The following is a 72089-nucleotide window of genomic DNA, read 5'->3' on the forward strand; positions in this document are numbered from 1 at the left end:
TCCTTCTAGAGTCTCCCAGGAAATATGGGAATCAAGATAGTGTTATTTACCCCCCTCTCTCTAACATGAATCTATGGGACCCTCTAAGAGCTTGCAAAGGGGGCAAACGTATAAAAATCTCTCTGAGCAGAAACAGAGACACACAGGTAGAGAACAAATGTATGGATACCAAGGGGGAAGTGGAGGGGGGGTGGGATGAACTGGGAGATTGGGATTGACACATATCCACTATTGGTACTATGTATAAAACAGACAACTAATGAGAACCTACTGTATAGCACAGGGAACTCTACTCAGTGCTCTGTGGTGACTTAAATAGGAAGGAAATCCAAAAAAGAGGGGATATACGTGTACGTATAGCTGATTCATTTTGCTGTCCAATAGAAACTAACACATTATAAAGCAACTATACTCCAATAAAAATTAACTTAAAAAATAAAATAAAACATATATTAATGAAAAAAAAATCTCTCAACCTCTCTCACGCTTGCAGTCAACCACGCATTTTCATTGTTGAGAAAACCCAAGTGTCATAAAAGCAATTTGGATAGAAAACAAATAAAACCCTGGTTTGGGAAGGAAAGCCAAAATTCCTCATTATCAACGACGCTGCCTCTGGATAAACATTTACCTAATCCAATTCTTCTTCCTTTCTCCCCTCTTCCTTTGACTTTCTCGGGAGCCGCACTGGCCCTGTTAGAACAGACGATGTTCAACGTTTCCATCACAAGGCATGTTTTTCTGGGGTTTATTACTCAGCTGTAGAAATGTGCTCTAGGCAAAAAGTTGGCATTAAGTCTCATCTCTGAGGTAATTGGTGGGGATTTTTTAAAACACCTTTTTTCTTTTTACAGACAATCTTGGAAAGGGTAACCAAAAACAAATCAAGAATTTACTGTTGGCAACTATGGGGTTTCACCCCCATGGGTTCTCCTCTTTAGTTTGGTTTGTTCTGTATTAATTTTGTTCTCCTCTGACCAGTTATTTGGAGGCAAAGTTATAGACGTTATATCCCCAGACGTTCATCATTCATCCATTCATTCATTCTTCCTTTTGCAAATCTTTACCGAGTGCCTACTACATGCCAGACACTGTTCTAGACTCTGAAGACACAAACATCCACGCGGTCTAAGCTCTTATGGGGCTGGCGTGCACACACACTCACGCACAAACCTCGCGTGTTTCTGGCCCCCAAAGAAATTCAATTTGCAGTAAGTGGTTGGCGTGGAGGGAGAACAGGAAAGGAGGTGCAGGCATGGGGGCTCTCACTTGAGAGAGGCTGGCCTGGGAAGGCCCTCCAAGGAGCTGACATTTCCTCTATAATAGTGGACACCTGTGTGGGCAGGGAGGCATGGGCAGATCAGGCAGAGGGATTTCAGCTTTTATCCAAGTGCAAGGGGAAGCCGTGGAAAGATGCTCAGTAGAGCATGAAATGGTTGAATTCTATTTCTGGAAGGTCTTCCTGGCCTCTGTGCAGGAGGCTGCTGCAGCTGCCGGGTTGTGGGCTGGTCCTAGAAAGCAGCGGGGGAGGGGAGAGTGTGGGACGGAGGGTGGTTGAAGGGAGACCTGGACACGCCCTGCTGGTGGCAAGGGGGAAGAGGGCTCGGGGATGACCCAAGGTGGTGGCGTCCAGCTGGAGCCAGGGATGAGCATGGTGCCATGACCCGAGGTAGGGTAGGAGCAGGAAAGGTGAAGGGAGGGAGAGGTGAAGAAGGACTCCCTGGCTTCTGGCGCAGCCCAGGGTCGTTCTGATATTGACGGGTCCTGAGACAGCGAGACTCATTCTGGAATCACTGCACATCACACATCCGTTTTGAGTGAGGATCCCCAAATGCCTTATAAGTAGTAATTAAAAGACATGGCATCCCAGATGGGCTGGTATAATTATTACCATTCAACTAAAGAGGAAAAGAATGTGTTGTTTGGCTTGGTAAGGAGAAGGCCTCGTCAGAGCTGTCCATGGGCCAGTGGAGAATAGTAACCCGCTCTGGGTCCAGGCTGGACAGGGGCTAAGCCTGTAAAATGCACTGTGAGGTGTGTGCAATGAACACCCGTATTTTACAGATGGCAAAAGCAAGATCCAGAGTTTCTTTCTGGGCTTTCTAGCCCAGGAGGGACTCAAACCCTCTGGGATTCCAAGCCAATAGTATTTTCACTACTCCTATATGCTGCCTCCAAATAATTGTTCGTTACATCTGCAAAGCATTTTATAGTTTACAATGCATTTAATGTTACAAAGCATTTAAACATGCATCACTGGGCTTCCCTGGTGGCGCAGTGGTTGAGAGTCCGCCTGCCGATGCAGGGGACGCGGGTTCGTGCCCCGGTCCGGGAAGATCCCACTTGCCGCGGAGCGGCTGGGCCCGTGAGCCATGGCCTCTGAGCCTGCGCGTCCGGAGCCTGTTGCTCCGCAACGGGAGAGGCCGCAGCAGTGAGAGGCCCGCGTACCGCAAAAAAACAAAAGAAAAAAAACATGCATCACTTTGTTCATTCCTTACAATAACTCAGCTAAGCAGGAGGTGCAGATGTGACTAACCCCATTTTATAGATGAGGAAATGGAGGCTGAGAAAGAAGGAAGTAATTGCCTATGTTCTTATAGCAGCAATAGTAACTCACGTCTGTATGATGATTTATAGCTTGCAGAATGCGTTCTGGTTTTGGACATCACAGTAGCTCCATGAGGTAAGTAGGCCTGGTGTTATTATTTTTACTATTATCATCCTCATTATTAATTATTAGTAGCAGTAGTAGTATTGCTAGTATTCCCCTATCACACATGAGTAAACTAAGATTCAGAGAAGGTAAGAAAGAAGATGAGAAATGAACATTTATATGTCAGACCCAGAGCTAGGTACCATGGCTATGTTATCTCACTAGTAGCCCTCAGGAAACTATTTGCAAAGGCCTTCCGTCATTCATTCGCCGATTTATTCGTTCATTTGATAAATGTTTACAGAGAGCCTGCTGTGGATCAGTTACTGTTCTAGGCACAGAGAATACAGTAGTGAACAAAAGAAAATCCTTGTCTTCACTGAGCACGTATTCTTTTGGGTGTGGGTGGAACAGACCATAAATAAACAGGTAACTATCTGCTATATGAGATGGCACTTCGTGGCAAAGAAGGAACATAAAGCAGGATAAAGGTAACAGAGAGGTGTGTGATGTCGGTTTGGTGAACGTGCTCAGGAACGACGGGGCGGTCTGATTTGGTGACAAGAGTAGAGATCTGAGTAAGGCCAGCAGAGAGGGCTTTCAGTGGGGTCTTGAAGGATGAGTAAGTACTGAAACGCTTTAGTGGGAAGCAGAGGAGAAACCCTAGTGTGATGGATCACGCTGGTGAGAGCAGCTTCTCTAACTCGAGGGTTTAAAATGTGCCCAGACTGTTAGTGTTGCTTCAGTCCTAACCCTTACAACAGTGGGATGTGGGTGTCGAGGGAAATTGAGGCTGAAAGGTGAACTTCACTGTCTCATAGCTAGTAAGTTGCAGATCCAAGGCTGGATCCTGCCCCTACCTGGCACCAAGCTGGCACTCCTGTCCATCCCACGTCCTCTGTGCGAAGGCCCAGGAGGAAGTGCAGGGAGTATGGGGGAGGGTGATGGGAGTGCAGCCGTGGGGAGGACCACACCCTTTCAGGACTTGAAGGTCAGGCTAAGAATTAGGCCTCCAACCCAAAGGTGGTGGGAAACCAGGGTGGGGGGATGTTAAATAAGGGCAAGACAGAAACAGGTTTATGTTTCGTTGAGAGCACTGTTTCTGGAGAGGGAAGGGGAGCATCTAGGGGCTCCTGGGGCAGCTGGAGGGATGAGGGTGTCATTTACTGAGATGGGGAGGTGAGGGAAGGTGGGGGGGCCTCCTCTCTGCCAGTCCTCCCGTTATCATGTCTAATGCCGAAGTTCTTAAACTGGAGCCCAGGACCAGTGTGGGGGTGAGGAGAGGAGAATACCTGTACAGCTGGATGGGAAAACATTACATCTTTATTTTGGTTGCCCTCTGAAATGCATCATTTCTTTTCATTATAAATGTAGGCAACAACCCAGAGCAGCAGTAACTGTGACTTTGTCACCTGTAGTGTTTTCAGACCACATTACAGTCGTTATAGGTATATTGAAACTTTGTTTCTACTATCGCTACTTCCAGCACCAGGTGGTGTTGACTGATACATTAACAAAGAAACACGGGTCATAGCACATTGCAACCTTTTGATAACTGTATTTAAATACAATTAAGTGGCTTTGTTATTTGATTTCATTCACTTCAAAACATTACTCTGAGAAGACATCCATAGGCTTCAGCTGCTGCCAGAAAGATCCACCACACACAAAAAGGTTTAGAACTGCAGAAAGGAATCCACCAGTTTCTTGTGCATCTTCTACCTTCAATTCTCTGCATTGGTTCCCTAAGAGACAGTAGTAGTGATTCTGGCCTGGAGGCTCCCGGAGGCCGAGATCTGGTCTTGTGCAACTCCTTAGGCTTGAGGTTCATGGCTAGAGCTCAGGCAATGTTATTTTAATTTGGAATTGATGTTAGCCAAGGGTTTTCCCTCACATCTGGATTTCTGGCTTCTCTTACAGAATCAGAAGGTCTGGCAACTCTGGGCCCCTCCACCTCCCATGGCACAACGACAGGGGTTCAGAAGCAGCCAGCCCTGTGGACGGAGTGCCCCTCCCCAGTTCGCCACAGCTCCCAGGCACCCAGGGGTACACTCCCCGATAAGCCCCAAGGCCTTTGAGGTTTTGGTCCCCAGGTTGCGGACAGGTGTGACTTGGGGATACCTCCAAGTCACACTCCAATTCCAAGGGGACACTTAAGGGCAAGTGGCAATTCACTCAACTGCTCCCAGCTGCCCCACTTTAGGAGAGAACAGCTGAGGGTTCTCCAGGCCCAGCTGGCAGGTCAGAATGCAGGCAAATCCTGACCCCAAGTGTTGCTTCTTGCTTCACCGAGCTCGCTCCCTGAAAACCTTCCCATTGCTTCTCATCACAAGGAGAATATCGTCCAGGCTCTGGAGAAGGTCCCGAGCACCTGGGCCCTCACTCCCCTGCCAGCTCCTCCAAGCCCGCTTCCTTCTTGGCTTTCAGGACAAGTATCATCTCCTGGGAGGGAGGGGTTCCCTGACCACTCTCCAAAATTGTGCTCCTGCCTCCTCCCCCGCAACACTCAAACACTTTCTTGCCATCTCGCTTTCTGTTCCTCAAAGGTCTTATAATCATCCACAAAGGACGTTGCTAACTTATTCCTTTACTCTCAGCCTCCTACTGGCATGCAGACTTCACGGAGGCTAAGGTCGGGCACGCTGCTCCATCACGAACTTTCAGTAAATACGGATGAATAAACAGACAGCAGATGGAGGCCTTATGCCATCCTGGTCCTGCACCTCGTCTCTCTCCTCCCTCCATCCCTCACCCAGGGGTCAGTCAGGCTCAGGCACTGGGTGGAGATGACCGTTTTTTAGATTTAAAAAAGCTGACTTTTAAACCTTGGTCAAGATACTCTTGCAGTAAAATGTTGTGCGTGCCGCTGCCTTCCTGGGGGTCACTGGGAAAATCATTGAACTTTTCTGCCCCTGGTTCCTCATGCATGTCCCAGGAATAAATAACACTTTCCTCCTGGGGCCATCTGCCTGTGACCATGAAAGGCCACAGGCCCGAGGAGTTCCCACCAGCACCTGAACACATAGTAGGTGCTTGACTAAATACCTTGACCCCTTCATTCCTCATTCCATCCCCCCCCCCCCCCGCCCCTTCGCCTTTTCATTTGGAGCTGGAAGAAAGCGCGTCAATCACAGGATAATTTATGCAGCATGATATGCCTTTATTATTCCACACTGAGTCGGGGCTTCTACTGTCCAATGAAGGTCAAAAGGAGGTATGGCTTTTATCTCTCCAGCAACTCTGGAAACACAGGGGGGAAGGGGCAAACTCCCAGAGGTTTCCTCTTGAAAACAAACAGATCCTCTCCCCTGCCCTGAATAGCTTTCCTCAATCAAAGCTGTAAGAGTCTGCAAGCAGCGGGACTTTGCCCTGAGCCTGGAGGGGGCTAATAAAGCATTGAATGGAGAGAGTGACCCCTAACTGGCAGAGGGGTCCCCGCTGGGCCCGGGCCCGCGCCTGCTGCCTCATGGAGAATCCAAAGGTCACGTGTCATTAGTCAGTGTCTTACAGCGACCCTTTCAAAATTATCGATAAAGGGGGAAGGCGACCCTTTCTGTTGAGAATCCCCCAAATGAGATTTTCTTCTCTCTTTTCTATCTTTTTTTTTTTTTTTTTTCAATGTTGGAATAGCTAGGCTGCGACATCTTTTTCTTGTTTGCTTTCAGAGGCAAAGAGAACCAGTTTGAAATCAGGAGTTTCATGCTTTGGGAAACATAAAAGTCAGGACCTGGTACTTTTCTTTTTGCTGCAGTTTTTCTGTGAAGGCTTGGGTCTGAGAAGCCACTCGATTTGGGTTCCCATGAAAATTTGTCTCGTTTTGTCCTTGTCCTCAAACTCTTCTCAACAGTTCTAAAAACTCCCAAGGTGTGTCTTTCCTCCTTCCTAACCTCAGTTTGGCCCAAGGCCTGGGACCTCTGTAAAGACATGAGGGGATGCACACGGTGCTCAAACAGCTGTTAACCTCTGGCCATCTCCTTCTCTTCCGTGACTCAGTTTCCTTGTTGGTACAGCGTCCCAGGCCCAGGGGCAAGTGACCTGGATGACCTCAGTAGGGTCTGAGGAGCACTTGAAAGAGGTAATCGGCCCTTCCTCCAATGGGAAGAATGACAGTGATCTTATTTCCTTTATTATTTACTTAGCCCCGGCAGGCAGTTTACACCTGAGGCCAACGTGGGGCTGTGGTGGCATTAATCTTTAATCCATTACCCTCGGATTGCTTCAGTGACATTCCTAGGTAGTCGTTATATTGCTTTTTATTTGTTGTACATTTTGTGAAGTAATTAAGGGCCACATCGTACCTCCTCTGCAATGCCTGCTGCAAAGGTAAATCTTGATGCATGCATGCGGGTGTGCGTGTACATGCGTGTGTGTGGGCAATACTGGCGTGTTGTATCCTGCACTCAGTAGAGAAGGTGGGAATCGCCCGGAGTCAAAAATCCTCTGGGGAATTGCTTAAATCATTCACGAAGCACTGTCTCTGTGGTTATGTGTGTAGAACACTGTAGAGGAATAAACATGTACACAACAGAAACAGAAGCAGCAGCATTGGAACAAATTCCTTTTGCTTTGGACATCAGATGAAACGCTTGGCTGGTATTTAGAGGACAGGTTATATGAATATTTTTTAAACGCTAGAATCTTGTTCCTCAGGGCAAGATGCTCAGAGGCACCCCACCCTATTTAAATCTCTCGTGTTAAAACCGAAGTTGAGTTAAGTTGAATGCCCTTGTCATGTGACCTTCACAGTAATATTTTTTTCCACTTGCCATCTGTGGGTATTGGGTTACTTTAACTCCCAATAAATTAGTATTCCCCCGTCTCATTTGTCTCGTTGGAGGGGAACAGTTCTTGTACAGGCCAGCGCAGGCCACAGGTAAGCCATGTGGTTTTATAAAAGCGATGACATTGAACCACAGCGGTACGTGTGACTGCGGGATGAGATTCCCCGCCCACCCCCCATGCCCCTAGCTGGCAGCTGCCTGGTGGAGAGCTCAAGGCAGGAGCTCTGGGGCTGTTGCCTCTCCCTCCAGCAGAAGAATTCCTGCAGAAGGAACAGGGGCTGCATCATCGTCCCGCCCCTGGCCGTTATTGGGCCAGGATGTAGCACAGAGCAGGCATCCACGAACATTCACAGAATGAGAGCATATGAAAAAGGAGCCTGGCCAGAGGCTGGGGGAGGGTGGGGGGAGGGGTGGGCAAGTGGGGAATGAGGTAATAGAGGTATGAGAAGGGGAAATGAGCAGGAAAAAAAAAATGGGGATGGGGCTGTGAAGGCACAGCTGTTATGCTGAAGAAACAGCTAACCAAACTGAGATCTTTTTTTTTTTTTTTTTTTTTGTGGTGCGCGGGCCTCTCACTGTTGTGGCCTCTCCCGTTGCGGAGCACAGGCTCCGGACGCGCAGGCCCAGCGACCATGGCTCACGGGCCCAGCCGCTCCGCGGCATGTGGGATCTTCCCGAACCGGGGCACGAACCCGTGTGCCCTGCATCGGCAGGCAGACTCTCAACCACTGCGCCACCAGGGAAGCCCCACTGAGATCATTTTTAAAATGAATGATTCAAGGTCAGAACCTGTGTGCTCCCAGGGTTCCCTGACTAGGATGCTGGATTCTGCTCCCTTTCCTGACCTACTGGGATCTCTCCACTTCTCTCTACCCCCGCCACTCGCTGCTTATAGTTCCAGCCTGGTCTACTGCGGGAGGCTGCAGGCCCCTCGGGGATGAAAAGGAAGATCCATTTGCCTTCAGTTCCTCTGGGCTGGACCAAGGCTTGGCCAGAGCAGTCACTCGGTGGCTTAGTGAGTGGTGGACAGCTTCTGAGTCCCACTGGACTCTCTGCTCACAAGCATTTAAGAGCCCACCAGAGGCTCTGGCTGGCTTGACATCAGGACCTCCTATGTTTTTCAGTTGTCCCCAGAGGACTTCCCAAACCAAGTGCCTAGCCAAGCTGCAGGAACTCAGCCTTGGTCCCTTCTTGAACATCTACCGGCCTGAGAAATGGGGCCCAATTGGGTTTGTCCTCCTGAGAAACAAGACCCTAGGGTTACTGGATGCCTCAGTTTCCCCACCTATAAAATGTGGCTTTGTAATATTTCCTACCTCATAGAGCCATTTTGATGATTAAATGAACAAATGAATGAAGAGAGCCTGGCACAGAATTAGCTGCTATTATTATTGCTATTGCTGATTTTTAGTTTGTTTTTTACTTATTTTATTTTCATCTTTACTGTTTACTATTTTATTTTATTTAATGATTACTGTTTGTTATTTCACTTCTTATAATGATTTATATATTTGTGATATTGATTTTGATTCTGTGTGTTCTTTTTATTTTTGATAATCAGCTGTTATGATGGTGATGCTCAATGATTACCTTTTTTTTTTTTGCGTGACGCGGGCCTCTCTCTGTTGTGGATCACAGGCTCTGGACGCGCAGGCTCAGCGGCCATGGCTCTGGCCATGGGCCCAGCCGCTCCGTGGCATATGGGATCCTCCCGGACCAGGGCACGAACCCGTGTCCCCTGCGTCGGCAGGCGGACTCTCAACCACTGCGCCACCAGGGAAGCCCTCAATGATTACATTTTTACCAGCCAGAATTTTTTCTACTGTCAGGCAGGAGTATGACATGTTCCTGCTGTCTCTATCAATGTATGCATCAATCTCAAATGGTCATGAGATGGTCACATACGATGCTTAAATATCGTTCCCTGCTCACCTGTGGTGGAGAATTTATACATTTATTTATTCCTTTATAATATTTTTAAAAATTATTTTTTAAATTGAAGTATATAGTTCATATACAATGTGTTAGTTTCAAGTGTACAGCAAAGTGATGCAGTTTTATATATATATATATATATATATATATACACACACACATATATATGTATATATACATACATGAGTATATCTATTCTTTTTCAGATTCTTTTCCATTATAGGTTATTACAAGATATTGAGTACGGTTCCCTGTGCTATACAGTAGGTCCTTGTTGTTTGCCTATTTTATATACAGTAGTGTGTGTGTATATGTTAATCCTAAACTCCTAATTTACCTCACCCTCCACCCCCACGTTCCCCTTTGGTAACCATAAGTGTGTTTTCTATGTCTGTGAGTCCGTTTCCATTTTGTAAATAACTCCATGATTTCTTTTATGTCACACAAGAGGCATCAAAATGTGACATGACTCATTTGGCTCTGTTCAGACATTTTAAGAGGGCACAGTTACCAAGAGTAGGGGGACAGCGTCACCTGTGCGCTGCACTTTGGCTTTTTCCCATGTGGAATGTGGACAATGACAGTATCTAATTCACGGGCCTGTTAGGAGACATAAATGGGACACTGTAAAGCTGTTAGCACAGAATGGTTCACAAATGTCAGCCATCGTGAGATAAGAGATGGTTCCTGGGACCTCAGTTTCTTCCCCTATAAGTGGATATGCTGCCTTACCGTGTCTTCATCCCCTGAGGATCTGGGCTACCCAGTAGTGGGGAAAGTGTCCAGTTTTTGGTAAGTGCTACGTCACTACCAATTCCCCCCTTCCTCTCACTTGCTCACCCTTGAATCCCCAAGAGCCCTTGTGAAAGAGAAAAGGAGAAAATACCCAGCATGGTCTTGCCCATTGCAGAGGCTCCTTCCCACAGGGAGCCCTGAAGTATTAGCCCAGCCAACAGAGCATTGAAGTGAGACAGTAAACGGTACCCATCACTTCAGGAGCGGAGGAGACAGCAGGATTTTTTTTCTTTTTTCCCTCTGGGGGATTGACACTTTATTAGCATAGAGATAAATAAGGCCAGATAAGAGTCTTCTGGTTTTACATCTGGGGCTGTAGGAACCTCGTCTGGGAGAGAAAAAAAACATGACGTTTCTTGCTGGGGCGAATCCCAGCTGGGAGGAGGGAGGCAGGGGCCCACCAGGATGTGCAGCCAGCAGCTTCTCAGCGCGGTGGGAAGCAAGTTTTGACAACAGCAATGCTAATTGATTAAATGTTCTCATCAGAGATTACAGTGTAGACAGTGATCATATTTTTATTTCTTTTGGGAGGGAGGGCTTTCCCTTCCTTTAATAATTCTATTTATCCCTGTATATTCCATCCCAAACTACAAGAGGCCCCGGTTAGGTTAGGTGAGTTATTCCTGGACCCTGAGGCTAAATCACTCTTCATCCTAAATAATGTTTACTACAAATGACCTTGTGCGATTGCCTTTGGTTTTCTGGGTTTGATTGGAATTTGAGCCTGTAGCTGGCTGGGACCCTGGACTTTGGGTCATAGGATGGAATCCTAGTTCTGCTTTATACTGGTGTGTGCATCAGGGAAGGGATTTGCACTCTCTGGGGGGGCTTGACTTTTCTTATCTGTAAAATGGGGATTTAATATATTCCTTTAAAAAGTTACTGTGCAGGAGCAGGTGGGGGGCAAAAAAAGCTTTCTTTAAAAAAACAAACAAATCAAAAAAACAAATAAAAACCTGTGGTGAAAGACACCGTTAATATAAAAAGGCAGCCAGAGACTGGGACAAGACATTCACAGCACATATATTTGACATAGGATGTGTAATCAGAATATATAAAGAATGATTTCAACTCAATAATAAGACAAATTAAAAAAATGAGCAAATGACTTGGACTCTTCACCAAAGAAGTTATGCAAATAGTCAGTAAGCCCATGAAAAGATACTCAGCACGATTAATCATCAGAGAATTGCAAATTAAAACCGCAGTGAAATACCACTACACACTCATTAGAATGGCTAAAGTTAGAAAGACTTACAATACTCCTGTTGGCCAGGGCATGAAGCAGCGGAAACTCACATACACTGCAACTGGAAATGTAGAATGGTAAGACCACTTAGATAAACCTTTTGGCAGTTTTTTAAAAATAAAATTAAACATATTCCTATTCCATGCCCTCACAATTCTACTCCTAAGTGTTTACCCAAGAAAAACTTGAAAACTTGTATAGCAGCTTTATTCATAATAGCCCCAAACTGGAAATAGTCCAGCTGTCCATGGGAAGGGAATGGAAAACTTGTGGTATACCATACAATGGAATAGTACTCAGCAACAAAAATGGATAAACCAGAGATACACGGAACAACATGGATGAATCTCAAAAACGTTATGCTGAGCAAAAGAAGCCACACGAAAAGGTATGTACTGCATGATTTCATTTCTATGAAGTTCTAGAACAGGCAAAATGAAGGTACAATGAAAGCAATAAGACCAGTAGTTATCACTTGGGGATGGTAGGAATAGTCTGGAAAGGAGCATAAAAGAACTCTCCGGGACAATGTTCTCTATGTCTGTTTGGGCAGTGGTCTCATGACTGTGTACAAATTAAATGAGACATCATTGAGCTGTACTCTTAAGATTTGTACACTTTATGTACATAAATTATACCTTAATACAGTCACGTTAAAAACATAATCAGACATATTATTCTCATTATTGTAAAGAGAAAAGCAGACCAGTAACAATTCAACTCAATCTGGCTGCCCGAGAAATTCTCTTTCCTAAACTGACCCATTGGCAAATTCAATTCTATTTTATTTTAAAAAATGCATATTTTCAACCAGAATGGCTACAATGAAAAAAAAAAAAGATAATAACAAATATAGGTGAGAATAAGGAGCAACTGGAATTCTTCATGCATTACTAGTGGGAGTGTAAATTAGTAAAACCACTCTGGAAAATTGTTTGACAATATCTGATCAGGCTAAACATTTGTATACCTTAAGACCCAGAAATTCCATCCTGAGTATATCACCATATAACTAAGTCCACATGTCCACCAAAAGACAGAGGCAAGGGCTTCCCTGGTGGCGCAGTGGTTGAGAGTCCGCCTGCCGATGCAGGGGATGCGGGTTCGTGGCCCGGTCCGGGAAGATCCCACGTGCCACGGAGCGGCTGGGCCCGTGAGCCATGGCCGCTGAGCCTGCGCGTCCGGAGCCTGTGCTCCGCAACGAGAGAGGCCACAGCAGTGAGAGGCCCGCGTACCGCAAAAAAAGAGAGACAGAGGCAAGAATATATACAGAAGCACTCTTTGTAATGGCTCTAAACTTGAAAGTATCCAAATGGAAGTTGCAGTGGAATGCCTAAATGGATTGTGGTACAGTCATACACTGGAATACTACACAGCAAGGAGAATGAACCAAATGCAGTTACACACAACACTGTCATATGGAGCAAAAGAAGCCAGACTCAGAAGAATACACACTGCAGAATCCCACTTACATAAAGTTCAAAAACAGGCAAAACGAACCTACAGCAGAAGACATCTGAATAGTGGTTGCTCTTGGCGTGGGAGGTGGCAGGAAGTGATTGGGAAGGGGGCACACAGAACCATTGTGGGATAAGGGAAATGTTCTATATCTTGATTGTGTTGATGGGTTCCACTGGTGTATACATTTGCCAAATTCATCAAACCATGCTTTTAAAATGGTTGCATTTTATTGTATGTAATTTGTAGTCTTCTAAAGCTGATTTTTAAAAGTACCCATTTCAGAGGTTGATTGGAAACTAACTAGCACATATAGCCTCTTAATAAATATTATTTCTGTCATCACTGAGAAGCACGTTGAGAGCACTGAAAGGGTGTTAGTTGATGAACTGATAAATATCCCTCTCCCCCAAATTAGAGACGTAGAGATGAATTTGATCCTGGGTCTGAGAACTTGGTAAAAGGAGTCAGCCTTGGAGGGCAGGGTGGGGAGAGGTTTTAGATAGGGCCACAGGAAGGGAATCAGTCAGCCCAGCCCCCAGATCAGATTTACCTTTCCTCCTGGGGACCCACAGCACTGCATTTTGAGATTGGGGTTCAAACAACCATCATTGCTGTCAAGTCTGATTTTGCCTTCCATCCTTTTAAAAGCACACTTAGTTGTATGTTTTCGTTGGTTTGATAGTTTTTTTGTTTTTGTTTTATAAAAATGGTATATACTCTTTCACAAGCAATTGTAAAACAGAAAGAAGAAAATAACCCCAATTCCCACTCTCTAAAAATAATCACAGTTAAAGTTAGGTGGATTTATTTCTAATCTTATCTGAGTGTAGATTCTTTCTTGCTATGGTTGGGATCATACTAACATGAGCAATTTCCACACCTTCATAAACTTTCTGCCAATGCCATTTTAAGGTACAGAGCATGTCCCGTGGTCTTATTAACTAACTCCTCCTTCCTGTTGTAAATTTTTCATTATTATAGCTAATTTTAAAGTGGTTATCATTATTCAGAAAGGTTTTTTTTCCCCTGCGATTAATTTTCTCAGAATAGAGTGTAAAAAGAGAATTATTGTGCTATAGGAATATTTTTTTTTGTTACGTTATACTGTATTTATTTTTTTTAATTTTTATTTTATTTTTACATCTTTATTGGAGTATAATTGCTTTAAAGTGTTCTGTTAGTTTCTGCTGTACAACAAAGTGAATCAGCTATACGTATACATATATCCCCATATTCCCTCCCTCTTGAGCCTCCCTCCCACCCTCCCTCTCCCACCCCTCTAGGTGAACACAGCCCGGAGCTGATCTCCCTGTGCTATGCAGCAGCTTCCCACTAGCCATCCGTTTTACATTTAATAGTGTATATATGTCAGTGCTACTCTCTCACATCATCCCAGCTTCCCCTTCCCACCCTGTGTCCTCAAGTCTGTTCTCAACGTCTGCATCTGTATCCCTGCCCTGCCACTAGGTTCATGAGTACTGTTTTTTTACATTCCATATATATGCATTATGCTATAGGAATATATATATATATATATATATATATATATATTTTTTTGTTTGTTTGTTTGTTTTGTTTTGTTTTGCGGTACGCGGGCCTCTCACTCTCGTGGCCTCTCCCGCTGCGGAGCACAGGCTCCGGACGCTCAGGCTCAGCGGCCATGGCTCACGGGCCCAGCTGCTCCGCGGCATGTGGGATCTTCCCATACCTGGGCACGAACCCGTGTCCCCTGCATCGGCAGGCGGACTCTCAACCACTGGGCCACCAGGGAAGCCCTATAGGAATATTTTTAAGGCCGTTGATAGATAATGATCTTCAAAAACTTGGCATCACTGTTGGTCACCAGCAGCAGCACATGAGCTCTAATTTCATCACACTGGCAGTACTCGGTTTTATTTTTTTTAAATCATTTGTATTTGGAGAGACAATTAATCCTTCCTTTCTAGTGATATTCTATGAATTCCTTAAGACATTGATTATTTTCCCATATATTAGTCAATCAACTGATTTTCTCCTTTTGGTAATCATCAATCATTGACCTTCTCCGCTAATCAGTTAGGATCTCAGATTCTCCTTTTGTAGGAAGATCACTGAGCCCAAAAGTGGGTAAATGACTAGACTGAATTCTTGACCTCTCTGTGCTTTCTAAGATGAATCAGGAGTTCTGCCCCAGCCCCCAAAGCACAGATTCTCAAACTTCATTGTGCACCAGATTCATTTGGGAGGGAGCTGATTTAACTGAAAGATGCCTGCACCCACCCGCTGAGATTCTGAGTTAGCAGGACTGTGGTGGGCTCTAGGAATCTGCATTTTTAATAAGTGTATCCCAAGATGATTCTGATGCTGGTGGTTGATAGAATGAGCAACAAAGTGAAAAACACTGCCCCAGAGGGCTGATGGTCATTCTCGTGACGGCCACATGGGCAAGGTGAGTTTGGGTGATGAGGAATGAAAGGACTCAGTGTCACTAGAGATCACCTAGTGTAGTGTAAGCACTCAATACAGGCTTATTTCATTGGTTGATGTGTCTTAAGTCCAGGCATCCAGTAGGTGCTCATTAACTATTATTTCTGCTTAGCGATTAGGGGCTAGGCATGCAACAGACAAGTAAAGACAAGTCACACCAGGTAAATTTAAGTGGTAGGCAGACAATAGGTGCTCAGTAAATGTGTATAAGAAGCAGCCCTGTGGCCAGTGGGTAGCAGCGACTGGTCTTAATGCAGCCCAAATATTATTTCAGGGAGAATGGTGTCGTTGGAAGGTTTCTTGGGTGCCTGGTCTGGGAAACTGAAGGAAGAGGTTAAAAGAACAACATACTTACATTCCAGGCTCAACCAGAAGAACTGGCAGATCCTGTGAGCCGAACTGTCTCCCCAGACCCTCAGGCTTGTGTCTCTCATTACGTGATTTGCCTTTTTCTGTGGTTTTGATGTTAAGACTTGAGCCTTTTCAGAAGCTCATTTGCCCATGGCAGCAGCCTTAGAAGGGTCCTTCCCCGGGCCAATCCTAGCCAAATGCCCATCCCTGGGTACCCCCTTTTCTTTCTTCTGGACTCCATCCTTCCATACTTCTGGAGATGAAGTCTTCCCTAAGACCCATGGGGAGAAACATAACTCTCTTCCCCAATGGAGCCGTCCAAAGACTTTTAGAAGGGTACAGAGGTGGGGGTCATTCTTTGAAAGATGGAACCCCTCTTCTGGGGTGCTGGCTTTTTTAAAATAAATTTACCATCTATACTATTTTTTTATTTTATTTATTTATTTATTTTGGCTGTGTTGGGTCTTTGTTTCTGTGCTTGGGCTTTCTCTAGTTGCTGCAAGTGGGGTCCACTCTTCATCGCGGTGCACGGGCCTCTCACTATCGCGGCCTCTCTTGCTGCGGAGCACAGGCTCCAGATGCACAGGCTCAGTAGTTGTGGCTCACGGGCCTAGTTGCTCCGTGGCATGTGGGATCTTCCCAAACCAGGGCTCGAACCCACGTCCCCTGCATCGGCAGGCAGACTCTCAACCACTGCGCCACCAGGAAAGCCCCTGGTTTTTTTTTTAATAGAAGAGCAGGAGTCACTCTCTGATTTCTTTGTGAATTGAATGCCATTTGGTGTTTTCAGGATACTCCTTGCGTTTGCCTGGTAAACAGTGTCCACAAGCCTTGTGGTCCAGCCAGTCTGCAAAATTCCATTGTCAGCCCTGTAGAACTCCTGAAACACAATACCTCATAAGCATTCACCACAGTGTTTCCTTATGAAATAAGGGAAATATTGTCTGTTCATGGAGGTGTTTGCACATAAGTTATACCCTTCTGACTAGAAATAGCATCCATGTGTGTCAGCCGGCTGTACCCCCTGCAGCTAAACTCAGAGATTGTCACAGATATTGGAAGGAATAAAGACTGGAAGCATGGGAGGGAGGGAAAGAAGCAGGGTAGAAAAAAACTATGAAATCCTTAGCAGCCAACAAAAGAGAGGCCAAGAATACACAGTGACATAAGATGTCCACAAGCCATCTGTAATTGAAAAATGTAAGCTTTATAGCAGTGCAAGTTCATTATCTCAGAATAATATGTAAACCCAGAAAAAAGTCCGGAAAGATATTTATCAAATTATTAACAATGGCAATCACTAATGCAATTCTAGGAGATTTTTACTATCTTTTTAAAAAATGTTTCCATGTGTTTTCAGAAGTTAATACAATAACTGTATTGTGCTTTTCCCATGTATTCAAAGTGTATACCCAAAGAGTGTTAAATGAAAAATAGTTTTCCTTTCTTCACAACAACCATTCCTATTTTTCAGAGCTAAATATGATCGACCGTTTTATTGTGTGTAATCTCAAAAAATTCAAAGCATAATAAAAATGTATACATTAGATGTGTGTGTGTTTTAACACAATAGTACCATCCTATATGCACTTATTGGGAAATTCCTGCTACCTTATTCTTTTACATAGCTAAATTTTATTCCATAGTATGGATATGTTACAATTTATCTATTTAGTCTCCTCTTAGTGATCATTTAGGCCATTGATTGTGGGGTTTTTTTTTACTCCTAAGTATTATATTGTAATTTTAAAAAGGAAGGAAAGTAGTAAAGCAGGAAAGTAGTCAGGGATTTGATCACCTGGGGGAAATATCGAGATACAGAGCAAAGGATTACAAAAGACACAAACAGCCAACTGAGTGAGTAAAATAAAACTCAACAAACCAAAAATTCTCTCGTAAACTTCTTCCTGGCCCTGTCTCCTATCCCTCTGAGCGCCCATCCTAAGAGAATGGGGGTGTTCTTAATAACCCACTGACACCACAAGTCCCCAGAAGGAACAGTTCAATGACATTTCAGCAATTTCTTCTTTGAATCCAGGACACACAATTCTTTACCTATTGGCATGCAGATACATACCACCCTCTGGTAGAAGTGTTGGATGTATGGGTTTTATCGTTCAGGAGGGAGATCAATGCTTTACTGAATATCAGATTACGCAAACCTAAAACTTAATGTAGAGTCATCTCTTGAACATGGAGTTACATACAGAGGGGAGTGTGCCTGACTTCGCCTGGAAGGCTCAGAGCAGTTTTCACAGAAGAGGGTGCAGTGGAGTTGGGTCTTGAAGGATGAAAAGGAGTTTTCTAGCTACGGACTAGAGGAAGGGCACATTAAGAAGATGAAATAGCCTGTGCAAAGACATAAACATTTTAAGTAAGGTTTGTCTGAATAATGGTGAGTCAACTGGTATGGCTGAAATACGGGGAAGTGGCTGGAATAGCCTAGAAAGACGAGTTAGGCCAGGTTGTGAAAGTCTTTGAATGCCAGGTTAAGATTTGATTTTTCAGTCTGAGGGCAGTGGGGAGCTATGGAAGGTTTCAAGCAAGGAAGTGACACAATAGAGATGATCACATTGGCAGGCAGAGTGGCTGGACTTGAAGAGAGTTCGGAAGCAGGATGATAGACTAAGGCAAGACAAAGAACACTGGGAGTTTTGTTTGTTCCTGGTGATCCAAGTCGTTATCAGGAGAGCTAGTAAGTATCCCACTAAGGATATTTCACTTTTAGGCATTTCTCTTGTAACCAAACTCCCATATAGGATAACGTACACGGGCATTTCTTGCAATATTACCTATATTAGATGGAACTACATAAAATTGTTATTTTTGTAGGTCCAAAAAGGGTCAGATATTGATAATTTCATATGGTTCAACTTAATAGCAGCAAAAGGTCAGGCAAGACCTCAATGCTGATCAACAGGAAACTGGTTACTTGTGGCATCTGTGTGGATAGAACAGCTTTATGTAAGTGTGTGTGTGCTCCAGAACTATCTTTAAGATCTATTAAGGACTTACTGTTTTTTTAAGATATGGTAATAATATTATGTGTATATTTCAAAAAGAATCATCTTTTAGCTATACAACCTGAAATATTTACAGTTAAAATAATACGATGTTTGATATTTACTTCAAAATAGTCTGGGGCAGGGTGGGGTGGGCGGGAGGTGGGTGGAGATAGAGGATAAATGAGATTGGCAGAGAATGGATGCTTGTTGAAGCTGACTGATGGGCACATGGGAATTCATATTACTCTTCTGTCTACTTTTATATAGGTCTGGAAGGTTTCCATAATAACACGTTTTTGAAAATGCACAAGGTAGAACAGTTTTTAAAGAAAGCTGCTAACTGTGTAAAAGGAGGGGATATATGTAAGTGTGCATACACACATACTATATGCTGGTATAGGCATAAAATATTTTTAGAAGGAAGGTCAGGAGAGGGAGCTGTACTCTTTTTTACTTAAAAAAAACCCCCAAAAAACCCTTATCCATATATTATTTTGACCCAGCAATCCCACTTCTAGGCATATATCCAGAGAAAACCATAATTAGAAAAGATACATGCACCCCAGTGTTCATTTGCAGCACTATTTACAATAGTCAAGACATGGAAGCAACCTAAGTGTCCACTGATAGAGGAATGGATAAAGAAGATGTGGTACATATATACAATGGAATATTACTCAGCCATAAAAAAGAATGAAATAATGCCATTTGCAGCAACATGGATGAGCCTAGAAATTATCATACTAAGTGAAGCAAGTCAGACAAAGATAAATATCATATGATATCACTCATATGTGGAATCTAATTTAAAAAATGATACAAGTGAACTTATTTGCAAAACAGAAACAGATGTACAGATATCGAAAATAAACTTATGGTTACCGAAGGGAAATGTGGGCAGGATAGATCAGGCGCTTGGGATTAACATACACACACCACTGTGTGTAAGACAGATAACCCACAGGGACCTACAGTATAGCACAGGGAACTCTATTCAGTATTCTGTAGTAACCTACATGAGAAAAGAATCTTAGAAAGAATGAATATATGTGCATGTATAACTGAATCACTTTGCTGTACACCTGAAACTAACACAGCATTGTAAATCAACTATACTCCAGTAAAATTTAAAAGTAAAAAATAAAAAGTAAAAGTGCGATGTAAAAACAAACCAAAACGTAGACCCGCGTTCTATTTGCAGCTCTGCACTAACTCCCAGTGGTATACTGCCCTCAGTTTGCTCATCCAGAGACTGTAAAGAGCAGTGCCTCCCTACCTGGTGTGGTTGGAATTGAATTAGAAGTAACGTGGGCAGATTGCACAGCCCAGGGCCTGGAATAGGGATGGTTCTCAGGAATAATGATAACAGTGGTGAAGGACACATCATGAAATTGTATACGGGAAAGAAAGTCCTACGGGGCCTTTGGAAGGACCATGCGATGAAGTGTCCAGGTGTGATGCCCGTTTCATACTTCCTGTGTCCTTGCTCCTCGTTAGGCAGGGAGGCCAGGTTTCTGCCCCCAGCTGTCTCCAATAATCAGATTCAGGAGACCGTGGCTCCACTGTACCCGTCACTTCCTACATGTGGACTCTACTCAAATCCCAGGCTCCCTCCTCCGAGGATGAACCCGAAAGCTGACTCAGCCATTTTTCCATGAGTTCATTTCTAGGGTGAGCTAGAGGCAGACCTTTGCAAGGGCCAGAGAGGACTTTGCTGGCTCACATTTCATCACACTCTTCCATGGTGACGCTGGGGACGAGCACAAACAGCCCATGCATGAATTCCAGTCCAGGGGAGGGTAGATTACCCCTCGGCAGACTGTTGAGGGTGGCTTGCGGGTTTCTGGGGTTGTTTGTCTAGCACCCGGACACATACGAGGCCTGAAACTTGGCCCCCTTTCTCGCCAATTACTCCATCCCCGCTAGGGTCCCCAACTTCTCACTCGCACCATGGGTCTCTCCAGGGCCCAGAAGGTCAAGGAGGATCAAACTAGCAGTGAGGCTCTGAATCCAACAAGTTGATGCCTCTGGAAACTAACGGTGAGGGTTAGATGCCTTAGGCAGCCTCTAGTGAGAGATTATTTCCTCCACTTTCTTTATTTTTTATTACAGAGGGGATTGTAAAAATTCTTTTCTTTCCCTCCATAACTAACCACATGGATTTGAAATGGGGGGCCCCTTGGTGAAAAGGGGAATCTGAAATGCGTGTCTGCAGAGAAGTATCGTTTGGAAAAGGAAAGTGATCTCTGGAGCAGAACTTTCAATGGCAGAAAAAGGCAACGGATACTTTACTCACTCACCAGTTGACTGTCACAATCAAAAGCTCGAGGGGGGAGGGAGCAATATCAATTGAATGAGCTGTTTGGCTTTGGGGACACAGATAAAGTAGGAGATGGGCTCGCTTCCCCCAGATTGGCCCAAGATGAGCCATTGTGACAGGTTCCAAGAAACCCAGGCTTTCAGGCGAAAGGGCTTGATTTCTCACTCCTGATAATTATATAAATAATATAATACATATTACGTATTATTATATATTATAAAGTGCCAACATATACTGAGTATTTACCTTGTGCAAGAAACTGTCTGTGATAAATGCATTTTACGTGTGTTTATGCATTTAATCCACACAACAACCTTTGAAGGGATGCTCTTTTATTCCCATTTTATTGATGAAGCAGTAGAGGTACCCAGAGATTAAGTTCCCCAAGGTTACATGGCTGATGGATAGCAGATCTGAAGCCAGATGGGCAGGCTGACTCACTAAACTGTGCTTAATCTGCAAAAGGGACAGAAAAGAAATGAACACTTTCCAAAGGAGTCTCAGGGCACTCTTAGGTGTCTTACCTGGCTAACAGCCTCTCCAGCACCTGTGAGCTACGTATGCTCACTCTTAGGTCTCCTGTCGTTACAACCACAGAAACCCAATTTAAACTGGCTTGGGGAAAATAAAGGGGAACTTATTGGAGCCCATTCCTAAAACTACAGGGCAAGTTCTGGCTTCAGGCATGGCCGTCCCCAGGATGTGGTTCCTTTCAGCTTCCTCAGGTCCGTTGCTGTACCCGCCTCCTGGACATGGGAAGGAGATTCTCTGATTCAATGGGCCTGTGTCACTATTGAAAGCCAAACCACGTGGACTGCAGCAGGTCAAGAAAGTGTCCAAAAGGAAAAACCAAGGTGCCATTACCAGAAGGGAGAACAAGCCTGGATGTGCCCAGGATGTCCATGATTGTATGTCCCTGAGGGAGGAGGTGGGGAGTCACAGACAGGAAGCGATGACCCCAGACTCTTTTGACTATACAAGTTGGTCTCTGGCAATAGTAATAGTAATAATAACGATGATGATGATAATCAATACCATCCTCAGGTTGTTATGAGGAATGTATCACAGTGCCTGGCACATAGTAGGTGCTCATTAAAAGTTGCTGCACTGAACTGAGTAACAATTCTCATGAATCAAAGGTGTCATGTGGCAATGCTACCAAATTCTGCTCTGGCAAATCTAACGTAATAGGATATTCTTTTCTCTTTTGGCATTAAAGCAGAAAACAAATCCGTTTCGTTCTTTCAAGATGCAGAATAACAGAGGAAGCAGAGGGGTGGGGTGGGAGGGGGAGGGAGGAAAATCTATCCTCACAAGTCCTTCCAGGTATTTTTACACCAAAAGTCACGCCTCCAGCAAAGACTCTCACAGGCTCCCTGTGGAAAGCTGCTCGTTCATTTCTGGGTGGTGACGGCAGCACACACAGATTTCTCAAAAATGATTTCTTTACTTGCTCCAAGCCAAGCTCAAACACTTGGCCCAGATGCAACTAATCTTTGATCCAGATTTAATGAAGGCACAGACATACGCCATTGGGATTTGAGACACACTCGGGGAAAAGTGTCGGCAGAGCAATTTGCTAAGACAAATGAATGGCTTTTGGCAAATGGGTTGTGAGCCAGGGTCAGAACGAGCTCTGAGAGAGGCAGGGGAGAGGCCTGGCTGTGAAGGATCGGAGTTTCTATGCCATAGTCAGATATCAGCCCTTCTCCATCAGCAGACCAGGGGTGTGGGTGATAAGGGCTGGACAGAAGCCTGGACAGGGTGCAGGCGCTGTGTGGACACACAGGAGGGGCCGAGAGTCAGCTGGGGAGTGAGGGAAACATCACAGGGGTCCAGATGAATGAGGAGGCTTGAAAGGAGGCTAAGGAGTCATGGCAAAGGAAAGTGCTGGATAGATAGATGGTCTCAGGAGAGTAGCCGCCGGTGGGTCGGGGGGCGGTGGGGTAGGGAGGAAGACTTCCTCACCTCCCTTTATACCCTTGTGTGTCTTAAATTTTAGATGCTATGAATGCATGTGACTTCATAAATGCGCGTTTCAAATACATAAAATACGCAATTTGTATATATATATGTATGTGATAATAGATTCTACTCATACACGCGTGTTTGTGAAAATTTAAGAAATGAAATGGAAGGCTGGATTTTGCTTCTGGGGAGGAAGGAAGAGATCGAAATGGGTGGTAGATGGTTAAGGGGAATTCAGTTTTATCTGTAATGATTTATTTTTTTTTTAAGAAAAAGACTAGAAGCAAACGCAAAAGCTTATGGGCAATGGGTTGCTTTCCTATTATTGTTGATGGTTTTACCATGTTTGTAAACATTTTCCAAAACAAAGCAAGACCTATCGGAGCACAGGCCTGGCACATCTGGGGAAGTGCAAGAGAGTATTAAGTGTGAAGTTCAGTTTCTGATGGCGGGAGAGGAGGGCTTGGAGAACCACGGGACCCAGGCCAGACACATGGCAGGGGTGTCTCGATGTGGCTTCAATGCCCAAGGACTCCCATCTCCCAGGCCTGATCCCTGGATCAGGATCCTTGAGTAGATAGATCCACTAGGAAGGAGACTGGCTTTTAGCAGGGGGAGGTGGTCCTTCTGGGCAGGAGAGGATCGGAAGGGGGAGAGATTGGAGGCTGAGAAGAGAAAAGGACGGCAATGGTTTGGGCCTGAGATGTGGGTCTAAGAACTGTAGCAGCTGCAGGAGCAGAAATGAGAGATCCCTTCTGAACTTTCCTAAGGCCTCCATGCACTCGGGGTGGCCCTGGAGGGAGGGAGGGAAGCAGGCAGATTAGATCTGAGAGTCAGTGGGAACGCAATCGCTGTCAGCAAAAAGCCCGACAATACCTCTTGAGTGGGGAGCACCAAACCTCGGAGGCAGCTTCGACAGACTCCGGGCCTCTGCACCCCAATCAGATCCAGAGCAGGTGAGAGGACAGTGTGGTGGCCAGACCCACTCTGGATTTTCCCTTGCAGTTCCTTCTCAGCAAGGAGTCTTTGTCTCCAGCCCTGGGATGGCATTCCAGGCTGGAGTAAATGGAACACTTCACACCCACTTGGCCAAGTCCATTTATTTTGATTATTCTCATACCCTTGTCAAAAGTGGTGCCAAGGTGTATAAACAGACCAATTTCTGGGATTGTTTCAATCTAATCACATTAAATTATTTGCTCTCTTGGCCTTGAGGGGGTTCCAAGGGAAAGCGATTGAAGTCGGGTCCAAAAATAGCTACCTTTGATTTCCAATCCTGGTGCTAATGTGGGTGAACTTAGAGCTTCTGGTGTTGACGTCAGCGATCCAGGGATGGTGTGAGTCAGGCACTGGGAGCCCAGGGGTGGGGGAGGGGCCGGGGGGGAGGTAGGCACCGCCTCTGCTGATTTTTCTCCTAAAGCCCCGTGACGAGAAGAGACATTTTAAGGAAGGCTTTTCGCAGTGATGGTTTCACGTGCCAGCTGCCCCCACAAAAAGAGCATAAATCTATGTCAGGACTACGCGTTGATTGGGAGGAAAGGGATTATGACCAAGTCTACTAGGGGAGAAAGAGGCCAGAGAGGAGAAAGAATGCCTAAAGTTTGACATGCTTTGACCACAGACCCCAAAGTCAAATAAACCTCAGTGAGAAGATGTGGTGAATGGGGAGAAACACATTATGGCAGAATGCCGGGACTTTGGGATAAAACAGATGTGGGTTTGAATCCTGGCAACTTCCTATCTGTGTGACCTTCGGTAAGTTTCCGAGTCTCCCCAAGGCTCAGTTTTCTTCCCTGGAAAACACAAATCACAGGAATCATGCAGGGTTGTCGTCTTTTAAGGATGTCTGCAGAGTGTCTAACTCTGGGTACAGCTTGCAGAAGGCAGGCCCTTTAAGTCAATGTGCTCCCTTCCGCTCCATTACAACACAGCTGCCTCGCACCACTTTGGGCCCTGGGGCCTTTCCGAGTGTTTTTGCACTTTGTAGGTGTTCATTAAACGTTTACAGTTTGATTAGAGGGCAATTCTCAATTCATCCTGCATTTATATAGTTCTGGTCTTTGGGGAATATCAATCAGGGCAAGACAGAGTCCCTCCAACACTGGTTCTAAGTAGGACATGTGAGAGCTGCATTACGTGCTTTGGAGAAGAGAGTGTGTTAGTCAGAGGCGTCTGACGGAGACGTAACTGCACTAGTGTGTTTAGCCTGAGAGCGCCATCCTGATGCTGTGGACAGGGCTTGGCCTGTGTTTTCACCAGCTCTGGGAGAAGAAAGAGGCACAGTCGTGACATTCCTGCCTGGTAACCCCCAAGTTCCAGGAAGATGATGTCACCCACAACCTTGGGATTCAAAGGCAAATGTCCAGTCAGATCTGATCTCTCTTCTGATTTCTCCAGCTGTCTCCTGGGCATCTCCAGCTTGTGAGCTCATCATCATCTCTCTCCAGTGTTCCCATCTTAATAATTGACACCACCATCCATCTGCCACCTGGAACAGAATCCTTCATGAAACTGACAAATGCTTACTGGAGGGCCCACTTCTAGGTACTCGGGAGTCAGCAAAGAACAAAGGCAGACCAAGAACTTATCCTCATGGGACTCATATTCTAGGAGTAGAAATAGGGCTTTTCTTATTTATTCTGCCTCCTAAATATGTTTCATACTAGCTCTCTTCTCTTCCTTTCTAATGCTGTTCTCAGAGTTCTGCTTTCATCTCGAGACTATTGTCAAACTTTCTCGCTGGTATATGAGCTCTTCTTCAACTCCCATTTCCAATCTATCCTCGGCACTGCTCTAAAATCATCTTTCTAATATTCAAATCTGATCATGTCACTACCCACTTTAAAGTGGTCAGTGGCTGCCTATTTACTGATGGAAGCAAGTCTAAACTATTAGCCCTTTACAGTGAATAGACAGGTTGCAAACAAGTGGCCTAAGGCCTGCATCTTCCAACAGAAAGAATTTGTTTGATGCTCACAATGTTGGCCTAGAAAGTATTTAAGATATGTTACCACTATTTACATATTGGGAGATATGACCCAAAAGTTCAAATTTCCAGCTTCTCTTGAAAAATTCTAATGTCTGGCAACACTGGGCCAGCATTCCTGCCTGGGAGCAACTCTCTGGAGCTGATCGGTCTCGTCCACGTGACACGGGATTGGATATAGATGTTATTTATCACCTGATGCCTGGTCGCCTCGATTCATTTATGCTGGATCCTTGTAGGTGTTGGAGTTTGTGACCCTAACCTAACTGAATTTCACTCCGAGATATATTCTCTAGATATATTCTCCAGTAGTGCAGTCCTGCTTACCTAGTTTGGATTTCTGGCCTCCAGAACTCTAAGATTAGTGTTGTTTGAAGCCACTAAGTTTGTGATAAGTTGTTCCAGCATTAGTTAAAAAAACAATCCAGATTTTAGTACCTGAAGTGGGGTGCTACTGTAACAAATACCTAAAGATATAGAAGTGGCTTTGGGATTGGGCGGTTGCAGAGGTTGGAAGAATTTTTAGAGTGTGATAGAGAAAGCTTAGATTGCCTTGAAGACACGGTGAGTAGAAATGTGGACATTAATAAGCACTCAGAGGGAAGTGAGGAACGTGGTAGAGAAAAACTGTCTTAGAGAATATTTAGACCACCACAAACAGACACTTGGTAGAAATGTGGATGTTGAAGGCACTCTGGTGAGAGCTCAGAAAGAAATGAGCCAATGTTATTGGAAACTTGGAGGAAAAGGGATCCTTGTCATAGAGTGGCAGAAAGCTCGGCTCAATTGCCTTCTGCATTCCTCTGGGAAGCAGAACTTGTAAGTGAAGAGCCTGGATACTTAGCTGAGGAGATTTTGTTGCAGAGTTGAAGGTGTGTCTTGGTTTCTTTTGCTGCTCATAGTAAAATATGGGGGGAAATAGTTACACTGAGGGAAGAACTCTTAAGTGCAAAAGGAATAAGGACTTGATGATTTGGGAATGACTCAGCTTACACAGATGCCAAAAGATGCTGCAAAAGATGCTAACATTAGATTTGCTCTCAGGAAAATGTGCTCTGAAGAGAAAGTGAAGGATGTGTCCAACCTTTTGCTAGTGCCTCAGAAGTATCAAAAAAAATCAGAGTCTACAGTCACGCAGAGAGGCCTTTGAAGAGATTTAAGTGTGTGACTCATGGAGCTTCTTAGCAATCACAGTAGAAGCTAGGAATAAAGATAGAATTATCTAAGAAGATTCTTTGGAGGCGTCTCTTTTCTGATGGTGTGAATCCTCGTGACATATACAGGAGACTCACACTGTTCTTGAGAATTTTATATCAGCAGAAACATTGCCTGCTTGCCCTGGCAGTCCTGAGATGATATTGAACGAGGCTGTCAGACTCCCAAAATTCTACAAGTAGGTAACAATCTAATAAAACTACTCAGTTGTAAATACCTGCCAGCCTTTAAGAAAAAAGGAAGAATAATTCTGAGAGAAGAGCTATACGTTCAGAGGGCAGAGCCGTGAACCACAGGGGATTATTCCCAGGTCTTGAAACCTAACGTATTCCTAGCTGGACTTCAGAATTCCTCGGGACCGGTAACTCCTTTTTTTTTTTTTTTCTCTCCTATTTTATCCCATTTTGAACAGGAATGTCTGTAACTGGTATACTATGCCTGTCCCACTATTGCATTTTGGGAGTAGATAACTTGTTTTCTAGTTTTACAGGACCAAAATGGAAAAGAATTTTGCCCCAAGATAGATCATACCCATGGTCTTACCCATACCTGATTTAGATGACGAAATTTGAGGCTTCTGAGTTGATAAGATTTAGATGAGATTTTTGAACTTTGAGTTGATTCTGTAATGGGTTGAGCCCTTTGAGGATGTTGGGATGGGCTGAATGAACGCACGTGGGATGGAGGTGAACCTATGGAGGCCAGAGGATGGACAATACGGTGACAAAGTTCCAGGTATTGCTAGTGCTACTGTAGACTGTTGCATGAGTTCACTGAAGAAAATACTAAATTTACATTAGAGGTTTGTGAAAATAATGATGTAATTCTTTTCTCCAATTAACTTCACGTTAAGAATCTCTGACTGGGAAGAGGTGATCCTTGGGAGACACTAGGTTCTTTATGCTACCCCATCCTTGGTAGGTGGAACATCATAATCTAATACATCAGCCTCCGAAGCTGGAAGAAAAGAAGAAGGAAGGGGGGAAACAGGATGTAAAAAACTTTTTCTGTGAGTTGCATTTACCTGTTGTCAGGGGTGAAATTTTTCCTGAAAGTACCCAGCAGACGTCTTCTTTTGTTTCGTTGGTCCCATGGTCACACTGCGAAGTGACTACTTGCAAAAAGGAATTAAGTTACCATGATTGGCTTAGACCAAGGGGTCCACAAACCTTTTTTCTTTAGAAAGGCCTTTAGGGCCAGATAGTGTTTTAGGCTTTGTGCGCCATATCGTCTAAGTTGCAACTATTCACTCTGCTGTAGTAGCAAGAAAGCAGCCATAGACAATACGTGTGGCTAAGGTGGTCAGAATTAGCAGACAAAAATACAAGCTGCTCAATAAAATTTATGCTCCATATCAACAGCAAATGATTTTTTAGTGTAAGTATGTCCCATGCAAGTTTGGGATATACTTATACTAAAAAAGTATTTATTTTTTATCTAAAATTCAAATTAAACTGAACATCCCGTATTTTCCCTGACAACCACAGGGGTGGCTATCACAGTGACCAGCTCATGTTGATTTGCTGGAAGCTTTCCTGTTTTCAGCACCAAATCCAGAGTTTAGGGAACCCATTCTCTGACCAACCACGACAGTTGGTCACTCTATCAATAGATCTTTGTGGACTTTGCAATTTGAATTTTTGTATAATTTTCACAATTCTTCTTCTTTTGATTTTTTTTCAACCATGTCAAAACATGAAAAACATTTTTAGTTCACAGGATGTACAAAAACAGGCAGTGGGTTGAATTTGCCCTGTGGTCAGTAGTTGGCTGACCCGGGGCTTAGATCATTCATGATTCATTCCCTGGGGATGGACATATCACTACTCCAATGAAATGAGGGTTCTGTTAACCGGGAATGGCTGTTAGAAAGTAACTAAGGCTGTCTGCCAAGTTTGGACATCTCCTTTTCTGAAGACCTGTGTATTAAATTCTCTGAGGCTGCCACAGGCAATGGATTACTTACCCTTCATCTCTGCTGTCTCCCAAGCTTGTGTGTTTCCCTGAGAGGCTTTTTAGACAAACTAATGGTGTTCTAGACTGGGAGAAAAAAAATCTGCCCCTTTTCCCCTTTCATTTAAACTCTGATCTGGAGTAAGTCTGGTCCTGTCTCTGAGCTGTAGCTCTCTGAGCTTCCATAGCTCAGCCTGACCAAGGCAGACAAGAAGATGTCTCTGATCTTTAAAGCTGTTGAGTGTTCATGACTCAAAGTGTATACATTTACGGAGATGATCTCATCGAATTTGCAGGAGAATCCACTAGCAGACTATCAGTCTCCATTTTTAGAGGAGGATATTGAAACTCAAGCATCCGCTTTATTCCCTGCATCCTATCGGCCCCACTTCATTTCTCATCTCCACTTTGGAGGACCAAGAAGGAAGAAAATCCCCTCTAAAATAGGGACAGTCAATCCTACTGTCCCTGCTCATAAACTCCAAAACGAACAGAACTCCAGATGGTGCCTGTTTATCTGTGGTTCTAACCCAATTAGGACAAATTATCATTTCTTTGGTTTGATGTGTCCCCTGGGCATCCTTAAACAGTCAATAAAAACCACACAAGAGTTTGTATTGTTTCAGCTTTTCCATCAGCAACTTTTATGATCAGATTTAGAAATTGGTTGTAAAAAAAAAAAAAAACTGGTTCCAGACCTCAACTTGGCAATAGTGGACACTTTAGTTCTTTCCTGTCCAAAACTTAGAAGAATTCCTCCCTGGGCAGTCTAAAGAGAGAAACAGAATGAGTGAGATGCACAGCCTCTTGGCCTTTGAAAAGCCTTTCTCTTCTAAATGAGGATGCGGTCATTCCATTGGTACTGAGAGGAGGCAAATAAATGGACAGAAGGAAAAAGTAAAGCAGTCCTCACCAACTTATCTTTCTGGCTTTTTGAGTTTTAAGATGAATGATCCCACGCCTATGAAGTCAAAATCCTGAGAAGAAAGCTCTCACGCATCTAGTGAATAAAGAGAATGTGGGTTAATGAACCCAGTGGTCACGTTGAACAGAGTGGAGCATTTATTATCCTTTTTGGAACAGCTGATCCCTACCAACTGCAGATGGGCTTTGAGCAAATGCCACTGCATTGAGACATGGTGGCGTGTCCCATGCCTGCCCACACGTGGCTGCCCAAAATCTCTCCTGCTTGTTCATTTCCAAAGATATTGTTGGCTCTTTTCTTCGTCCACTGGGTCATGATGAGGAGAGCACCCTGGGTGACCACGACAGACATGGTCAAGATCCACGCTTCCTAGGGTTTCAGAGCATTCAGACGTTACTGGGTTCTTTCCTGCTGACCCATCACTACTTGCCAGGATGCACTTCAAGAGAAACAGAACAAGGGTCCTGTGAGGTGTCAAGTCAAGACTTGTTCTTTGCCCAAAGAGAACCTTTTTCAGCAACAATTACCACATCGTGGTAAGCACTCAGGAGAGACATGATGTAAAAATGAAATTACTGAAAACATTTTTGGACTAACACTTGGCTTTATATAAACTCACAGACAATCCTATAAGGCACTCAAGCAGATTATGGGTTTGAGCAAACCTGGAAAATTGCTGTCATTATATTGTTATCATTAACACCTTGTAATTAGCCCTAAGGAATCCCAAAGTTCTCTTTCTTGATTTGGCTTTAATGAAGGAAAATTGCTACCTTTGCAAGTTGGATGGCGCCCCTTCTGATTAACCTTAAGTATACAGGACTATTATTTTGAAAATGTTTGCTGTCGTGTGAAGATTAGCATTACATACTACTGGGAGGGGGCTGGGGGCGGGGAAGGTGGAGAGGAAATGTCTCCTGTTCTCCTTTTTTGTCCTCCCACCCCCACTCCAAGGAAGGTGAATCATGGGCTTACTTCAGCTGTGGTCCTTGCTTGGAAGATCAAGAATGAAAGCCTGTGAAGGCCATGACCGCAAAGCCTTGGTCTTGGCCAAGCTCTACTGGCAAGACTGTTGGCTGCCAGCTTCTCAACCTGTTGATTGCAGAGGCTGGTGGGGTAATTGTACAGGGTGGTTTTACCATTGCCTTTAGAGTGACCCTATGGTGATGAGATCACCTAGTGCAATAAAGCAGGTTTTATTTGCATGTCCCGGAATTCTCCAGAGACCCCTTCTGAAGCCTTCACAGGCACCGTGTCTCCAATGAAACGCTGCCAACATTCATAAAAGATCCCTCTGTATATCCCCTACCTCCTTTCCCACAGGCGAGACTTGATTTTCATTACCTTCTCTGGGAAAACCATACATTAAAGAGAACTCGTTTGATCTTATCTGTAATTAATTTGTATTTTGATAATACAGAGGAGGAATTTTTACATGTGATGACTTACCTGCTTCATTATTTTTCTCTTTTGAACTCCTCTGACCACTTAATAACTCAAGCTGAAGCCAGGTCGATTATGACATTTTCCCCACCCACCTTTCAGGGAGGGGAAGGTGTTGCCTCTCACATGGAGACAAATTGCTTCAAATAATGACTTTGTGCAAAATTAGTCATACATAATTGAAAAATTCTATATATGAATACCAAAGTAACTGGAGATGTTCAGTTTACATAGGGCTTCCTGCTAGAAGCCGCTCTAACTAACCCAGGAGCTTGGCAACTGGTAAAGTTTTTTTGTTTTTGCTTTGTTTTTCTTCCCCCTCTCATTTCCCCATCAGAAGGTGAAAAACTTATTTCCGGGGTCGGGGGATGGTGCAATGTTATTCATGCAGAAATGTCATCACCATCCACATAACAGTAATAATAATGATTGTAATAGGAGTTCCACTCAAGCGGCTGACACCCCCCCAGTGTGAGAAGAAGAAATGGTATCTTGGGGGTAGAAATTTCATGCCGATCTTCCTTGAAGCTCACTAAAAAACAATGGCGAACATTTCACTTGTTTCTAGGAGCCAAGGTCTAGCCGCCTCCCTGCCGACTTGACATCTTGTCTACCTCCTCTAGCGAGATTCTTGACGTGAAACACATTGGAGTGACTGTCATCTCTTTGTGAAACAGAGTCAGCTCCTCTGAGGTTTTAAACACCAGCTTGAGACAGCGGTCCAGCACTACATGGACATACCTGGAGTTGAATCCTGCCTTTGCTTCTCACTAGGTGGAACACTTTGGGCAAATCACTTAGCCCAGCTGTCAGGGGTTTGGAAACCTAAGAAGGGACGTGAAAAGGATAAAATGTTGACGAACGGGCTTCCCTGGTGGCGCAGTGGTTGAGAGTCCGCCTGCCGATGCAAGGGACACGGGTTCGTGCCCCGGTCCGGGAAGATCCCACATGCCGCGGAGTGGCTGGGCCTGTGAGCCATGGCCGCTGAGCCTGCGCGTCCGGAGCCTGTGTTCCGCAACAGGAGAGGCCGCAGCAGTGAGAGGCCCTAGTACCGCAAAAAAAAAAAAAAAAAAAAATCTTGGCGAATGCAAGCCAGTGCCTGGCACATAGTAGGTGACTCGCACACCTGCTTTTCTTCCCCTTTCCTAGCAGGGTTAGTGAACTCGACAAAGTCAGGGCAAAGCTTTGTTCTTGCCAGTTCCTTCTGCAGGTCTGTAGGGAAGCGTTTAATCTCCCTGTCTCAGTTCCTCTCATGTGTAATGGGATAATAAGACGTGACAGCTGCCCATCTCTACGGGAAAGAGGAGGATTAATGAGTTAATGTTTATAAAGGGCTTTGAGGTATCTCTCTGAAAGTCGTTTCAGATGTATTTTATCGGCATATTAAGACTCCTATCATCTGTGGAAAAGACATCCAAATAGGAAAACATGATCATAACTCAAAGGAGCTAATGAGGATATTATGAGTGTAAATTCACCACCTCAATTGCTTGCTTATAGAGTAGTTTCAAATGAAAAGGAGCGCACCTGTCCCATCCGGAGTGTGTCGGACCTCCTTCAAATAATGCAGTGCGCTCCAGGGGAAGGGCTGTTTCTGGAGCATGGGAGGGAGAAAAAACAGAGGTGGCCCACAGAGTGTGGATGTGTTGAGGGAAGGGATTACACCTTTTATGACTTCTGAGTGTTGTCTCACGTAGACTAGCTTAATCCTTCATCATCAAATGATGAGAAAAGTTATGCATTGCATACCTTAGTCAAGAATTCACCTCTCCTGGACTGGTGTTTGGAGGCTAGAAATCATTGATCAGTAGGAAATAAGACAGCCACTCAGAAGTAGAATAGGTGTGGCCTGAGTGAACTTTAGCATCCCCATTGCACAGTATTTCTCAACTTTTAATATTCATTATTGTCCCCCTAAGGAGACTTTCAGATATTCTTTTCTAATCTCCAATCTACCCCCTCCTCATTATATTTTAATATCACTGTAGATCTATTTTATGGATTGTATGTATGTTTATACATTAAAAGAGTAAGATGTTTTTCACTCTCTCGACACCAGGAACCACTATTCACATCCTTGAGGGCAATATCCACCCTGCTGAGAAGGTGTCCTTTTGAATGAAATGGGACAACAAGCATTTCATTTGTTAACAAGACCCAAAGTCCTAACTTGGCCTCAACTTTGTTCTCATGCACACCTCCCCAAATAGACATTCTTTATTATAGGGAAATCTTGGAAGGAACCTAAAAACTCAAAGTCAAGGATCGGTTAAATACAAATTTTGGTGTATTCTTAACATGGAACACTTTACTGCCAACACACACGATGTTTACATACATATTGGTTTACGTAGAGAGCCTTACAGAGGACAGTTGTTGAGGGAAACAGCAGGCTACCCAGTGGTCAGTACGCAGATACATTTAGAAAAAGCTTAGAGTTGAACCTGCCTGTGTTATTGCTGGGCTGGGGAATTTAAAAGACATCTTCCTCCCTCCCCCCCTCCCTCTTTTTCTCCATTTTTTCCTTCTTTGTTTTTCTTTCTTTCTTACTTTCCTCCTTCCTTCCTTCCTCCCTCTTTGTTTCCCTTTCTTTCTTTCTTTCTTTTCTTTCTCTCTCTATCCTTCCTTCCTTCTTCCTCCCTCCCTCCTCCCTCCATCCCTCCCTTCCTCCTTTCCTTCCTTCCTTCCTCTCTCTCTTTCCTTCTTTCCTTCCTCCCCCATTCCTCCTTCCCTCTCTTTTTCTCTCTCTTTCTTTTTTAGTTTAACCTGTATTTTCTACTTTTTCTATAAGGAACATATATAATTGCATAGTTAAAATAAAGAAATCTAAAAATTCACAAAGAATGCTCACATCATAGACGTCTAAGAGTCACTTTTACAGTGGTATGAGGGTTCCACATGATGGTCCAGACCCTGTATCTGATGAGCGCCTATGTGGCCTCCTAGGTCCTCAGCAAGGACAACTTTCTGCCCACCCTCCCTGTTATTAAATCCTCTGTATCCCCTTGGGGCAGCAGCTCAGGATTCCCCGACTCCAGCCATGGGTCCCGAAAGGCAATCTCAGACCACCTGCCATGAAGATTCTCTGAAAAGTCTGCTTGAGGCAAAAGCAGTGCACAGAGGCAAATGTCAGTCAGAGCCTGGGTCCTCCCTCTGGACCTTCTTCCGGCTTTGCTTGGACCCAGTGAGGCCATTGGAAGGTTAAGAACTGGGCCCGCCCGGCTCAGCTTAGCCCCAGAAGAACTGCATCTCCTGAGGCGTTTTTGTTGTTTTTTTTTTTTTTGCGGTACGCGGGCCCCTCACTGTTGTGGCCTCTCCCGTTGCGGAGCACAGGCTCCGGACGCACAGGCTCAGCGGCCATGGCTCACGGGCCCAGCCGCTCCGCAGCATGTGGAATCTTCCTGGACCGGGGCACGAACCCGCGTCCTCTGCATCGGCAGGCGGACCCTCAACCACTGCACCACCAGGGAAGCCCAGGTGGTTTTTTTTTTAAATCATCTCTTCTTCGCCCTCGGTCTGGACATTATACCATTTAATGTCAAGTTGCTATTGACCGTCTGGTTCTTCGTGGTATCTGTTTAGCACCCAGGGTGGCATTGGGCGTGTAGCAAAAATAAATGTTTTCTAATGAAGAAATGAAGATATTCGGCCTTGGGTTAATCAATATCTACATAGAAAGTTCAACAGGGTCTAGTCACAGTGCCTGCCAGAAAGTTAGCTCTGAATATAAATAAATTTCTTGAAGAATTTCACAAGTAGAAAACGTGTCCCTTAAATGTTAGCATTCCTATAATCAGAGATTGAGAATTATGGAGCCCATTACGTTTCCCTTCTTGACTTTGATTTCTTCCCACTTCAGGGCTTTCCTACTTGCTATAGATTCTACCCGGAACCAAGTCCCCCAGATTGTTTGCTGTTCTAACGTGTCCTCACCTCCAATGTGGCTTTTCCAGACAATCCCTCCTGACCCTCTCCATTAGATCAGGTCCCCTGTTAACTATTCTCAGAGCTCTCTGTACCCCCTCCCTTCCCCTGGCACTTATCACAGTTGTAATTATACAGTTATATGTGTGATTATCTAATGATATTAATAACCAGCATTTAATGAGTACTTATTACGCACGTAGCACTGTGCTAAATGCCTCAGTTCCGAGTCCGTCATCATTTAATCCTCATGACGATACGGTGAAGGACTATTATTGTTGTCAGTTTACAGAAGAGAAAACTGAGTCTCAGAGGGGTTACCCAATTAGCCCAAAGTTGCACAACCAGTTAGTAGCAGAGTCAGGATTAATATTCACACCGCCTGCCCCTCCCCCAAAGCCTACACTGGGAGCTCTTGTAGTAGCAGAACCTTCCAAAGCATGTTCCCTGGGGCCAAATCCAGACGTTAAGAAATTAAGAGTTTCTACATGAAAATACAGATGTCTGTCTTTTCTTGAAAAATTGCAAGTTGCAGCCACACTGAGGCCCATGCCCTCATGACAGCAATCAGCTGAAACTGGGTGACTGCTTCCCCACTGTACGGGACGCGCTCTTTCCAGTTTGCCAGTGGCCACTTAGCCCTCTTTCTGCTGTGGCCACTGTGCTGCTTCCATCATTTATTTAAAATGTAATCTCCTCGAGCTAGGTTCCAGGTCATGCTCAGAGAGGGGAGACAGGTGTATAAGGTTGGTTACAGGGCAGGAGATAAATTCAACAATGTGAATGGTGTGGCTGGTGCTATGGGAGTCCAGAACCTGACTCAGGTACTTGGTGGGTTTGGGGAGCCATGTCAGGCTTCTCAGATTAGGACCTTCTTGAGTGGAGTCTTGAGAGATCTAAAGAGTTTTCCTGGAGAATTGGGGGACAACTCCCAAGCAGACAGAATAGCATATGAGAAAGACATGAAAGTTAACACATATGGGAAATATTTAAAACTTTGAGTAGGGGCTTCCCTGGGGGTGCAGTGGTTAAGAATCTGCCTGCCGATGCAGGGGACACGGGTTCGAGCCCTGGTCCAGGAGGATCCCACATGCCGCGGAGCAACTAGACCTGTGCGCCGCAACTACTGAGTGCGCTCTAGAGCCCGCGAGCCACAACTACTGAGGCCTCGTGTCACAACAACTGAAGCCCACATACCTAAGGCCCATGCTCTGCAACAAGAGAATCCACCGCAACGAGAAGCTCGCGCACCGCAATGAAGAGTAGCCCTGGCTCGCCACAACTAGAGAAAGCACACGCACAGCAACGAAGACCCAACGCAGCCATAAACAAACAAACAAACAAATAAATAAATAAATAAAAATAAAGTTCCCTTAAAAAAAAAAACAACCTTCGAGTATTTTGGTATGGCTGAGCCTGGAGAAAGGTAGAGAAGATGGACATTGAGGCTGGGGGAAAGGGCAGAGTCAGATGACCAAGGGTCTATGTGCTAGGGTTGTCATTAGGGATTTCCGTAAATACTGGGGCCCTCCTCCCCACTCCATGATCCTGGGAGGAGCCTTCTTCTCTGCCCCCTTTGACATACAAGTTGTCATAGGACTCTCTTTGACCAATGAAATGTCAGTAGAAGCAACACATGTTTCTCCCAAGTGAAAGTTTTGAGTCAGTCCTCAATTCGCTACATTCGCTGCATCCTCTTTTCCTGCCTTGGTGTGATGTGGGCACGTGAGGAGACGAGCTTTGTCAGTCTGGGCCCTTAAATGACTCTGATGAGAAGAGTCCTCCTCCCCCACCATCAACGTACAATGGACCAGGAGCATGGACAAGAATAAGCCTGTTGGGTTCACTGAGATTTGGGGATTGTTTGTTATCACAGCAGGATGGTGCCCATCCTGACCAATACATCTGCCGACCCCAGGAATTTTGAGTTGACTTTGTAGTCAATTCTATGCAGGTAACATACATGAGCAGAGAGGCAGGATGGAGTATTATGAACCAGAGAGTAATGTCTCACCCACCAGTGGTGCGCCACTGACTCCGGGTAAGTGGGGCTGGTGACTTCTTTCTATTCCTAGAAAAGGCCATGTCCTTTCACATCTCCATGCCTTTGCTCATGTAGCTGTGTCTCCCTCTGTCTCCACCTGGAAAATTCCATGGCTCCTTCGGGTGCAACTTAAATGCCATTATTGAAAGTAAAGGATCCTTGAACCTGCACCCACCACCAGCAAGATATTTTGCTATGATGGCTGTCACTAGTGCCAGGAGAGAGGGCACACTGAAATGCCCTGTGGGGCTGAGCAGGTAATGGAGCTAGTGAGGTGAGCAGGTGAAGCCCACCGAAATTAAGGAGCATGGGCCCCAGCTTCACCAGCAGACACATGACTCGGCGCTAGCTATTCACAACCAAGTAGGAATACAGGCCCTAACTTATCCCATCTTCTGATTTTTCAAGAGAATCAAGGAATCTGCAGTCATAAGGGAAATCTCCAGATCTTCAAAGGTTGGAAACTATTTTAAATTTCAAAGAGCTGTGAAAGCCAAAACTTTTCTTTTTCTAGCCTGGCCCTTAGGCAGCTAGTATGTGTACTGGGTTGTGGAGTGGGGGAGTTGTGAATGGATTTGTAAGGAGAGGAGGAGCCGGTCCAGATCTAGGGGTTGACAAGATCCTTCAGAGATCTCTCTGGGGAGAGATGGAGGCAAGGAGATGGGTGAGGAATGAAAGGAGATGGGCACTAGGGGTATTTGATGAGGGTGCTTCCCGAGGACCCCTCTGGCTCTGTATTTCTATCCCTGTTTGAGCGCCAATTGCAGGGCAGTCACTGGGCTAGAATCTGGGGGTAGAAGGTGCTAAATAACAGGACCCTGCCCTCCAGGAGCCCTTGACACAAGATCATTTATCAGTTTATCAATTATCAGCTACAGATGAAGAAAACCCCAATCATAGTACTTTAAAAAGCTAGAAGTTTATTTCTCTTGCACAAGGGCAGTCCAGAGGTAGGCAGATGGTCCAGAATGGTTGGACAACTCCACAATTATCAGGGACTCAAGCCTTTGCTCTCTGCCTTCTTTGTCATCCTTACCATGTGGCTTCCATCTCGTGGCCCAAGATGGCTTCCAGAGTGACTGCCATCGCATCTGCATTCCATCCAGTAGGAAAGAAAAAATAAATAAGTAGAATAAAGGGAAGAGCACTTCTCTTTTTGTGCCATTAGCCAGAACTTAGTGACACGGTCACACTCAGCTGTCAGGGCGTATGAGAACTATCTTTATTCCATGTGCCCAGCTACAATCAGAGCTTCTGGTACCAAAGGAGAAGGGAAGAACAAACACTGCAGGGCTACTAGCAGCCTTGGCCTCAGATGGGGTAGAATATAGTCTGGCTGGGGGTATTTGGGGGGCTGAGTGTCCTTCGTAGCCCCAGGCCCCTTAGTCCAAATCATAGAATGAGAGGACCAAGTACAGGTCTGAATTCCAGCAAATTCAACAAACGAAGCCTTTATCACAATGAACCCATAGAGTAGTGGAGGGGAGAGTGATGACGTTCAGGTCCCTCTGGCTTCAGAAGCCACATCGACAGTGAGCCAGTGGGAAATAGCTCATTTGGGAAGCCCGCATAAACACACACACACATACACTCAAACACACTCACACGTACACATGTACACATACTACATTCCTTCTCCCTGCCACCCCAACTAGTAGGGTGGAAGGAGGGAGTCAGATTGGACTGGCTTGCAATTTTAGTGCCACCACTTGCCATGTGATTTAGTTAAGTCACTTCACCACCTCAGAGGCTCAGTTTCCTCGTCCAGGCAATGCAGCTAGGAAGACCCCCGCTGCCAGCCTGAGGTGTCGATTACATGAGAAAAAACATATCAAAAGCAACTCGTACAACTCACTGGGGCTGGCGGTTGCCAAAATGCTGGTTTCCTTTTCTCTTTCACATCAGCTTCACAAAAACACAACTAGCCTGTGAGATTTTCAGGCAAGAGAAAGCTTTGGTTGTGGCCTAGGTATTAGAATTGATCAATGATGTGACTGGGAACCCAAAGGACACAGGGCCAGTTAGTTTCATCACATTAACATACACACGACAACTTTAGTAATATGGGTTATTCACTTCAAGTGATATTTATTGTGCTGGGCTGGGCTGTGTCTGAGAAACAGCAGAGGCACCAATAAATGGCTCGCTACATTTGGAATGTGGCTATCATTATTTCTGCCGGGAATGACATGCATGTCCTCTGTTACTAAAGGGGGGTGGAACACTAGAAACCTTATTTAGAAGAGCAAAGCCATCAGCTACCTTCTGCTCTCCATTGCTCCCTGCATGGAGGTCACTGTGTAGCCTCCTGCATAAGAGGCCAGACGAAGAGCAGGGAGCTGCCCTGTCACTTGAAGTCTTGCTGAAGAAAGCTTGTCCCTAAAGTCAGAGGTTTATGTGGCCCAGGCAGGAAACTGTGAAGTTTATCTGGAGCTGAGTTGTGGCCATGCTGACAATGGGGAAGGGTGACCTTGGATTGAAGGTACCATCTTGCCTCGGGCATCACCGCGCTAGGAAGTAACCAGAGTCAATTACAGGGAGGCAGCCTGAGTGTCACCCCGGGGAAGGGGTCAGGTGACTGTCACCTGTTGGCAGCTTGTAAAACTACTTGGAGAGGACAGCTCCTCCGAAGGGACACTGTCGAGACTCCTAGGCCAGAGGGTCTGCCCTGGCACCCCAGAGACCCCTGATCTCCTTGGAATCCTCTCCCGTGGCCCACAAGGACCAGCTGCTCCTTTCTTCTGTAGATGAAGGAGTATGTGTCAGATAGATGGGCAGCTCAGGAAGAAGAGAGGCATTTTCCGAGATCGCCAGAGAGCAGAGCCCATTCACTCCTCTCGCTTGAAATATCACTCATCCTCCCTGACCTTGTCCCTCAGCGAATGGCCTCACCATCCATCCACTCCGCTGCGTGAGATTTATAAACCCTGGAGTCAGTTTAATCTGCTGTGCCTCACATTCCAAAGACGCTGAGGAGATTCAGGTTGTATGTAAGTTTTAGTGATTTAGCGACACTCCAGTGAACTGGGCCACGTGTTGATTTGCTTCTTGTCTTCTCTTCTCCTCTAGACTTTTCTAACCTGTCCTCCCTCCTTCCTCTGGGCTGCTGGGGGCCCCACCTGGCCTCCCTGCCTCTGGTCTGGACCACGTCAGATTGTCTACCTTCCACACACGCCCCATGGGCCGTGCCTAGTGGGCTTCTGAGAACTGTGCTAACTCATCGCCCTTTGCTTTTATCCAATCTATTTTAAGCCAGCAGCTTCTCTTTTTTTTTGGTTTTTCTCGATTCTATATGTAAGGTAGGGAGGCTATAGGCTTCTCCTAGGAAAATGTCAAAAAATACAATTGTAAACAGGGTCAAAAGCGATCATTCTTTTCAATTCCTTTATCTGGATCCTTTCTCCTAGATCCGCTGCCATTCATTTTTGTGTATTCTTACTGACTTTTTCCTCTCTGTCTGTATTTGCATACAAACTCACATAGTTTGGGGGTTCTAGAAATCTAAGTGAGATCCCACCATGTATTTTGTTCCACAGCTTGCCGTCTCCCCTGAACAACATCCCGTGGGGAACTCAGGGCTCCGTTTCATTCTTTTTGTGAGCTGTCTACTACCCTATAATATGGGCAAACTGTGATTTATTGAACCGAAGACGCTGAGGATATTCAGGTCCTTTGTAAGGTTTAGCGATTTAGTGACACTCCAGTCAAGATCCTTAAATACGTAGCTCTATGCGTGTGTATTTTTGTCAGGGTGATTCCTGTGAACCGCATATCTGGGGTGGAGGGTGAATTAACTATTTAGACGCGACCGTGTGGACACTGTTTGCTTAGAGCACTCACGGCTCTGCACAGCTCTCGCCATGAAGGCCGAGGTCTGTATCCAGGTCTGGCCTGGCCTCCTAGTCCTACGTGCATCCCCCCCAGGCCTCGACTGAGCCAGACTCGCCTCCATCGTCTCACGTCTATGTGCGCTTCCAGGCCACACGGAAATGTCCCCTTCTCCTCCTCTGCCAGCCTGGCTTCTGCTTATCAATTAAGACCCAAGTTACTTTTCATTGTCTCTGAACTGTCTTTAATATAACCCTTTCTGAAGGATCACGGTGCTTTGCTCACAAACCTTTACTTTGGCACAGGGCAGGTTGCAATTACAGTGGTTTGCCTAAGTATCACCACCTGCTCGTTCCTGAGCAATTCAAGGGCAAGACCTGGGTCTTATTCATGTTTACATCCCTGGTGCCCAGCACTGAGCCTGGTCAAGCAGACGCCGAGCAGATGATTGATGAGAGAAGGGGTGGGTGAGGGAGTGAACTTGTTGTGCTCCTAGACACTTCCTGGGCACAAGGGAGATTCTGGTCCTGACCCAGTTTCCAGGGGAGAAATGGCCAATTTTGTCCTCTGTTTCCAAGGTATGTAGTGTGGTGGACAGAACAATGCCCCTCACCCCCAAAGGATATCCATGTCCTCATACCTGGAACCTATGAATGTGACAGGTTATAGGGTTTATTTTATTTTATTTTGCCATTCAAATTTTTCCTTTAATAAAATCAAAATAGGCATAGCAATGCAATGTTAGCATCTAAAGTAATGCAATAAGCAGTTATTAAAGCTGCAGTGACTGGAGTTCCAATCTTTACATTTAGTAAGCTTCAATCCATTCTTACCTGATTTTTAAAATTGAGATATAATTGACATGTAACATTATATTAATTTCAGGCATATAACATAATGATTCAAACACATATCTATTGCCAAATGATCACCGCAGTAAGTCTAGTTAATAGTTAACATCCAACGCCCCACACAGATTTTTTTCTCTTGTGTTCCCCTAGCAACTTTCAAATATACAATACAGTATTATTAACCTTACGTGATGTTTAAAACCTTATTTATTAACTGAAAATGTTGCTTGTTGATAAAACTTGCCCAAATGCTACCAGTGAATGTACAAGTCATTGATTATGCCAATACAACAAAGGTAACCACATGTTTGAGGATGACAGCATGCCAGATACTCAGGGGAAAAGAGAAATACACAAACTAAACAAAACTCATGCAATAAACATCTGAGAATCTGGACACTTCATATCACTGTTTTGAAGTGTTTCGTTCACATCTTAAGATGAGTGTAATCAAAACCTTGGCATGATTTAATTTCAAGTCGCCCATTTTGTTTTTACTAACAACAGAAAGTTATGCTACTCAGACAATGCCAGGACTGCTTGCTATGACCAAAGGGACTTTGCAGATGTGATTATATTACAGATCTTAAGGAGAGGTTATCATGGATTATCTGGGTGGTTCCTAAATGCCATCAGACACGTCCTTATAAGACGGAGGCAGAGGGAGATTTGTCACAGAAAGAGAAGGAGGTGCTGTGACCCTGCAGGCAGAGCCAGGAGGGATGTGGCCACAAGCCAAGGTGTGCCAGCTGCCACAAGGAGCTGGGAGGAAGCATGGCCTGGCCCACTCCTTGATGTCAGCCTGGTGAAACTGATTTTCAACTTCTGGCCTCCAGAACTGTGAGAGAATCCATTCTGTTGTTTTAAGCCACCAACTCTGTGGTAATTTGGGACAGAGACCACAGAACACTAATGCATGTAATAAGTGTTCCAGAACCTGTGCAGGCTCATCACAGATTAGGGACACAGCTCTTTCCTCAGAGCTTTCAGTGTTCCCCCCAAAGCAGACAAGTTCAACTAGAGTGAGGCAATGTGAGAACAGTATAGTGAAATGGCATCTAACTAGGATTTTTCGCTTAGCTTAGAAACTTAAGCTTGTAAAAGTGAGAAGGTGGGCGTGGCAGTGGTGGGGGAACTCAGGCAGAGAGCAAGTTTAGCTGTGGGAAATATGGTGAGAATTATGAATGCAGGAAGACTGACCTGTCAGTGGTGGTCTGCGGTTGTCTATACTCGGCTGGAGACGTCGCGTGATTCCTTAACTCTTCTATATTTGGGATTGTTGGACTAGATTGTCTTAATGCTTAAGTTATGTCTTGGCAGTTAACTTGGTAAATTTGGAAGGCACATTGACTTACTGGCCTCTTTTATACTACTGTTATTATTATTATAACATTCAATGGTCCCACAGTGATCATTTAAAGAGTTAACGTAGTTTTCCAGAAGTTCTGAACATATTTTTAGCAGTCTAGGAATCTGGCCCAATACAATCACAGGGCTATCATTTTTATGAGGGTGACTTTTTTTTCTTGCACAAATATTGCATCCACAGTACGATGGGATCAAAACGTCGAAAATGGGTCACAGTCCCACCACTCAAACAATTCTTGCCCATATTCCTTTCCTGTCTCTGTTCATTCACAGACAAATTATTTATCATCTCAATTACAGGTTAGATGCAATTCTGTAAACTTCTCTTTTCTCTTGATATTCTAGCAAAAGCATTTTCCATGATGCTACTTCGTGTTCATAATAGGAAAAGACTGTGTCGAAGTCTTTTGAGTGGATGCCCCCAAACTGATACGACAGTTACTCCATCGTTGAGCATTTTGATGGTTTCTGACTTTTTTCATTGGTGTAAATAAGGCTTCAATATAGGCTGGTCTTCCTTTTGGATTATTTACTTGGGTAAATTTCTAAGCCTGGCATTACTCCGCCCACTCATATGAAAATTAGGAGCTTGCTTTTAACAGATACACACTGCAATATATAAAATAGATAAACAGCAAGGACCTACTGTATAGCACAGGGAACTGTATTCAACATCTTGTAATAACCTATAATGGAAAAAAAATCTGAAAAAGTATATATATATATATATATATATATATATATATACATGAAAAGGAATCACTTTGTTGTACACCAGAAACCAACACAACATTGTAAATCAACTACACTTCAATAAAAAAAGAATCATATGAAAATGTGTATGTTCGAAATACCTTTCTGCCAAATTATTTTTCAACAAGGCTGAACCAATTAAACCTGCCCAACAGCTCTGCTGGTGTGTTTCAGTTTCTCCCTCGTCTTTACCAGCATGAGATGTTATCATTATTTTCCACTGAATTTATTTGATATTAAATAGCAGATTCGTGTTGTTTTCACTTGCGTTTCTTTGAGTGTTCTCAAAGCTCGAATCGCTTTTCATGTTTGTCCCTTAACCGCACACATTACGGCTCTTCTTAGCTCAATCACATATTAGGGTCCGGATTCTTTCTCTGATCGAGTTAAATGCACTTTTAATATCCAAATAGGTATCGATTTTGTCTAATGTATTTACTACAATTTTTAAAAACTTTTCAGGTCTCTTCTTTGTTATTTAAATTACAGAGTCGTGTTGGGAGCAGTATCTCATGCTCTGGAGTCAAACAGACATGAATTCAAATTCCAACTCAACCACCACTTGATCCTGGGTAAGTGCTTAACATTCCTGAGCCTCAGTTTTCTTATTGGCAAAATGGAGACACTAGTGTCTTCTCTCCTTGGAGTTGATTTTCTTTTCCAGACTGCTCTTTTGCCTTTTATATCAGTTACTTCTGCCCCTACCCCCACCCCTCATGTAGAAGTTTTACGTGTTTACATAGTTGACTCTGTCTTTTTTGGTTTTTCTTTAAAGTTCCCAGTGAACTGTCTCTGGTGCATGTTCTCAGGATCACAAATGATTACAGCTCTTTGGTGCTTAAATGTGTTCCAGATGGGCCATGCTCACATGGTAGCATCAGTTCCGGGCCAGCTTTTCAGCACGTAGGCTCCTACTGTCATCCAAACGACGGTGTCTGGACTCGGAAGGTAGAGGTTTTCCAGTACAAAAGGGAAAATGAAAGGGGTTACTCTAACCCTGACGGAATTGCCCATCAACACCCCCAAATGAAAGTTAATATTGTTCTAGCCATGGACAAGAATGCCAAGAATGCTTTGTAAAGTTTTATCTCTTTGTAACTCTCCATTTTAATTATTGTCAGGAGGTGACCTACACGCTCGCCGGGGAACTTCCACCCCCTACCCCCCGTACTGGTGAGAGCCGTGATCCACTGGAGACAGGGCCCCTGCTCCCCACTTCTCTGCCCTTCCCTCCACTGTCTAATGATGAGAGAGCTGGCCTTTGGTGCCAGACGCAGCGGAGTTTGGATTCTGCCTCCACCACCCCTCTAGTGATGGTAAAGTCTCTTGTGCCCTCAGAGCCTTAGTTTTCTCAGCTATAAAATGGGAATAAAGGTACCAATCTCAGTGTGTTGGCCGTGGTGTTTAAGTGAGATCATAGAAGTGGTTAAGGGCTGAGATGAGGGTGAATATCATCTCTCTGCCCAGTTCATGGCAAATTTGACTGTGATTCTTACTCAAAATCTTTGAATGACTCTCCAGTTTTAAAGCCTCAACTGTTTGGGTCTTGAGACTTTTCACAATCTGACTCATGCTCCCTTCTCCAGTTGCATTTACAGCTCTGCTACTTCTCAGCCACGTGGTCAGGGTCCAGTTATTTAATCTTTCCGTGTCTTATATTCCCCATCTGTAAAATGGGATAATAACCCTATCTCATAGGGTTTTTGCAAGGATTCAATCAGCTGCTATGTGTAAAGAGTTCAGGAGAGTACCTGGCATCTAGTAGGTGCTCAATAAAAGTTAGCTATTATGATCATAATTATTTTCATCTGCATCCCCCACAGTGCACCCTGGTCCCTATGGCCCCATACCTTTTCAGGTACTAGTCTCTTTGCCTGGAAGCCCATTCTCTCCCTCTTTGCTGCCTACTCATCCTGAGCATCCTTCAAGACCCAGGACATCTGGGCCTCATCCAGGAAGCTGGCCCAGGCTGAATGAGGTGCCCTTTCTGAGGCCCACAGAGCTCACCATCCTCATGCCTATGGCAGCCCGGTCCAGGGGGCCAAGCAATGGCTCTGGAGTCAGGCTTCATTCTCAGCTCTGCCTCTCGGTGACTATACCAGCTTGGTCAAGTCCCTTAACATCTCTGTGCCTTTTGACGTTAAAAAGATAAGATTTAGGCCAAGAGCTTAGGACAGTGCCTGGCACATGATAAGCATACACTACAAGAAACTGTTAATTTGACATCATTCATTACACTGTACAGTAGCTATCTTTATACATTTTTCTTTCCTCCCTCAAGACCCTGAGTGCCTTCAAAGCCGGGATTATGTCTTATTGATCTCCATCCCCAATATCTGGCACATAGCAGGTGTTTAATAAACTCTTGCTAAATGTAATTCATCCCAAAATGTCTAATTTTTTTTTTAATTGAGATATTGTTAATTTACAATGTTGTGTTAATTTCTGGTGTACAGCAAGGTGATTAAGTTTATATATATATACTTTTTTTCAGATTCTTTTTCTTTATAGGTTATTACAAGATATTGAATACAGTTTCCTGCGTGACTTTAGGCAGGTTGATAACTTCTTGAGCCTTAGTTTCCTCATTTGTAAAATGAGAATAATTTTATCATCTTCCTGGGGTTTTTTGAGTGTCAGTAATAAGGTATGTGAGAGACACACCGTGTTTCTGGATGGAAAGCCCAAACAACTGTGAAGATGGGGAGTCTTTCCAATTAATTTAGTCAAAAAAAATCTCAGTGGGCTTTTTCTTTGAAGTCGACAAAGTGGTTCTAAGTTTATTTGGAAGAACGAAGATGTTGTAACAGAAGAATTATTGAGTGAGAATTCTCATCAGATGTTAAAATGCATCCGTAAGTTCCAGTTACTAAAATGGTGTAGCATTTGAACAGAGATGGCTTCAGAGCTTATTGGATTAAGAACAGACTGTCTGAAACCAATTCCTGGGCCTAGGAGACTTGCTCTGTGATGAGGAAGTGTCGCACAAAACTTGGATTTAATCAATAAAGGGCACAGGGAACACTGGGTATTTGAGAAAAAAAGAGAGATCATCACCTCACACCATACTTTGAAATAAATTCCATATGGATTATAGAGTTCAATGTAACAAACAACACGCAAGAAGTTAAAAAAAAAAAAAGCTAGAAAGGGAATACATACATATGTTTGTTTTCCATATTTAACATTATAATCCATCTGTATTATTCTCCCCTCAGAATAGGAAATAACTTTCTTAAGAAAATGACAATGGGAGAATATGCACATAAAAATATGACAATATGATCACATAAAATTCAAAACTAATTTTTTACTTTAAAAATCATAAAATTAGGGACTTCCCTGCTGGTCCAGTGGTTAAGAATCCGTGCTTTCCACTGCAGGAGTCGTGGGTTTGATCCCTGGTCGGGAAACTAAGATCCCGCATTCCACACGGTGTGGCCAAAAAAAAAAAAAAAAAAAAAAAAAAAATCATGAAATTAAAAAAAAACACAAATCAGGAACACTATAAAAAATAACAAGGGACTAAAATCCTTCCATGTCTAAGGTTATTACAAGTCAATATGAAAAACAACAACAAAAAATTCAAATAGGACACATGGAAAAACAGTTCACCCTCCCTAGTAATCAAATAAAAGGAAAATTAAATCATTATCAGTTAGGTGACCCCCTTGGTCAAAATCCCTCAAGGATTCCTCATTGTCTTAGAGATAAAACCCAGAATAAGTAACCCAACATAGAAGGCTCCTTACGGTTTGGAACCTGCTTGCCTCTCTTTCCCCGGCCACTTCCCTCGACGTCAGGATGGAGTCTTCCATCCCATGCTAATCTCTCCATTTTCCTGCGCACGATGCTGCCTGAGATTTTGCACATACTGTTCCCTTTGTCTGGAGTGGCCTTCCCAACCCTCTCCTTGGTAAAGCTCCATCTACCTGGCTTTTTAATACCTGGCTGAGCGTAAATTCCGGTTCGGTTTGTCTTGTGCCCCTGCTCTTGGGAAAAAGTGCTTGCAAGTGTCTGGCAAGTTATGATTCCTCTTAGAGGGAAGGGACACAGAGAAAAGCTTGAGTTCTCTCTAACGGCCTGATCTGCCTACATTTTCTTCTGGGAAGGGGGTACAAAACCTCATACTGGCCCTCGGAGCTGGGATAGCGAGGCTAGTAGCAAAGGTGACATTCCTGGTGGGCTTGGATAAAGATTCACAGAGACTGATTCCACGATGCCCTCCCGACTCTGCCTTAACCCAGCTCAACTCAGGGTCAGCTCAGAATTAGGCTGTCAGGTAAAATCAGATGCAGGTTGTTCCCGGACATGGGACATGCTTATATTACAAATTCTTCTTTTTCTCTCAATCTAAAATTCAAACTGAACAGGGCATTCTGTATTTTTATTTGCTACCTCTGACCACCCTAGCAGAGAAGGAAGCTGAAGGGTGACTGCCCAATTTCCAAGACTTTGGGAGGGACCATTGTTGCGGATGGGCCTAACAAGGACAGGGGACTCACTGCTTGAACCCTGAGTCATGACTGATGTCCCAGATGGGAGACTGCTCCATGCATAGTGGCTGCTGCATGCCCTCTGCGGGAATGGTGTCCCAGTGAGGGTGGATTTTTTTTTTTTTTTTTTTTTTTTGCGGTACGCGGGCCTCTCACTGTTGCGGCCTCTTGCGTTGCGGAGCACAGGCTCCGGACGCGCAGGCTCAGCGGCCTTGGCTCACGGGCCCAGCCGCTCTGCGGCATGTGGGATCCTCCCGGACCAGAGCACGAACCCGTGTCCCCTGCATCGGCAGGCGGACTCTCAACCACTGCGCCACCAGGGAAGCCTGGATTATTATTATTATTTTTTTTAAGCATCAGAAAGCACATGAACACCTGTGGGGCATCAGGGCTATACAGTGGCAAGGGCAAGGTCTCTTGAACCAGATGGATTTGGGTCTAAATCTCAACTTAGCTGTGTCACCTTGGGCAAGCTCTCTGAGCCACTGTTTCACCATCTGCAAAGCAGGGATCATAACGACTGCCAAGGACTGCTGCATAGTGCTTGGCATAGAATAGCCACAGGTGTTTTCCTTGGACTACCTAGAGGAAGGAGAATACCAAGAGTTCTACCCTGATGCGACCAAAAAGGACACAGCCTCCTGTCATTTTGTTTTCCTGTAATAAGATGTATGGTATGGTGTTATCTATTGATTATCTATCCCTACTTCAATTATTATCAGTATTCAAGATCCCTCTTCCAAATATCTTCTTTAATCCTTGTGTTAAAAGTTGTTAGATAGATCTTACTGTTGCCACTTTAGAGTTCAGGAAACAGATGCACAGCAGTCAAGGTCATGCAGTTGTAAAATGAAACAGCAGCAGCAGCTGGGTCCTTACTGTGGGCTTTCCTGGCACTAACATCTTCACACACCTCACCTCAGTGCACCCGTGTACTCAGTGCACTCAAGATGGCTGTTCTCTTGCTCTCTGTACCAAGCCTGCTTTACTCACATGACTATCCAGTCCTCTTGATCACAGGGCTTAATTAGTCCTCGGTCACTGAAGAGCCCAGCTGATATCAATCTCCCCTATAAACGGTAGCCTCCTTCCTGCCAAGTAGCAAATACTGCTGCCATGTCCTGGGGTGTCGCTCCAGGACCCTTTGTATAAGATTCTCCTGTCCAATAAACCTTTGATGTCTCTGTCGCTGTCTCCGGGCTCTTTCTTTGGTCTCGAGGCCGGGCAACTACAAGGCTTGCCTGCCCGAGGGGTACAGCCCAACAACCTCACAAACCACTTTTCAAGGTCAGAATGATTTTCTCCGTTAAGAGAAGGCGTAAAGCTCAGAGAGGGAATGCGTGTGTCCCAAGTTTACGGAGCAGTAAGTGGTGGAAGTAGGATTCAAACCCGGATGTCTTTGGGCACAAAGCCCACCCAGCTGGGGATGGAAGCCTGGTCCTCAAATCCTGCCTGAGACTGCCCTCCTAGCTCATACGCGGTGTAGACATTTCTCACTCGGTAGGCACTGGCTGAGTGAGTGGATGGATCAAAGGAGAGGTAGGGAAATGCCTTCCATGTGCAAAGTAAGGGTTTACTGAGCTTTTGCAAAGCCATTCCAAGATGAAAATCAACATTAAAAAAAAAAATGTCTATCTCACCAAAGGTGCTGTTTTAAATGTTTGACACCAAAACAAAACCAGAAATCTCTAGCAGACGTCAGGCTAGTGGCTCCTTTTGTGCCCATGAACCCTGGCCCAAGCCCACGGGATGTTTGCGTTAATTCAGGATGCCCTGACGGACACTCTCTGCGTGGTGTTCGGGACCCAGAGCAGGACCCCAGTAGCCAGATGCCTCTGAAAGGTGCAGGATTTAGGGCCTGAGTGGGTAGTTGAGGCAGTGGACGTTGTGAAACCTTCGAAAAGCCTTTTCCAGCGACACATTTTGATTAGCCAGTCTGTCAGGATTCCTCTGCTTCCTGCAGAGAATACACACCACCCGGAAAGCCTGGGCATGCAGACAGGAGGGTGGCAGGGCCACGAGCTGTACTTCTTCTCCTCCGAGGAGCCCCAGGTCTGGCTTCTTGTGCTGTGCATCCCCCCTGGATGTGGTCTTACTCACCCTGGGCCAAAGTGCAGCCATACGGAGAAGAAATTTTGGAGCAGTTGCTCCCTAATATATCAAGCTCAGACCTTGTCACCCAAACGGAAACCCCTCTGAGGAAGGGAAAGGAGGAGGGGGCTGGCGTTTAATGAGCACCAACTATGTGCCATGTGATTTAATCTGCAGCCTCTGGATGTCCTCACCATCCTTCAAGTGCCAACAGTCCTCAGCTTGGGGCCACCTGCACAGGGCAGGGGGGAAGGGAGTAGTCACAGCTGGGAGTAGTTTCCCCTCCCCAGAGGGAGTGATGCAGCAGTCAGAGACGTTGAATCTCCCCAGGACCTCCCAAGCTCCCAGCCCCCTCATCTCGTTTTCACATGATGGATTGGAGGAGGAGAGACGGCAACCTTGGGTCCACTCCCTCCAGGCTAGAGTCAGCCCTCCACCTGGCACACAGGTCCCCAGTGACCTGCTTTCTCCTGGTCACCTTCACTCCCCCCACACCCACCCATGTGCCCCTGTTGAAGGGGCTCCCGGACTGTCCCCATCATCGGGGCACACTGGATGCCACCAGCTCGAAGGCATTGCTCACTACTGTGGGGAAATTCTCCCCAGTGCCCAGCTCAGCTGCCCCCAACTTTCCAAGACTGTCTTCTTCTCGTTGATGACCTCATAGTGCCCCCCAAAAGAAGATATTTTTTTCCCTTGAGAGTTGAAATATCGTTGATGTTATCATCCAAAGAAAAGAAAAATTTGTTACATTCTCATCAAACTTGGGTCTCCCAGGAACAAGCCCCGGTCTCCAGCAAGCAGGGCAAGCACACTGTAGCCGTGTTTGCAGACCATCCCCTGTTTTTGACCTTGGCTCCTTGGGAGCTGGGTCGTGGCAGGTGCACCCTGCATCTCAGACTCCCCTGTGGTTGGCACAGAACTGGCCCCGGGGCTGTGCCCGATGCATACTTGTGCAATAAACCAAGAAACAAGGAGTGAGTGAGTGACCAGGTATATTCCCCGTGAAGCGACAGTCATGAGGGCTCGTGCCCAGGTGTCCTGACTTCCGTTGCCATACAAGTCACACTCTATGGCCCTGCCTGGCCTCTGAAGGTTCCCTTCCTTCTATGGGTGCGTTCTGTTAGGCCGTTAATCTCCCCCAGTTTCCAGTGTACCTCTGAACTGACTTTCCAGTGGGGTGATGGATGGCTCTGGCCCATTCAAACCAGCAGCCCCCCTTCAAGTTCTTTCTTCTTTCTCTCTTACTCCTTATGTGTAATTTTATTATTTTCCATGACGGCTCACATCATAAACCAAGATTAAATGCGTATAAGTGAAAACATACTCTACGTGGCATCATGGCATTACCATAAAGATCTTTTGAGACGGACAAATTAGCTGCTAGATTCGGAAACTGAAGTTACACTTCTGGAAATGTAACTTCTTGAAGAAGAAAAAGGTGTTAGAACCAGTAAAGATTTTATTATAAGCCTAGGATTAGCTCTTCTTTACTAGCAATCAATGTTTTAAGGGAGGGAGGGATCAGGGGAAACCGATGGTTTCTGAGGACCTACTGTGTGTCGTGCTTACTACATGTCTTTTCATGCAGCAGTGGCAAAGGCTCAGATGCAGGCAACCAGGCTGCTCTGGCCTCAGATTCTGCCTCTGCCATTTCCTAGCCAGGTAATCTTGGGTTATAACCTTACCCTTCATTTCCATCAGATGGGGAAGACCATCCTGACCTTAGCTGCTCTCAGGAGGATTAATTAAAATAAAGTCTGTAATGGGGCTAGTATACACAAATTCAAAGCAAAATAAGTAGTAGTCATTTATAATAATAGTATTAGTAATCCTCAGATGATTCAGCCATAAAGCTATTTGGCCAATGTGAGTTTGAACAAATGAGCAATTCGGTCAAAGCAATTTGTAAGAAAGCTGAGTGGCCAACAGAGCAGCTTGGTCCCAATAAAAATTTGGTGGAAAATGAATATCCCCAAGAGTTGACACTTGAAACATCAATTGCAAATCCATCTTCCTCTACGCAAAACATTTCTGCACTTTTCCCCTAGGATTTTCTGTCACCTTTCTGTTTTGTTTCCGCTTTATTTTCAATAATAATTTATTCTTTCTCTTGTAACAGGGAAAAGTTGGGACATAGTAAATATTTAGTTGTAAGCGAACAACCTGTGTTGCCAAGGAAAGAGGAAACAGTTGAGATGATCTCGTGTACCAAGGTGATGTCAATGAATTATGGAATGTCACAAAATAGTGTGGCATGAACGCATTTTTGTAGAAAAATCCTCATAAACGGCCACGGCTACATCTGTATCAAAGGTTGAGAGTAGGTGGGGAGGGAGGTGAGGCTATGGGGGTTCTTTATGCTTTTGTTTTGCTTCTTTCTCTAGATATTCCACTATTTCTGAGATAAGTATGCTTCCCAGGAAGAAAGACACTAAAAGCAAAAGCTCAAAACTTTTCCAGTCTTTTGAACAAATTTTTAAAAAAATTTTAAACGGTCTCATTGGTTTCAAGTCAATTTTACCCTTTCTGATGTTTTGCTGTTTTACAATTTTTCACACATTGAGATTGAGATTATTCCCCAATCTGTGAAATAGGGACACTAACATTTGCCTCCAATGATGAACAGAAGGACTGAGTGAGCTGTTTTATATAAAATTTCTTGCACAGTCCTGGCTGCATAGTTGGTCCTAAACAAGCCATAATCAACGGTTTCCATCCTGTGGAAATGTGTTCTAACAAGTCTTCGTTGTTGCATAGTTGGTTTGTCTCTTTCGCCTATAGATTATTCGGGTGAATTCCTCCTGGTGGACGTGAAGAGTGTTCTCCCATCACCTTTGCCTGCATGACTGTGACATCCTCCTAACTGGTCCCCTTCCACTCAGCCCCCTCCGCGTTCCAAGCTGCTCTGCTCACAGCAGCCAGAGCTGCTCCGTTTAAAATGTAAACTCCATCACACTGGTTCTTAGAACTCCAATGGCTTCCCATCATTTTTAAGTTGAAAGTTAGGACTGACTGTGGCCTACAAGCCCCTGTGCTATACCAGGCGTTGGCCACTTTTTCAGGCTCATTACACTCCTTGTTCTTTTGTGTTCACTGAGGACGATCCACTTTGGCCTCCTTGCTCTTCTCAGCGCACCGAGGCTGCTTTGTCTCAGGGCCTTTGAATGTCTCATCCATTCCCCTTGCTGAGATGCTCTCGCCCTGGACGTGTGCCTGGCTCCCTCTCTCAGTGCCTCGGGGGTCTCTGCTCAGTTGTCACCTCCTCAGCTATGCCTTCCTGAGCCTTTTGCCTCTCTTTCTTCATGACATTATTTGCACTCAATATTTAACATTCATATGTCTGTTTATTTGATGCCCCTCTTTCCTACCAAAATGCGAGCTTCCCAAAGGGATGGACCTTGTCAACTTTGCTCACATCCAGGCCTTAAAAGAACGCCAGTATATTGCACTCCTAGTAAGCATTTGCGGAATGGATGAGTAAAATAAATGAGTTAAGGGACTTCCCTGGCAGTCCAGTAGTTAAGACTCCGTGCTTCCACTACGGGGGGCATGGACGGGTTCGATCCCTGGTCAGGGAACTAAGATCTAACATGGCACGCGACCAAAAAAAAAGTGAGCTAAATCTGACCTTAGTATTCATCACAAAGAGTTTAAATACAAATGATCTCTTGAAAATGGATTAGAAATAAACACCACCCCCCCCTCAAAGAAGACAACACAATCCCTGAAGCATGGTTGAAGTTCTTAAAAGAATCACCACCAGTTGGCAAAGTACCCGGTGATGTACCAAAAAGAATAATCCTTGACCAATAGAGAAAGAGGAGATTCACTTTCAACCAATCAGCACCTGCCCAGGTATCAGAATGACTAACTTGCTTGTGGCCAGTTGTGTCTCAGCCACGTCACCTGGGCTCAGCGTGGTAGGAGAAAGAGGACAAACGCGGGGTCCCTGGCAGAGTCGAAGTCTGCTCACCACCAGTAGGGGCAAACCTCGATTCCCCAGGTCTGGGTGCTGGCTGTGTTTCTATAGGAAAACCACTCTTTCCTGCCCACCCGGGCCCCACCGGGGTGTCCCAGCCCGGAATAGCACCTTTTCTCCCGGAGGCACGTAGGGCACCTGCAGCCACTCATCTGGGGATATGTGCTTTTAACCCCAGAAGGCTGTGGGAAGCTAGCAGGGAGGGGGTGGTCCTCTGGTCCAGTTTCCACTGTGTATTCTGGAAGTGTTTGTGTGTGTGTGTGAGAGAGAGAGAGACAGACGGACAGAGACAGAGATACAGAAAGAGAGAGACAGAGACAGGAAAAAAGACAGAGGGAGAGAGACAGACAGAGACAGAGATACAAAACGAGGGAGGCAGACAGGCAGACAGAGACATACAGAGACAGAGATACAGAAAGAGGGAAACAGACAGGCAGACAGAGACATACAGAGACAGAAAGAGATATAGACAGACAGAGATGGGGGAGGGGGCCGGCCTGTGTGTTTATGTACGCATGTGGTATGTGTTTGCGTCTCTGGGTCTGTGGAGTGTTCCTCTGCGTATCTAGTGGTTGTCTGTTTATTATCTCAGTACCTCTGTGTGTGGCTGTGTCTGTGAGTTTGTGTCTGTCTGTCTGTCTGTCTGCTTGCTGCTTCTGCGTCCCTTGCTTAGCTCTGCCACTCCCTGTGTTGTACTTGGCGTGATTCTCCTCCTGTGCTGTGTAGGGGTCACCTCTGCAGACACACAGGCGTGAGCCCAACCTTGTCCTCCCTTGGCTGGGACCCTTTGGGTAATTTGTGCCAGGTTTGGAAGAAGCTGAGAAGATATCCCTGGACATCCAGCCGTGAGGAAGAAAAAGGTGGAGGGGCTCAGAGTCACAACTGGCAAAAGTGGATGAAGTGAAATATCTAAACCCTTGGCCGGGTCCGATCAGGGACCTGCATGTAAGAATCCAGGCTTCTGAGCACAACCCTGAGGGGCCTCTTGATCGACCCCTGCTGATCCCTTACTACCCCGGCCCATGCTTTCCTTTATTTCCCAAATATCCCCTACTTTTTCTGCCTCAGACCTTGCTCCAGCCTTTCTTTCTTCCTTCAGAACATCTCTGGAACACCTCCTCCGTGAAGCCTTCCCTGACCATCACAGAACAGCTAGCTTCCCTCGCCAGGTTTCCCACGGGGCCTGGACACACCCTCTTTGGAGCACTTCCATCCTTGTGCTGTATGCTTGCCTGTCGCCTCCACTCTCACCCCCGGTGAGCCTTGGAGCTCCTTGAGCACAGGGACCTGGCTTATCTGATTTTTGTACAATGAGAGCCCAGCATGGGGCCTAACGTGCAGCAGGAAGAAGCGCCACTGCCAAGTGGGATTAAGCCCTGTGCTATCACGGGCTGACTTGGCCCATCATGCCCTCCCCCTGCCCCCCCCAGCCCCGCCCCTCCTGTCACCAGGGGAGGAGGAGATAGGAGGAGAGAGTAGTATTGCCCGGCTCACATGAGACCTCAGCTAATGCTCCTTGCTATTGGACGGGCTTAAATATATATAACACACATTTTCTCCCCTCTTCCAAAATCACTCCTTAGACCGAGGGAGTTGTTTTTTACATGGAGCTTTTTTACAAAGCGTCTCTCTGGATGGGGAACTCTCTAAATTGCTTTCTTTTCAACAACAAAGAAATGTCTGGGGAAGGTACATTAGCCTAAAACCACCTCAAACAACACGGGTTTACAATTCTTAAAGAGATAATCTGACAGAATCTGTAAGAGAGGGAGTCAGAGACATTTTACACAGATTTAGCAATTCTTCCTCGGGGTATGACCTCCAATTACAAGCGCTGGATGTCATGGCAAATAAGCCTTTTAAAGCTCGGCTTGAAAAAGCAATGCGGAGTGGTTCTTTTGTGCAGACCACGCATTGACACACACCCAGAGAAAGAATCACAATCCCGACAGGACTCCAGTCAGGCAAATGGCAGGCAGACTGTGTTCCCAGCCTGCCGGCCTCAGACATGCAGCCATAAGGCGCTGGATCTCGGGGCTGTTAGACCCAAGTGAAGAGAAAGGTCTGGAAAACGGGGCTGGATGTCGCAAAATAGGGCCCCTGGGAGGCAGACACTTGTGGAAGAGCATGGCAAGCATCAGAATCAAGCCGTTTTGGGCAACCCGGATATGGAGAAGAGCAAAGTTCCTCAATGAATACTATTCATTATGAAGAACAGTCATGAAACAGCCCATCTGTTACTTCCTACGTGAAAGGGATCCTCTCGGCTGCCATCTATTGGATACTCACCACGAAACAAAAGTGTTTCCAAGCAGGTTACCTAAATTATTATTTAAAATGATTATTTTTTTTTTCCCTCCCCTACATGTAAAGTGGGCATTCTCATTTTTTTTTTTCCTAATCACTTGACTGATGAGGAGACTGTGGTTTGAAAATTTCATCTAAATCTCATCACAGGACTGGGAGCTGGGATTAAAATCCAGACCTCTTCACACGGCCTTGTCCCAGCTCTTATAAATATTTCCTACTGTTTGTACAAAACGATCTTATCAGAATGGCAGGAGGGTGTTCTAGCAAGGGACTGTAACATAATTCCTCGGGTTACTCCTTGCTTGCTGGGCTCTGTGAGTCCTACTTATCTAATTAATGGAGAGATGGGATCTCAAAGCCAAATGTATAGAGAGGCCAAGAATGTAAAGGAAAGGAATGAAGGGTCCCGGGGTTAAGCGATAGGGAGAGGTGGGGACTGCGGAAAACCAGAAAACCTATGCTTTTCTAAAGGGGCCAGAACTACTGCACCAGCTCATTGTTGCCCATATAACCACGGCCCCACCATTACCAAATCTTCAAATATTTTCAGAAATCAGAGAGCCAGATTTTGTGGCGAAGTCTTATTTTTAAGGGTTGATCGCTAGTTCACAGTAATTTTCAAAACCCACGTAGAGCAAACAAAACACACTTGGGTGCTAGAGTTGTAACCTCTGTGTGTGAACACTATTATAGCTTGGGGCAGCTGGGATAGTGCTGGCTTTGGCCTCCAAAAATACGCATTCACATATTAGTTCTGCCCCTTACTAGCTGGGTAGCCTTCCCAAGCCTCAGTTTTCCTGTCTGTAAAATGGGAAACACTAACAATCCTTACCTTGTGAACCCATTGAGAAGAGCATGAATACATCTGAGTGTCTGACTGACATTGAAAATCTAATATATCCAACACCGAACTCTTGTCTCTCAGCCCCTGCATCTTTGCTGTCCCGTTTCTCATATCAGGGCACCATTATATTCTTGCTGCCCCCTCAAGCAGAAATGGTCTTTTTTAGCCTCGTTGTAAGCAAAGGGCTCTGCTTTCAGAACTTGCCACTGGCTGGCTCCCTCGTCACTCAGGTCTCAGATTACGTCACCTCCTTAAGAGACACCCTCCCTGTCCACCCTATCCACCTGCCTCTTGTATCAAGTCAACACCACACTTAGGCCATGTTGCTTTCTCAGTAAGCTCATTATGACCTCATGTATTTACTTGTTTCAGAGATCACTGCCTGGCTTCCCAAGTACAGCCAGGACTTCACTGGTCTTCGTTCACTCTTGCATTGTCAGCACCTAGAACAAGGCTTGGCACGTTGCAGGCACTCAGTGAATATCCCTTGGATGAATAAATGGATCCAGAGTGCTGGATGAGACTGAGGTACAATAGAGTTCGATGGATATTAGAACCTGGTCCCCCAGAGAGCAGAATGGAGGGACGCTGATGTCCGGACTGCTCTAGAGAGGCCTTGGGTTTGCTTGGAATCTTGCTATGAATCAGCACTAGGGCCTGCCCATTCCTTGCTCTCTTACCCAGTAAAATGTTATTGCTTGAGAAGCTATTAGAGAGATAGAGATAAAGCCGCCTGGAGCAGAGATAGGATCAAAAATACAAAATTAACTCCTAAGCAGGCTGAACAGCTCAAAGAATCAGGCAGGCCAGGCTGAGAAAGTGGGGAGGTTAATCTAGCTTCTTTACTAAATGCACATGGGCTCAGAATCTGCTGGGGCAAGAGGGGTGGCGAGACTTAAACATTGTTTACTCTGACAATTATCTCTACCTGTGGCAGGTAAATTTCTATTTTCATTAGTGATAAAAATTTCCCTTTAGGATAGATGCCCTTTAGCTTTTTGTTTTTGTTTTTTTAAAGGAGAGGTTTATCTTAACGGAAGATACTAAGTAAATAATTGCATAAGTGGTGTGTGGATGTGACAGCCTGACATGGGTGATGGAGCCCCAATGGTCAAAGTTCAGCAGTTCCTAATCTGGACGGTTAAATGCACCCCCCTTGGAATGGACCTCAAAGATCTCTGAGATGTGACCCTGGCTCAGTTTGCTAACTCTTTCTTTTTACTCCCTTTCATTTAGGAAATTGCCCCAAATTTAACTGCTTTACCCATGCCCCTGCCTCTGGGCTCAACTCACTCTTCCCCCTCCCAGCATGCCCTTCGTTCACATACCCACCCTCTAAGATGCAACCCACTTCTACCACCAACCTCTTTGCATCCATTGTTTGTCCTTCTGTAATAATAACTGCTAAATGCACTTTCTGAGGGCCAAATCCTACAGATACACCCGTCTTTAAGGCTCCATCAGTTCTGGGAGTTTTGTCCTCATAATCTCCATGTCACTGAAGGGTGAAGTGCTCTGGCCAAGATTCCTCACCTGGAAGGGGCTGGGACCTCAGAACCCAGGTGCTTAACATCCCCACTTCCAGTCACCCTGGGCACTTTCTACACAGCTATAGGGGTACCTGCATCTGTGTTTTCTCCCTCTAGGGCTTGTGAGCTGCTGGAGGACATATTCCATATCATTCTCCAACTTTGGGGGGTTTGGCACCTTTTGAAGATTCTGCAAACATCTGCAAACCTCCGTGAACCATGAGCCAGATTAAGTTGACGTCCTCCTGATGGGGTTTCAGGCTGGGTGGGGCTGCCAGCCTTTACTGGAAATCTGGGCAGAGCAGCTAGAAGAAGGAGGGCAAATCACTAATCACTTCAGGGTAGAAGGCTGTACCTTTTGGATCCTTGTAAAAATTGGTGTTCCTTTGAGCCAGTGTCTTAGAGTCATGGAACAGACACAGCGTGGGTTTGGGTCCATTCATTTCCTGACCGTACGACCCTGGGCAAGCCTCTCCATCTCCCTCGTCCAGCCTCAGTTTCCTGATCTGTAAAATACAGCTGGCTGGGAGGTTTATATGAAATAAAGGAAATACAACGTCTAACACTGGGCCTGGCACATAGTAGGACCTCCTTACTTCACCGTTGGCTTTCTGCCTGCTTTATCTCATCGCCCCTGTCCCCCACTTGCATTAAACAGGCCTGTGTGCAAGAACTGTTGGGGTTTATAATTCCCCCACTAGCAAGAACGTCCTTGGGCAATTTACTCTTGAATCCTCAGTTTCCTAATCTGTGAAATGGGAATGATAATCTATCTGCCCCAAGGCTTGGTGTGAGAGTTAATGAGGTAATTTGGAGCTCTTAGAAACAAGTACTACATGGTGTGTAGAAAATGCAAACTTATGAGAGGTGCCTCTTTATGGCCTCATTCCTCAAGCAAATCTGAACCATCTAATCCCCTCTTACTTAATTGCTTCTTTTCCCTTTCTTGTTTGCAGCCACAGAAACATTTCAAATTCCACAGTAAGTACCAGGTAGGGAGATACAGAGATAGAAAAGGAAATACATGTACAAAGTTGAGTACTCCTGACGGAATGCAGCCTGTAATACCAAACTTGGGGCAAAGACGTGGAAAATATGTGTAAAATTTAGAATCCATCTGAAGATCTCTTCAAAGTCCTTTTTTTTTTTTTTTTTTTTTTTTTCACTTTTCTCTAAATGTCATCAAGATAAATAGATGTTCCTGAACTGGGGAAAAGCCAGATTACAGCGAAATGAAAGAAATAGTCAGGTCATATTCAGCACCCACTCAGAGCCAGTGGACCCAAAGGTGAAGGAAAACCATCCATGTTTCGAGTCTTAATGGAAAAGACAGACAGGGGAGTAAAGGCATGAGGCTGCCTGGTAGTGAGTCAAGGTGGGAGAGAAAGGGGACAGGTCAGAGTAGCTCCAGAAACGGCAACAACAGCCAAAGCAACTGAGGAGGCGAAATGGGCCTTTCCGTCAGATCCCCAATGGCTGGCATTGGAAACAATACCCTGGGGCATCATTTAGAATTTGTTCTTTGTAAGCCCAGAAACAGACATTCACTGGCTAATTGAGGCAGAGAAGGAATATATTGGAAGCACGCTGAGCAGCTCACAAAATGGACAGGGAGCTAGACTTGGATAAGAATAGAACTGGGGTTGCCCTGAGGGATCCCGAGAGCAGAGCTAGCAGACAGCCTCATCGGCAATGGGAAGGAATGCGCTCCAACTCTCTCTTTGTTTATTCCCTTGTGTGTGTCACTTGGATTAAGATTCCAAGTCCAAGGAGAGAGGACTTGATTGTACTGACCGGGATTAAATGCGTACCTGAGAGTACAAGGAAGGGGCAGGACAGCCACCTGTGACCACTCCTAGAGGGGGAGCGGGGATTCCCTAAGTAGAAAAAGTGTTGTGATGAAGGACTACGACATCCATGACTTTGTCTGCTACAGTGAGTGATGGAGAGTTACAGAGCACGGTGCTCCAGCCCCGTTCCGTCCTGGGTGTATTAGCGTTCAGTCTAGGTCAGTCCCTGCGTTAGGTGCTGGAAGAAGAGGTGAGTAAAATGGATTTGGAAGTAATTGAGCCTATGTTGTGAACACAGATTCTTTGATGCCAAATCCCTGCCTCTAGGAGGGAAGGGTTTAGAGGGGCAGGAGGCATGAGAGCAGAGGCAGCTGGAGGAACAGAGGGACCACCAGGTGCCTTGATGGTGAGAGAGGGGAGAGAGAATAGCTCCTCAGTGATGTCTGCTGAAGGTCAGAACTACAAGGATAAGGAGAGCCTCACTGAGCACCAGAAAACTCAAGAAGTGGCCCCCTCTCCCCCAAGCCATTCTGACACCCACCCCAAGTCAGTCTCAAGGCCTGTTTGGCCAAGACATCCTCGGAACCAGATTATCCAAGCATAGAATGTTGGGCCAAAACCGGCACAGATCAAGCATGGGAGGCCTGGCCCAACAGCCCCATGTGGGGTTGATCGTGAATGACGCGGTCTCCCTTCTCCTTTCCCAGAGGCCACACGTCAGGAGCACCATGTCAGTGGCCAGCCACACAGCAGGTGTTCAACAAATAGTTATGGAAGGGAAGAGGAGACAGGAGGGAGGAAGGGATAGAAAGAATGCATAAAAAGGGAGAAGGGATTTTTAAATGAACAAGTAATGGGGAGATGAAAATTTGAATCAATAAATGAATGACTTCTATAGGGATAGGGAAAAAAAGGAAGAATGAATGCATGAAGTTTTAAGATAATCCACACTCTGCCATTTGCTAGCTGTGAGATTCTAGGCCAATTACTTAACCGTTTGGGGCCTCGGTTTCCTCACCTGTAAAATGGGGCTAATTTGGACAACTCTCCCAGAGAGTCATGATAAGAACAAAATGAGAGGATGGATGCAAAGCCTTTGGGTCCGAGTGAGAGCGCTATGCATGTCAGCTGTTATGACTGATGGGCTAAAGGTCAGATGTGAGGGAACGAATGAGTGAATGAATGAATAAAGGAAACGAAGAGAGAGAAGATGAGAAGACAGTAGAGAGCCTTCATCGGGGCCCCTCTTGATCCTTGGTGGCCAGAGAGGACTGGGGACTGTCTGCCTTACGCACAGGGTGGCTCCCTGCCTCTGTGCACAGGCCCAGCCTGTGTGATTTCAGGAGGCAGATAAGATGCCGGGGCTGCTTTTTCATCTTCTCTGGGCCCTCCCCGCCCCCCCTCACTGCCCCCTTGGCAATTGGGGCCTTCAAAGTCCCTGCCGGCTCCAGATCTACAGATAATCGTTTACTGTAATCCTACCCAGGAAAGAAGCTGATAAAGTCCAGATGGAGTGTGAGGTCTTCAAACTCACTTTCTCTGCCCAGATAACACTGGGGCCTCTCAGGAGACCCCTTTCTCTTGGGAAGAGAGGCAAAGAGGCCCATGTTCGTGTAGCATACACGTTGTAAGAATGGACTCTCGTTCGTCAGGGAAGCTCCTTGCCTTCCTGGGGAGGGTGGGTGGACGGGTGAAGAGGGAGTACTAGATTTGGAGTCAGATCAGCCTGGATTCCAAAGCTAGCTCTGCATGTAATTAAAATGGCGGCATGAATCCTCATTTTCCAAGGTGCTGTGAATGTTCAGGGATGCACTGGGTGTGGAAAGACCTGGCTTGGGGGACAGTTCAGGCCCTGCCTTGGTCGGACTTCCCCACACGGCCCAAGAAGGCTCTCCCAGCACCTAAGCCCCAGGATGGCAACCAGCTGGCTTCCTGGACTGGCCCTCAGGGGGTAGCCTTAGGCCCGGGAGTCAAACAGGCCCGAGTTTGAATTTAGCTCTCTCACTTACTAGCTGTGTAACCTTTGGCAGGTTGCCGAACTTCTCTGGGCTTCTGTTTCCTCATCTGTAGAGTGTGCTAATAATCCCCACCTCATTGGCTGGTTGCAAAGAGTCAAATGAAATAGCAAATGAGAAAGCGTGTTGTGATTAGAAAAGTAGGCAAAGTGAGGTGCTACTTTTCTTCCTGCCAAATTGGGCCTATGATCCCTCACAGTGGAGGGGCCACATTGTTAGACCTGATCGGGGAATGCTGGGAAGGTCCGCCCCAGTAATGCATTCAGGAGGGATGATGTGGCCCCTCTGACCCATTTACTCAGGATTTCGTGCTCTAGGCCTCGCTCACCACTATCACTCCGATCCCTGAGTTTGGGGGCCAGAAGAGGTCCTGAGGCCTGACTGCCCAGACTGGGGTACGACCCAGGCGCATGGGGTGGATGCACGGGGCAGCATCAGCTCTGGACACGCCCTGCAAAAGGTAAGGGATCAGGGGTGGGACGGGGGCCCCTCGGGAAGGGCTTCTGACGTAGTGCGATCCCCCATTTGGGCTTGCTTTCATATCCCTTTCATCAACCCATTACGTAAATCCAACCAGATTTAAGATCTGACCCTACCTACTTCTAAGAGGATTTAGGGTGTTTTAAGATTAAAACCTAGGGCAAAAGAAGACCTTGAAAGAGACTGTCTGCTGCTCAAATCTCATAATGACAAAAATGCAATCGAAACTACAGGAGATGCCCTTTGCACCGATCAGATTGGCAAAGTTTTGAAGCTTGATAATACTCTGAGCGGGTGAATTTGTGGGGAAACAGGCATGCTTACCACTGTTTGAGGAAGAAAACATGTGTACTGACTCTTAGGAAAGGCTTTGGTTTCTAGTTGTTAAAATTAAAACGGGCTTGTCCTTTGACCCAGCAATTCTAGGAATTTATCCCTTACTTAAACTTGCAACCATGAGCAAAGGCATCAATACAAGAATATTGACTGCAGGATTGTACGTTGAGACAAATATGGAAACTCTCTAAATGCCTGTTAATAGGGAACAGGTTAAATAAATTATGCTGTAGCTATTCAAAGACAAAACAATCTAGGGTGAGCGTATATAGTGTGCTCCTCTGGGCGTGTATGTGGAGAACATACACAGATTTGTATATGCGCAAACTAGTTTGGAACTGATCACAGTACCTCTGGGGAGGAAAATTGGATGCTTGGGGCTGAGGTGAGAGAAACATTTACTCATAAATTTTTATACTTTGAAACTGTTTGAAGTTTTTATTATATGCCTGTATGAATTGTAAAAAAAAAAAAAAAAAAAAAAAAAAAAACAAAACTAAAGATCTAAAGACCCACCCCCAATAGAAAATAAACAAGAAAACATCAACAACCACACACACACACAACCCACAGAGAACCCATCTGAGATTCACTCTAGACCTAGCACAGCAATTTGCTCAGCCAGACACTCAATAAACGTCAAAATAAATAAATAGATTGGGATTATCGCAGAAAGGAAGCCGAATAAACTCTTTCTGTACTTGAGCCAAACCGTTGTATAATACTCGTGCAATATATTTTACTGTCAGCTTGTTGATGCAAAGACAGAGTGGCAAACAGGTTGCACGACATAGCTTGCATTTTCTAACATCAGAAAGGCCCTACGTTAGTCTACTGAGATAACATTTCTCCCGAACAAACAAGCAATTAGCAGTTTGCCCCTTGCTCTCTGGGACCCTTCCTGAGGACCTGCTTTGGTCTAGCACACCATGTTTACTCCAGCCCAGGTGGAAACATGGCCCTGTGTGCACATGCCCGATTGCCCCCTCTGGGTGAATTTGGCAGAGGTGGTCTATTGGCACCTTTGAGAAAGGGGAGAGGGGCTTTTTGGTGGGATGAAGGGGCACTGGGATAAAAGATCAGGGTTTGAATCCCTCCTGGATGAACCTGCATCTAGTAGCTGAGTGGTTTTGAACAGGTGACACAGCATTGCTGAGCCTTGATCATCCAGGTCTGGGAAATGCAGTTGATGACAGTAGATGGGCTAAGGAACCTGGACATGATTTCTGAACTTTAATAATCTCTAATTACTCAAGAAGAAGTTTCAGGTTCCCTGGCCATTGGTAGGGTAGAACACTGCCACTCCATCTCAGATCTTGGAAGTGCTTACCAGAGTAAACTAGTTGGGGCTAGCTATGTCCTGCAATGGAGCAACAACGTCTTCTGAAAGGAACAAAGAATGTCTAATGAATGACAGTATCCACTGATGTGTGTGACATCACTCTCTGAGCCTCAGTTCCCTCATCAGCAGAATAGACAAAATGACCTTTATGTAGTACTGTCAGGATTAACTGAAAGCACATCTAAGGATCCCAGTACATAGCAGGCACTTTTTGGGCATTCAATACACATTAGTTTCTCTCCCTTCCTCTTAAGGATTGAGAAAAGATGAATTATTCTGGGCACTCAATATAGCAAATTTCCAGTGCAATTACAATGACTATCCAGCCTCTAGACTAATGGAGAATGACCAGCTCCATTCAGACAAGAGAGTGCATTCTCCCTGCAAACAGTTGGCCAAGCCTGATTATATGCAACAGCTATGAATTATACGCCATAGAATACTGACATTATTTTCCAGTCCCTGCCCATAAAATATGCAATAAAAACTCAAGCCAGCTTAACCTATGTCCTCACTGATGGAACTGAGGTTTTCCATTTAAATGGTGCCATGGGTCCCATGTTGTTTTGTCCTGAGGCAGTTGTGTTGTATTAAGATGCATTGGGCTGCAAGTAACAGCAAATCTAACTCAAGGTTTAACAGATATAGGGTGGGCTGTAGGAATGGTTGATTCAGCAGCTAAATGTTGACATCAGAGACTCAGGTTCTTTCCATCCTTCCAGCCTTCCATCCTTAGAGTTAGCTTCACACTCAAGCTGGTAGCAAGACGGTTGCTGTAGATCCAGCGTTCCACCTAAACGCTGAAACTTCCCAAGGAAGAAACGAGAGATCATGACTTTCCCTAATTCCATCTTGAGAGTAAGGAAATTCTCTGCAGAAGTTGCCAGTAGGCTTCTCATATCACAGTAGCAAAGGTTGGGTGATACACTCTCTCCCAAACCAATCATGGCAAAGGCTTATCTTTGGACATACCAGGCTCATCCCTGGGGCCGGGGTCTAGGATGGATGCTGGGGAATGACCAATGGTGTCTTGGTTATGTGCAAACAGACATGTGGCTCCCCGTGACCCCTTCCTCACTTACGTCTTTGTGTAATTCCCTCTCCTTGAATGTGGGCAGGACCTGAGACTTACTTCTAACCGATGGAATGTGACAAAGGTGAGGGAACACCACTCCTGTGATTATATCACACTATGTAAGACTCCATCTTGCTAGCAGACTCATTCTAGAGACTCCCTTGCTGTCTTGATGAGGTAAGCACCATGCTGGAAAGCCCACGTGACCAGGAACTGCAGGCATCCTCTAGGAGCGGAGGGCAGCCCCCAGCTGACGGCCAAGAGCCAGCAAGGAGTTGGGACCCTCTGTCTTCCAACCACAAGGAAATGAGTTCTGCCAACAACCAAGTGAGTTCTGGAAGTGGATTCTTCCCCAGGGAGTCTACAGATGAGAACACAGCCTGCCCAACACTTTGATTGCAGTCCTGTGAGACCCTAAGCAGAGGACCCAGCTGAAATACACATTGGTGTTATTTTAAGCTGCTAAGTTTATGGTCATTTGTTATGTGCAATGGAAGACCAAAATGGTCAGTTTCTATTTTGTTTTAACAAGATTGAAAAAAATTTAATTTTCTCAATAGTTTTTGTTCCAATGAGGGAGAGAATAGCTTTGCCTGGAAAAATGTATTTAGAAGATTTTGGGAAGAAGAGACATTCCCAAGGACCTGAGTGGCGTCAGGTGTGAAGTTCTCAGACAGTGTGGGAAGCTGCTCTGCAGTAAATGTGGAAAAGAATTTGAGGACTTCCAGAGCCCCTCGGGAGCTGAGAGGGTGAAGGAAGAGAGTGCCTGGGAGTCGGAGGGTCTTGGAGAACAAGACTTCCCTCAACCGCATCTCGTCCTCATGGAGACGCAGTGGAGTATAGTCGTCTGCTATGGCTACCATAACAAAGTACCACAAACCAAGTGGCTTAAATGACAAAACGTATCATCTCACAATTCTGGAGGTAGACTCGTGAGACGTCTGAGATGAAGGTGTCAGCAGGGTTGGTTCCTTGTGAGGGCTGTGAGGGAGATTCTATTCCACGCCCCTCTCCTGGCTCCTGGTGGTTTGCTGGCAATCTTGGGCATTCCTTGGCTTATGGGAGCATCACCCCAACCACTGGCTCCATCACCCCTATCTCTGCCTTCATTGCCACATAGCATCCTTCTGCGTGTGTGTATCTGTCTCCAAATTTCTCCTTTTAATAAGAACACCAGTCATATTGGATTATCATATTGGATTAGGGGTCCACCCTACTCCAGTGTGGGCTAATTACCTTTGCAAATCCCTATTCCCAAGTAAGGTCACTGTCTAAGTTCCTGAGGACTAGAATTTCAACCGATGAATTTGCAGGGGCATAACTCATGGGGGTTAGTAGGAATCTGAGCTAGAAGTAGATTTTCATCAGCCATGGGATTGGGGTATACAAAGTAATTTTAGCTTTATTTGAAAGGGTTAGTAGGTCTGCAACTGACGTACCGCGTGAAGAAACTCCTCAGGGTCTGTCTGTAACTGGTCAAGCACGACATGCCATATTCCTGGGAGAGGTTGCTTCCTCCAAAGCATTCTGCAAGATGCCTGATACCCGTTTCCTTGAGAACAGTGTCTCCTGCTATTTCATGGCCCTGCAGTGCCATGATTTAACCCTGACCATCTCTCTCCTATCCAGTGGCAAAGAGAAAGGCAGTTGAACTTTACCCCTTTTGGTGGGGGAAGAATCTTGCAGACTAGGTCAGGGGTGAACACACCAGCTTCCCTGGAGAGAAAGCTGGATGGTGAGCCACTTCTTGGGTGTCACTGTCAAAGGCTTTCTTTTCAGAGATGAAGAGCCTGCCGGAGTTTCCTCATTCTTTTTCTATCTGGAAATCCAGCCACAAAGCCATCAGATCTAATTGACTGCAATTAATTGTCTACATGTTCTTTTAAAAAAGCGCTCTTGTTAAAGTCCTCTAATTGACTCATTTTCTTCTGTGACAACACAGGCTACAAGTGGTATTTCAATGGGAGAGTGAGTCAGGGCTTATTAAATGATCAACAATTTAATTCAGAGGCAGATCTGATTAGGGAGAAAGGGGAACAGTGGAAAATACACCCATTCTTGTCTCTATGAATGATAACTTCTATATGGATTGATTGATTTCTTCCTCCTTCCCTCCCTGTTTCCATCCTTCCTTCATTTTCGTGTATACCAAGCCCTGGATTCACAGAATAGCTGAGCTATAGAATGGTCTTGGAGAATATTCAGCATGATTTCCAGATAGGGAAACTGAGGCTCGGAGAAGTGAAGCAACCCATCCAAAGAAACACAGCTTTGAGAATAACACAGTTGACTCAATTCCAGGCCTTGGGGTTACTTCACGCTGTCCTATGTCATCCTGCATATTTGGGGATGAGATAACCCATTTTGGTTTTTGCTATCAAGAAGAGCTATGAAAGCTGTTCTCGGGGCTTCCCTGGTGTTGCAGTGGTTGGGAGTCCGCCTGCTGATGCAGGGGACACGGGTTCGTGCCCCGGTCTGGGAGGATCCCACATGCCGTGGAGCGGCTGGGTCCGTGAGCCATGGCCGCTGGACCTGCGCGTCCGGAGCCTGTGCTCCGCAATGGGAGAGGCCGCAGCAGTGAGAGACCCGCGTACCAAAAAAAAAAAAAGCTGTTCTCTGCTCACCCTCACCCCACTTCCCCACTAAATGATGATCGGGCTCATGGACTGGCTTCTGTCTCCATTTTTTAAGATTCTAGCTTTGTTTGTCGTTGGTTGCTTGTTTATCTCATTGGAATGAAGATGATTTCCTGAGGGGTGGCAACTTTGCTGGTTCATGTGGTGCAGAACCAGAATAAAGGCAGACAAGGGCCAGTGGCAAAAGGAGATTCGTTACACAAGAGTGACAACAGCAAGCAATCAAACAATGACACAGCAGCAGAACCAACAATGAAGGCTTCTGAGCTTGGTGGCAAAAGCTGATGGCCCTCATTTTCCGATTGCAGATTCTCTGGACAAGTGGTTCAGGCTCTGTGAACCTGGAGAGGAGCTTGCAGAAATCCACCACGGACCAGAGGGGAGGGACCAGCTATTACAGTCATACGACAAATTACTTTGCCAAAACTTAATGTCACATGGTGTTGAACAGTAATCCCCAGAGCCATGAGTCCCTGGCTCGCTGCAAGAGACAGGCTTAGTGGAGATGATTCCAGATGCCGATGTGCTCCAGGCTCAGCATTCCGTCCCGGACATTCTGTTGCACAAATCTACCTATTACACGTCTGTGTAAAGATGGCTCCCCTCCCTTGGTTTGTTCTTGGTCCCAGCTGGAAAGGGGAGATGTTAGCAGCTGTGTTCTTACGCAATAACTTTAGAGTCAGGCCCAGGTGTTAATTTTAGCTCTGCCGCCACTAGCTGAGTGACCTAACACCACATGTCTTGATCTCCTGGTCTTCAGTTCCCAACCTGTTAAATAGTGGTAATGATAGTACTCAGCTCACGGGGTCGTTGTACGAATGACCTGAGATGATGGATGGAAAGGGCTCAGCTCAGTGTCTGGAAGATGGGGGCGGCTCCTAAATGATTCCCATCCTCGAGGCCCCAGTGAGTACGTTGGATTCGTGGTCTCACAGCTGCAAATCACCACAGTCTCTTTTCCACCAGTGCTTCAGAAGCTTTCATGTGGCTGAGAGGTCCCCCCGGGCAGTTTGCTAAAAATGGTGATTTCCGGATTCCACCCCCAGACAGTCTGAGTTAGCAGATTTGGGTCGGGACCCAGGCATTTCTGCATTTTAACCAGCATCCCACGTGATCCTGGGCGGTCGTGAAACACACTTTGAGAAACCTCTTCGTACAGTTAAGGGAGGTGGGAATACGCCACGTCTGCCTGCTTTCCCTTTGTCTTCCTGGGGGAGTTTGTGGTACATGCTTAGGGCTCCTATGTCTCATGTCTCGGAATAAAATGAAATGATCTAGAACAGGGGCCCCGAATTCAAATACTCACATGATATGAGAGCAGCAGGCTGGGGTGGGACTCTCAGCCCTGGAAGTTAGGTTTCTTACAGAGGCAGCAGCTATCACCCATCTGCCAACATCTGACATCTGGGGCTGTGGAGACCCAGCATGGCTGCCTTTCCCAGATTTTGCAAAGGATTCCCCAAATATAGGCATTATCATCAATCGCTTCATTTTTAAAAGTTGGAAACCATTTACTATTATTTTATTTATTTTTACATTCGTGTGGGCCCGAACCAAACATATTGATGGTCTGAAGTGGCCCGTGGGTTGCTGGTTGATCATCTTGGGGCTGCTCCTCTGGTCTTCTTACTTGTCAGATGAAGAAAATGGGGAACAGAGACGGAAGGGGAGATGCCAAAGGCTATGCAGCTTGGGGGTTCTGGGAGCCAGGACCGGACTCTGCTTCTATAGCATGATTGGGGTGATCAGCACTTTTTTTTTCCAGGAGCAGGGATGCAGGGCCACACCCCAGAGCATCCACGGGCTTCCTCCCTGCTCTGGCTCCAGCACCGGCTGCGAGGCCAGGAGCGGGCAAACGGAGCCGAGCTTCCTCATCCCTCCGCTGCCACCTTCGGCTTTGATATCTTGATGTTCCAGTTCCAGCAGCCCGAGAGGCAGCGGCAGCAGGCTGCCGGCCCCAGCAGCCGCCTCACACCGAAACAGCTCTTGGCAGGGCTGGCTGGGGGCTTCAAAGGTGGAAAATTGCCCTGGGATAGCTTCTCGAAGGTGCCTTCCCAGTGTGAACAGCACGAGCAGAGAAGGAGATCAAAGTGGGACCAACCTTTGGTTACACGGAAAAGGACGTGCAGGGTCTGCTCTGTGCTGAGTGGACCTTGGGTTGAGCCTGTCCTTGAGGGCTGTCCAAAGTCCAGAATCAGAGGGCGGTCTTACTCTTCTCACCTGGTCCACGTCTCGGTGGGAACCAGGAACCTCTGTGTCTTACTGGCGGGGATGCTGCTGAGTCAGTGTTTCTCACTGTGTCTCCTGAGCTCTTGGCCTTTTCTCTGGTTTTGCTTGGGCCTCATCAGGCACAGCCCTGCGTCTGAGGAAGAGGAACCCCTCGGTTTGATCTGCCCGGAGACTGAGATTGCATGGGGGCAGGGCAGCCAGCCAAGCACTGATAGATCTCTTCCTCTTGGGAAGTGCCAGGCAGCACCCCAAAAGGGGAAGTGATCTGTGGCCCAATCTGCTAATGATTTATTGCTGGGTTCTTTGGCCTGGCACCCGTGGCACCAGCTGCAGCTGGGCCGTCTGGAGAATCTTCTCAGCAGGCATCAGGGAGCACAAGGTAGGAAATCAAACTCCCAGCTGCCAGCTGCCAGCCACTGCCACAGCCAGCCCCTGCCCTCCCTGCCCAGAAAGGGCTGCTTTTGTTTGTTTGTTTTGTTTTTCAAAGCAGCCACAGGCTGTGAAGCAGTGGCCTAGTGAAGGCGCGGGGAATGGACCGGGACTGGGATGTGTGTGTTGAGTGATGTGTTGGCACTAGACTATGGGCCTGTGCATTGCTGTCAGTGTGACCTGAAGGCTCAGCCCTGAGCATCTAGACCGAGAGGAGCCCTGCGCTGCCTC

This window comes from Phocoena sinus, chromosome 3 (genome assembly GCF_008692025.1).
Source record: "Phocoena sinus isolate mPhoSin1 chromosome 3, mPhoSin1.pri, whole genome shotgun sequence".
NCBI lineage: Eukaryota > Metazoa > Chordata > Mammalia > Artiodactyla > Phocoenidae > Phocoena > Phocoena sinus.